Source organism: Pinus tabuliformis, chromosome 9, assembly GCF_031772625.1.
Source record: "Pinus tabuliformis cultivar Carrire ecotype Pingquan chromosome 9, CPIR1, whole genome shotgun sequence".
NCBI classification, from domain to species: domain Eukaryota; kingdom Viridiplantae; phylum Streptophyta; class Pinopsida; order Pinales; family Pinaceae; genus Pinus; species Pinus tabuliformis.
Window position 1 is genome coordinate 566804302 of NC_142307.1, and position 72089 is coordinate 566876390.

Sequence of the window (72089 nt, forward strand, 5' to 3'; positions counted from 1 at the left end):
CTTACACAGTTTCCTCGCAGAGCGTTGTTATGAAGGAACCTTAATTTTTCCCGTACAATTGTCGATTAGATCCCAGAGCCCTTCTATTGCCTTCTAATCTCTCAACAACTTCATACAAGTTTTCATAAAAGTAGCTAACAACGAAGGATCCACATTGTGCACTTCACTATTTCCAGCTGATTTCTCTTGACTCCTAGACGTAGAAGCTTCAATAAAATTCTTCTTCACCTCCATAAAAGTTTCTTTAGCCCGGTTGAGGTCAAAACTAACTTCCTTTTCAGCAGCCTTGCACACCCATCCTTCGGTCTCTGGCTTCTTTCCTTTATCTTCTCCTGTGGCCATACCATTGCGTGTTACAATATTAATATTGTGATATTATTCATGAGGCTTTGCCCTCAACATTTGGATGTTCTACATAGGCTATTGCGTCTTTTTCTCCTACATATTAGTAATCAACAATGGGAAATCTTCTATCACATGATCAAACTGTATGCAATATTGACAAGATGGATGCATTGGGATCTGATAGTCGTGCGCAAAATGTCCAGCTTCACCACAGTTATAACAAATAACTTGTCTGCACTCTCTACCAGCCCCTCCTCCTCTTCCTCCTCCACGACCTTGGAATCCTCCGCATGTTTCACTGCAACCTGATCCTGAGGCTGATTTTATGTCTACATTCGATAGGTATGTAGAAATTTTGAATAATTTAACACATATTCAACAGAGATTATCCTGATCATGTACTATTGCGGAATACATACACAATACATAAGATCCTCTACGTTGATCATCAATTTACAGAAGCAGAAACATTCACAGGCGCACATAGAAGCATCAACAAAACTCATTAACACAGTATGTATCTCGGGGAAAGCATCTCGCTAAAAACCCAAACTATTTGTATATTATATTGATTGAATCATGTAACATTACAAAGTACAATGCTTATCACAATCAATCCAGTACCAGATCCACCTGTTACACAGAATACAGCTAAGATCTGATCTTCAAATCTATTCCACTGCTTGCCTGCCTCCACAGCTCAATACCTGCGCAAGAATTGATGAGATTGGTTTACCAAACTTGTATTTGACCTGCAAATAATCACTCACACTGTGTTGGATGTGAGCACAGGCTACAATTCTTGGTATTGGCCAATTCATTGGCATACTCAATCCCTCTGATTGTGCAAATCATCATGCACAACTATAGTCACAACTGATAGCAATATGATCCTCTAACACCTGTCCCTGCTGAACTGAACATGCACTGACATGCAACTGAGTTAACTGATGTATTCTATAGTTGCATTATGAGTTAGTAACTTGTGAATTAATTAATAACTAATTCACCCAACTCATCTCTAGTCTATTGATCAGTTAGACTAAATAAAACTAGTTTAACAAAGTTAAACTGAACACAACTCCATCAACTGCACCTCCAGTCCACTAAACTCAACTCTCTTGAGTTCTAACTGAAGTCCTGCATGCAAATATTAGTCATCCCATAGGTAACCACGTATTTCCTTCTGGGATCTGCATGTACCACATCCGTAGCTCATTCTGAAGTGCTCCAAGAGAATAAGATCAAGTTTATAGACCAAATATTATTATGAGACAATAATATTTGACTTTTCTATTTTTGACATCTAGTCTAAAAATAGACTTTGATCACTCATACTGTGATCACTCATACTATGGTCACCCATACTGTGATCACCCATACTGTGATCAATCATACTATGATCATCCCTGCTGGGGTCACTCCTGCTGTGATCATCCTTGCTGGGATCCAAAAATAGAACTTGCGCCATAATTTTCCTGCAGGCCCACTTAGTGAAGGCGAGTCTTTTCACAAGCTCCATCATCTTGTTGAATTCTCAACAAGCATTTCTTGTTGCACACTTTTCAACACTCCCTCTCAACAAGAAAGGCTTCCTCTCAAACCCGATCCTGAAACTCTGGAATGTTCTGCATGCAACACATCTAGCCGGTCCACTTGCTCTGTCATCAGAGTCTCTGACTGCTATTGCCTTTGTCGACTGAAAACTCTGCATCTCTGTGCTCTTCAATATCCGACTGCTCTAGCCTCTGTTACTTTGATCTATGACTGCATCTGTGCTGCTGCTAGTTCTATCTCCCAGCATTGCATCCGCATTGCACCTCCCAACTGACCTCCCTGTTGGGCTAGAAACATCTTCTGATGCTGAAGCTCTACCTGTTGCTGACAAGTGCTCCCTCTCTGACATCTGCACTACTGCAACATCTCCATGCATCTTGCACCATTGCACACCTCTCTGTGCCACCGAGCACTGTGCAAAACACTTGTGCCTCTCGCATTGCTGCAGCCTGCTAGCTATGCGCTGTCCTGGGATTCCCTGCATTGTCGCTCTCTCTGCCGCTCCATCCGCATCTGTCTCTACCCAATCAGTCAGTTCCTGCTACTACACATCTGGGGCTCTCGTAGCAAGGTCTCATCCAAGAGGTTGGGTACCTCAAGGAACCTGCCCCTCCTCCTTGGGACAATCAATCCACATCACCCCACCTCCTACCTGGAGGTATGGCTGCATGCGATCCCTCAGCCCACCTGGCTCAAAGTTTCCCCCTATTGGAGGTCTCTGCATGAGTAGATGTCTCTACTCGATCTCCTCTCAGCTTCCCTTGTTATGGCTGCTCCACAACCTCCTGAAGCTGCTGCACCAATCGTGGCTCCTCCACAATCGTCTGAGACTTCTTCTGGCTCTGCATGTTGAGAGGTAATATACGCTCCCTCTCAACCACCAAGTCTCCATCAGTTGCCTCGCTGCTCAAGGCTTTGCATGCATCTTGAACCTCAAGAGCATACAGGTTCTTGACCCGTGAACCAATCTGCTTCACCTGTCTAGTGATGACGTGTCTAAGGAAAACCTTTCCCTTACTGAAGACCACATCATAGCCTCTGTCTTCCAACATCGTGATCGACACCAAGTTTCTATTCAGTCCTGGTACATACTTGACATCGGTCAAGGTAAGGCGAGCTCCATGCTCCCTTTGAAAAATAACCATGCCTACACCTGAGACACTATACTTCTCATCATTACCCATCCCTATGAGTATCTGGAGATCTTTCTCCTCCAAAGTACCGAACAAACTTTTGTCACCGGTCATGTGGAAAGAAGCTCCACTGTCAAGAAACCAACCACTTCCCATCATGGATGAAACCATGCATGCGAAGAGTGTGAAATCCAACTCAAACTGTGAAGCAAGTGCCTCACCTTCAGATCCTTCCCCGGATCCCTTCTTGGACTTCTTCTTTGGGCAATTAGTAGCATAATGACCCAACTCATGACAACGAAAGCATCTCACCTTCGCCTTGTCAACCTTCTTCCCATCATTGGAAGAACTGGATTCAGAAAGAGAAACCTTCCCCTTCCCCTTCTTCACCTTACTCGCTAAGGCACAATTCTCCTCATCATGCATAGATGAAGAACTGTCTCTGGTGCTCCGTCTAATCTCCTCCTGCATCAAATCCGACCATAGTCGTTCCCAATTTGGCAGTTTCTCCCTTCCATTCACTGAGTTCTGGTAGCTATGCCAACTCTTAGGAAGGTCAAGGAGTGCTAGACTCACCATCCTCATCTGACAGTCACCCCCACACTTCCTAACTCATCCCGGCATTGGGTGAACTTCGTGAGATACTGGGGCATACTGTCTCCATTCTCACACTTAATGTTTCTGAGTTTTATCTCTTACTTTGGAATTAAATTCGAATTCCACCAGCACAAAACTCAACCGCTTCCGATCTAGAATTCGTGAGAACAAAGTATTTCTTGTACAGAGATTGACTGTATGGGCATTCACCGGATATCTCACCTTCCAAAAGAAGGATGAATCCAGAGGCTACCTGGCCCGATTACAGACTCTGCTTGAAGAAATAAAATGTAAACACTTTCTGAATAACAGATCTGATGATCAATACAACATTGATATCATGTAGAACTTCTTCTACAAATCAACTCGCTCTGATCCCATGTAGAAATTTTGAATAATCTAACACATATTCAATAGAGATTATCTTGATCATGTACTATTGCAGAATACATACACAATACATAAGCTCCTCTACGTTGATCATCAATTTACAGAAGCAGAAACATTCACAGGCGCACATAGAAGCATCAATCAAACTCATTAACACAGTATGTATCCTGGGGAAAGCATCTCGCTAAAAACCCCAACTATCTGTATATTATATTGATTGAATCATGTAACATTACAAAGTACAATGCTTATCACAAGCAATCCAGTACCAGCTCCACCTGTTACACACAATACAGCTAAGATCTGATCTCCAAATCTATTCCACTGCTTGCCTGCCTCCACAGCTCAATACCTGCTCAAGAATTGATGAGAATGGTTTACCAAACTCGTATTTGACCTGCAAATAATCACTCACACTGTGTTGGACGTGAGCACAGGCTACAATTCTTGGTATTGGCCAATTCATTGGCATACTCAATCCCTCTGATTGTGCAAATCATCATGCACAACTATAGTCACAACTGATAGCAATCTGATCCTCTAACACCTGTCCCTGCTGAACTGAACATGCACTGACATGCAACTGAGTTAACTGATGTATTCTATAGTTGCATTATGAGTTAATAACTTGTGAATTAATTAATAACTAATTCACCCAACTCATCTCTAGTCTATTGATCAGTTAGACTAAATACAACTAGTTTAACAAAGTTAAACTGAACACAACTCCAACTGCACCTCCAGTCCACTAAACTCAATTCACTTGAGTTCTAACTGAAGTCCTGCATGCAAATATTAGTCATCCCATAGGTAACCACGTATTTCCTTCTGGGATCTGCATGTATCACATCCGTAGCTCATTCTGAAGTGCTCCAAGAGAATAAGATCAAGTTTATAGTCCAAATATTATTATGAGACAATAATATTTGACTTTTCTATTTTTGACAGCCAGTCTAAAAATAGACTTTGATCACTCATACTGTGGTCACCCATACTGTGATCACCCATACTGTGATCACCCATACTGTGATCATCCCTGCTGGGGTCACTCCTGCTGTGATCATCCCTGCTAGGATCCAAAAATAGAACTTGTGCCATAATTTTCCTGCGGGCCCACTTAGTGAAGGCGACTCTTTTCACTAAGCTCCATCATCTTGTTGCATTCTCAACAAGAATTTCTTGTTGCAAACTTTTCGACAAGGTATGGGTCCTTTCCATCATCAATTCGTAACTTTGACAGTTTCACTCATAGTGTCCAACTGATTTACAGAAGGTACAAAACAATTGTTGATGTGTCTGAAAAAACTTTTGCAAGAGATGACAATTATTAGTTGCATGCTTCCAAGCTATCTGGCATATAACGCACCATAATGGTACTCCTGTGCTTGGTCCCATGATATTTTCAGGCTTCAGAGGCACATGACCTCCTCCAATCAGGTAATTCTGAAAAATGGAAATGATCCTTATCGTGTCCCTTGTCCTTGCATTTTATACACCAAACTTCAACGCACACCTCTGGTTGAGCTTCCTTCCCTATTTTCAAGCTCTGCAACTCCATGTGCAGACTTTCCAGCTACGACTGAATCTGTTGTACTCCAACATTCGTATCTTGTACTGGCGAGGCTTCTAACCTCATCGTGATCTCCACAACCTCTTCTTGCGTTCCTATCTTCTACTGCGATAATGGTAATCTTAGGTGAGGCAATAATGAAGCAATGTACCAGTCTCTGTGTTGATCATCTGTGATGTTCATATTAACCTACCAGATCAGGCATTTTAGCCTTTGATCAAAATCCCATGAGGGTTCATTTACCCTTTGTTGTATCTCCTTAAACTTTGTGACAGACTGCACTTGAGATTTAGGCTTCCTAAACTCACTATCTAACGCTTGCTGAGTCTCTGCAAACATCGTGCCAAGTCTGCCTTGACAAAACTTGATATACCAAGTCAGTGCCCTATCCTGCAGCATTGTGACTGTTGAGCTAATTTATTGACTAAATTAACACAAGTATTTAATTATCAATCCGGGTTTGTAAAACTTGGAGGCAAATCCACTGTATATGGACATCAGATATAATCAAGTTTAGAAGATAAAATTTGAAGATTTAAAGAAGTACATATTACAAATATAAACCTATTTTAACAATTTCTAATTCACTTATGTAATATATGAGGGAAGAGGCTCCTAACTTAGGAGAACCAGGTTGTCCTTCCCTACAATACTACTTTCATGAAGATAAATCTAAGAGCACTAATTAACAATGGTTTATGATGCAGAAGATGTAAAAGAAGAGGCTCCTAACTAAGAAGGTCCAAATTTTCCTTCTTCACAATCCTACTATATCACAATCACCATTGCTTCAAACCAGAAATGCATAAATAACTTCAAATGAGAAATGGAGAATGAAATTCAGTTTTAGTTCAAGATCAAATAGAAGGAGAATTTAACTTAAATTCTTGTGTGTCCCTTCATATGTAGATTAGAATTAAACCAATATTCATTCAGCAATCATCACACATCTAAATACATTTGAAACAAAAACTAGTCTATGAAAACTACAAAAATTGAACCAAGAAGTGTACTTAGCTTGGTGTGGGGGCCCTCCACCCTTGCCTTGCACACTTGAAGAAATCTCAGCTACAAAAACTTCAGTAAATCAACCAAGCATGAACAACAAATTGGAATGAAACAAGTTCTTCAAATTAGCTCCCAACTCAAGTTATACAACAGTTACATACAAATTCCATTACAAAAGCCATCAATGTCTTGGCTTTAAATAGAGGTTTAATGAAACAAACGGATCTATATTATCTCTAACACTCATATCTACTCATATCCACCTATTTAAGTCGAACTCATCCAATTCATCCCAAGAAATATGGTCAATCCCATAAAATCTCAAAACTGCCCTATTTCCTAGGGATTTTCTGGTGACTAGTCATGTTTGACCAGACTTGACCGGGCCTAACAAGGCTTGTTCTGGCCGAACTAAGTGGAGTTAGCTTAGTCCTAGTTCCCAAGCTGTCCATCCATGCATCAAACTCGAGCCCAAGTGTCCTGCAAACATCTCATCCACATAGCTATTACAGGAATTTCTGATTTAGTCCAAAATTGCACTTGAAACTCAATTTTCATAAAAACTTCTAGAAATTGCAAAATTAAAATTAAACACCTAAATATGCATAAAATACGTAAAAATGAGATGGATGTGATGGAAAATGGATGGAAAATATAAGGATTAAGTAGGTTCCCTAAGCAAAAATAGACCAAAACTGAGGGCCAGCATCTCCCCCTTGCTGATCTTCAAGCATGTCCTCATGCTTGTCTTTGTCTCATTGATCTTCTGCCTCTGTATTCTGACCTCCCTGGCTGTTCTATCGATGGATCTGTCCCTTGAAGATGAAGCTTTCTCTTGAGCTACCTGTAAAAGGATATCTATGCTTTCATGTACTTCTTCTCTTTTCTTGTGGATGACTTTCTTTACCAATATATCATTCTGGATGAGCAGCTTCAGACGACAAATAAAACTTGAATTTTGCAATACATTCCGACACAGGATTCATGTCCCTCTCAAATCAACAATTTTACTCAAAGGATACAATATCCAGTTGCCCTTACATCTCATTAAAAGAAGCAATTTTTTTTTATGTCTGGGCACTCACTTTCAGTTTAGCCATTGTTTTACCCATGCAATTTGCAAAATAGGGGTCGAAAGAACCATAAAAATATCCCAAATAGAAATGAATTTGAAAAATTGCCCCTATGGAGCCTCATTAGACTCGTTCTGAAGAAAACCCATGTTTTCGTTTTTCAAATTTCATTCTAGTTTGCTTCAGAAAACAACGAAAAATAATGGCTTCTTAGCAATTTCGAATTTTTTTCACTGTGCACATAGATGAAACGGATTTGCCCATACAAACCATACATGGATGAAACACATTTTTCCCACTGTGTGTAAAAAGAAAGAAGAAAAATTCTATTCTCTGTATAAATCTTCATGCAAACCCAATCTTTAGCACTGTATCTTCAGCCTTTAGTTTTCAACATTGTTTTAGTTATATAAACACCTTAAAGAAACTCTTCTGCTCACTGTTCAATAGTTTGGTCAATGTAAAAGCCTGCTCTGTTTTATTTAATCAACATATGACAGTCAATACAATCAATGTAAATTTGGCTTTGCGCAGGCAAATATAATCCTATAACCCAAACTCTGTTTTTATTGACCAATTTTTTCAAGCACTGAAACGTGGTTTTTTATCACACTGAAACTTGGTTTTTTATCACACTGCCTGATTAAAAAACACATGTACAAGTGTAGTTTTAAGCTTGGCTAGCTATGCGTTCAAAACTACACTTAAACTTCTTGTTTCATTACTCAACACGCAATCAAACTTCAATAAGACACCCTGTTTGTGGAAAATCTGATTTGTGAAGACACCCTGGCCAAGATTTGTTTTGATTTTTCTATCCTACGTTAACAAATCACATGTTAACCTGAAGCTACTTCCTCGTGTATGCAAGCAATCTCACTATGTAATTAATCTACAGCCATGTCGTCATGTAGACAACCAACTTCAGTATGCAAACACTATGTTTTAGATGAAAACTTGGCGATTTTATAAAATACTTGACTGCTGTTGAAGAAGTAGCATGATTCCTCTGTATCTGGCAGTGACTTGAAGATGTTTCTGAGCTATTAAATTGTGTTCCTCTTCATTCTACGGATTTGCTGGAATTTGTTGGCTTACCATGTCAAGCAAAACAATTTCAATTAAAAATCTTCTCTCAACATTTGAAAATCTACAGGTGGCAGCGTATATCTATGGTGAGAATTTTATTTAAAATCTCTGAAACTATCCCGTAATCCTCTAGCTGTTGATGAATTTACGGGATTAACTCTTACAGGTGGCAGAAGATTTTAATGACAAAAAATAGCAAACGATTCTGGAACTAATGTCTCATATGACACATTTCAACTAAATCTGAAGTTCGATTTTCAAAATCATTTTAGTTTAATTTCTGAGGGACCGATTCTTACCCACTGGGATGTCTCTGCGTGATTCAAGGGATTCTCTGCGTTTTGAACGGCTCAGCTTGTTGACTGAAATTTCCCACGAGATTCCGGGCAACCCACTGGCACTATTTACCTACTTATTTCTCCACGGACTCAGCATGCTATTTCTACCCTTGACTCCACTGTCAAAACGTTTTTCTTCTTTCAAAGATGGTGGAGCTCTCTCTGTTAAATGCACAGGGTTTTTTCTCTGCTGTCTCAAAACGTTTTTACCATTTTACTTTGACTGTAGCTGTAGCTCTACGTAATTCTCTGCGACTCTCAGCAGCTCTACGTTTTTCCCATTCCACTGTTTGGTTGCATAAATCGTACAGCTGCTTGCATCATTTAATCACAGGTTTGTTTGCCTTGCCAATGCGTCATCCGTTGAAGTGGTTGAATGCACCAGCCATGCAAATGTATAATGGTTTGCGTGCATCATAATTCTGTTTGCGTACTTGCTACTACCCACGATTTTTACCTCAGCATAATATGAACCATGTATTCTGAAATTACATTGTTTCAATGGTTGCAAGCTCGTTGTAATTATATGAAATCATTTCCTTGTTTGCCATTTTCCTTGGAGACCTGGGCAGCACCACCATTATGCGCAAGAATATTGTGTTTAATACATTTCAAAATGGACGTGTCTTTGTTTTATTTTCATTCAAAATGCGCATATGATGTTGTATTACCTTTCTCACTTCCTTTCAAAAATGTGCATATATTTCCTTATGAAATATTGCTTTCCTTATTTCCTTTGCGCATGTATTTACTATTTATTGAAATGATCTTACCCTTTACCATATGCTTGATATCGTTGCATATTTTCATAAAGTTTGCCATCATCATATTCCATAACTTTACACTATGCATATATAAATAATAGCATTGCTTATGATAAAGTTAATCATTTCGATTTGCTCTTATTCCATATGTATTGCAATGTATTTCCTTAATTATAAAATGAACATTTTTAGGTCATGTTTAAAATTGTTTCCATGATGCTAATTGCTTGGTTTGTTTGTGCAGGTTCAACTTTTTTAAAAATCCTCACTTTGATCCATTTTGCTTTATGGAAAAAAATACTTAGGGTCAGGGTTATGAATATGGAATATATGAAGGGAATGTAGAATATAAGGATAATGGCATATTAGGGTTATGGATTGAAAAATATGTACATATGTACATTGGATTAGGTCTAGGGTAAATGTAGGATGGACATAGGCTAAAAATGTGATGAATATAAAATATGCATTCAGGTATTAACTCAATTTTAACAAAGTCTAGAAATTTCTACAAAAATGTAAATTTGCAAGAGCAAAATTTTTCACTTACGATTCTTGTACTTCCCTGTAGTATTGATGAATGTTGTTGTTCTTTAACAATATTGGATGAAGTTGTCTTGATCAAATATCGTAGATAGATAGAGCTTATTTATTCTTTCTGTTCTAGCATCCTTCATTGATTCTGGTCCATTGATTGTTGATGTCGTTCAGGTCCTTCTGCAATTGATTCATGATAAATCAGGTCCCCTCTGTCATGCAATATATACATGAGTTTATGAACATTTCAGGTCCCTCTGCAATTGATTTCAAAAATATTTCAGGTCCCAACTGCCAACAATACAAATTCCGGTGTCAATTCAGCTGCACAACTAAGTTTATTTTTGCGAACCTTCCCCCTTGCTAATGAGAAGACTTGTCCTCAAGTCTTTTTTATTTTGGAGGATGATTCCTGCAAACTTAAACTGAAGAAATGGTAAAACAAAATAGAGAATTCATATTGGCCAAACAAGTTGGTTTTCGATATGAATTCGAGTTTGTATTGTGCCACTTTCGTGGATTTTCACAACCAAACTCCTTTATTATTTTTGATCTTTTTATATATATTTTTTTCTTTTCTGAATGGAGGTGGGGTGTAATGGAGTAGGGAAGTATGAAAGCTTATGAAAATAGGTTATATTGAAGTCATGATATAGTAGTAAATCTGGACTTCAACATGCATGGTCGTGGACCTTAACATACCGTATGGATGATGAACAATATGAATTCAAATCATGAACAAATGATGATGATCAAATCATGAACAATATGAATTCAATATGAAAGGCTTCTTTGGAGATTGATGTGGCTTGACATGGTACTAAACTTGACTGCTTCTTTCTAATGATTGTCTTCATGTCTTTTTTCCTGGATCTCGATCATGTTGTAGGGTTTGTTGGTGTTGTTGGTCAACATCTAAGAGCAAGCTTCAAGAATTTGAGTTTCATTGAATGAAATCAACATCAGGTGTATCTTCACTTTTCTTTGACTTGAACATTTGTATTCATATTCTGAAATATGAATTTGATTTGGAAAAGTACTTCATCCATGGAGTTCACTCCTTCATTCTTCCTATGACCTGCAAAAACATAGCACTTGCTTGAAATACAACATTAGATGATGGAGGAAGAGAGGTGTACAATCTCTCTTCTTCCAATAAACATGTAAATCATTACAAGCATTGCTTAGAAAACAAGTCCAAATATGATAGACAAACATAATGCATTTATTTACCCCTTTGAGGAATGGTGGCCAGCCTAGACCTCCTAGTGGTATTTTGTTTACAAAATATTTGTTTTATATCCAATTAGAGTGATTCCAAAGCCAAGTTAAAGTGAATTCATATGGCTACCTCTAGTATAAACAGGTTTTCAAAATTGTTTAAAATGATATGGTAAAAATTATAAGGAGTGCCATGTTTGATAGAGCTGCTTGTTAATTTTTAACTAGACCAACAGTCACTATTTGAAGCATAACTTCTTTGATAAAGATCATATCAATGTGATTCCACTTGGATATTAAAGTAGATTAATTTTTTTATTTCCAGTAGAAACAGGTTTTAAAAATTCTTAGGCTTGATATCACAAAATTGGTGATGAACATAAATAGGAGGCAGAGTTTTGCTATGCTCGTTTGAAGACATGCAGTCATTAAATGTGGCATAATTTTTTCATTTCACTGCCAAATGGGATGATTCAAATTGTGTCTTAAACTAGACTTGAAGATATATCTCCCATATAAACAGGTTTTGAAAAGAAGATGGTTTGGTATGTCAAATATGCCAATGAACAGTCAAGACCTAGAATTGTCACCTTGCAGATTTTTCGACAAGCAGTTAGTATTTCAAGAATAACTTTTTCATATGATACCTGATTGAAGTGATTCAAATTGATTTGGAAACTATATTCCAAGGGCTATCTTCCCTATGAATTTCAGATAAAAATGTTTCCATTAGACACTTCGAAGATAGGCTGTACTAACTCTGTTCTCAACATTTCACTTGAGACCTAGTTTTGATTTTGATCACATTTTTATTTGTGATATAAATTGAAAACTTTAAAATGGATTCCAAAACTAGATTTCAAGAGATATGTAAAATAAACCATGATTTCAAAATGATCCTATATGACTACCCAAAATAGGCTTTCTCTTACTGCATTTTTCCATGTAGTCCTTTCAAATGAATATTGAACAATGATTTGAAGAAATAGTTTGAAACAAATTTATTATGGAAGTCTTATTGTGAATTTATTCTACTTGTTTATTGATTCTATTCTATCCTATTCTATTTTAGAAAAATAATTCATTCCCTCAAGTATAAGAGAATTTTCAATGCATCCATTTTCGTAACAAGATCATAAGTAAGCTCATATCCAAATTTGAAAAGTATACTTTAATGTATGTTTGAACATGAAAATTTATCGGATCATAAAGATTTGATGAGAAATAATGTTGAAGAATGGAGTAGTGTTGTAGCCTATTATTTAACATCATCTTTTAGATCTTGTCATTGAATATGGATTTTGTAGTTTTGTTTTTTTTTTTTGATTTTATGTTTTTGTTAGGGGGTTTTGTTTTGGAAACCTAATTTTAAGATCTCTATTTCTAGGCATAAAGAAACGTAACTAAGAGAAATGTATCTTAACTAAATTTTTAGTGTTTTTGTTTATATTCTATTTGACTATGCTGATAATTACCTCCCTAGAAACGGCGCCAAAATGTTGAGCTAATTTATTGACTAAATTAACACAAGTATTTAATTATCAATCCGGGTTTGTAAAACTTGGAGGCAAATCCACTGTATATGGACATCAGATATAATCAAGTTTAGAAGATGAAATTTGAAGATTTAAAGAAGTACATATTACAAATATAAACCTATTTTAACAATTTCTAATTCACTTATGTAATATATGAGGGAAGAGGCTCCTAACTTAGGAGAACCAGGTTGTCCTTCCCTACAATACTACTTTTATGAAGATAAATCTAAGAGCACTAATTAACAATGGTTTATGATGCAGAAGATGTAAAAGAAGAGGCTCCTAACTAAGAAGGTCCAAATTTGCCTTCTTCACAATCCTACTATATCACAATCACCATTGCTTCAAACCAGAAATGCATAAATAACTTCAAATGAGAAATGGAGAATGAAATTCAGTTTTAGTTCAAGATCAAATAGAAGGAGAATTTAACTTAAATTCTTGTGTGTCCCTTCATATGTAGATTAGAATTAAACCAATATTCATTCAGCAATCATCACACATCTAAATATATTTGAAACAAAAACTAGTCTATGAAAACTACAAAAATTGAACCAAGAAGTGTACTTAGCTTGGTGTGGGGGCCCTCCACCCTTGCCTTGCACACTTGAAGAAATCTCAGCTACAAAAACTTCAGTAAATCAACCAAGCATGAACAACAAATTGGAATGAAACAAGTTCTTCAAATTAGCTCCCAACTCAAATTATACAACAGTTACATACAAATTCCATTACAAAAGCCATCAAAGTCTTGGCTTTAAATAGAGGTTTAATGAAACAAACTGATCTATATTATCTCTAACACTCATATCTACTCATATCCACCTATCTAAGTCGAACTCATCCAATTCATCCCAAGAAATATAGTCAATCCCATAAAATCTCAAAACTGCCCTATTTCCTAGGGATTTTCTGGTGACTAGTCATGTTTGACCAGCCTTGACCGGGCCTAATAAAGCTTGTTCTGGCCGAACCAAGTGGAGTTAGCTTAGTCCTAGTTCCCAAGCTGTCCATCCATGCATCAAACTTGAGCCCAAGTGTCCTGCAAACATCTCATCCACATAGCTATTATGGGAATTTCTGATTCAGTACAAAATTGCACTTGAAACTCAATTTTCATAAAAATTTCTAGAAATTGCAAAATTAAAATTAAACACCTGAATATGCATAAAATACATAAAAATGAGATGGATGTGATGGAAAATGGATGGAAAATATAAGGATTAAGTAGGTTTCCCTAAGCAAAAGTAGACCAAAACTGAGGGCCAACAGTGACCAGTTGTGCTTTCTTTAGATTACCATCAGTGATCTATTACGCTATCTACACAAAATTTGCAACAAACTAGAATTGCTCGGGGTCTTTGCTCCCTACCCCTTTAAAGATCAGCATCTTCATTGTGTTTTCCATGTTGGATGGTGAAGGTGGAGGTGGAGGCGGAGTTGAAGGTGGAGTGGATGTATGAGGTATCCTTGGGACACCCTACCTTACCAAATGCAGCGCACTTCGTGGTGTATTCAGAATGGTTCCTTTGTCTTCACTTGAAGAGGATCCCAATAGTGGACTATATTCAGAGCCCGCTTCTCAGTTCCCTCTGAAGGGTTTTCCGCTTTGCGTAGTCCCAAACATCAAGGTAATGGCATAACCCGTTTTTCACACAACAACATCTTAATCCAAGTTTTCAGATATTTTATATACTTACCTCGCGGTCCCTTAAAGAGCCTGCACTTTGCTTCACTATAATTGATGGTCGTATCAATCACGAGCTCAGTGACGAATCCTCCTATGATACGATCAATCTAGTGATCAACAACCTGCGCGATGTTGTTTTTTGAAGCTTCCAGGCACCTCACCAACTCTGGAGTCCACACAATAGGGTCGTCAAGTCTCCACGTACCTTGATTGTCCGCTAATCTAGACAACCACTCATGCAGTTCGCAGGGGAAGAAACAAAAAAAGGCTTTGTTTTCGTCTATGTACAGGTATCTATTCAACCACTATACCTTAGAAAATCACGGGTTCCCGTTCTCCTAAGCTGCAAACACTTGTATCTTCTAATCAAGACACTTCTCACTTTATTTCTTAGTAGGGAACCACTTATTCGACATCATGCATTCCTTAGATAGATCTCGGTTCTGGCAATGGAACCATTTGTTGGCTTGATGGGGCCTAACCTAGGTTCAACTTTAACTGCGCCAACCAACAAAACCCTAAACTGCTAGCCCTCTCAGAAATAACCCACATAGCATAGGTTACAGTCATACCTAAAGTAGTATTAGGGGATGCTAGAGCTAGGTTTATGCATCCAAAGGCCTGTGTGATGGTTTCCTAATACGCTTGCAGCTTAGATCTACCTTCACGCATATCTACTCCTTTCGCCATATAACTACTGCAAGCCTATCTAAATGACTTCCATATCTCCACGAAGGTACTTAGTTATACTTATCATGCATAAATATTACAGATCTACCAGTTCTGCGTAGTAAATAAGCATTAATTCATATTAAAAAATTACTGAGCAAAGATACACAAACCTTGTAGAAGTAAATAAAAGGACACAGATGCTTCAATTTTGACTCAAAATAGTCTTTATTAGATAGAAACATTCTGATACAAACTTCTTATCCTTGTGTACTTAGCTGCAGGGGCCCATGCACTCAGCCTGCGGACTTACAAAGGTCTCCATGCACTCAGCTGCAGGAGCCTTCCCCTTTCGCCATAGTACAAGAAATAGACATTTCTTGCCTTAGCACCTTTCCCTAACAATGATTCTTCACTAATTATTTATTCTCAGACTCACTATGTCTCAAATTTATATAGAATTTTCTTTACAATACCATGGTCCGCGGACCATGGGCGGGTCTCAAAACAACTCTATCACCTACCCAACTAAGGGACTAAAGCCCCTTTGACTTCTACTAGCTTTGCACTCTGATTTTCCACATTTCGGAGACTTTACATTCGCTACAAAAAATAATACAAAATTGACTCAAAGCTTAACAAAATTGACCCCAGGGACCCTATCCCAACATGAAGGCATCGTTAACAATGTTTTCAACAATCTTGAAAGGACCATACCTTATTGGTGTCAAATTTTTACCTTCTCCTTTAATCCTCTCTTTGCTAATGTAAATTCATACTTCATCTCCAACATGAAAACTGTGGTTAACATGATGCTTATCATGCCTTGTCATGTACTTCACTTGGATCTTTTCCAACTATTCTTGAACCATTTGATGCAGCAATTGAACTTGCTCAATGAACCTCTTGGCCTTGTCAATGTCACTATGACCATTAATAGAAACATCCTTCCCAAAGATAAAATCTAAAGGATATTTTTGTAAGTAACCAAAGCATGCCTCAAATGGAGATGTTTGAGTCAATGAATTCTTTTCCTGGTTATAAGAATGTTGAATGTAGTGTAAATGTTCATCCCAAAGCTTGGGATGTTTGCTACAATAACCACAAAGAAGATGTGCTATCGTTCTGTTCACCACTTTTGTCAAACCATCAGTTTGGGGATGGAACGTTGTGTTATTTTTCAACTTGGTGTCCATGAGTGGCCATAAGATTGACCAAAAATTCCTGACAAATCGAGAATATCGATAAAAAATAATGGATTTAGGCAATCCAAAATGTACCCATACATGTTGAAAGAGCATTTGTGCAGTCTACTGATCTGAATGTGTAAACTTGAAGATTTTTAACAATTTGCAAGTTAAATTTTATATGTGTTTTGGGTAGAGGATCAACTTAATAAACACATAAATAACTAAATTTTAACCATATTTTATGGCCAAATAGAGACAAATAAGCATATCTGAAACACATAACACAAGCATGATAAAGGAGTTGACCCCTCTCTTGGGCTACATCTCCTAGTCTAGCTTCCAATGGAGGGCCTCTTTCATTAAAAAAGCTCAAAAATGTGTTTACATGCTTTTAAAAACTCAAATAGTAGAACTGATGTCTCTAATGGATCCAACACTATAAAAACCCCCATTATGGTTCTTTTTGCACCTTATTTGGCCAAAATTTGAGAAAGTTATGACTATTTCTTTATTTTCCCAAATTCTGCTGCTAACCATCCTCCAATTTGGCCTAAACCTGGCTTGAGCACCCCAAACACAGAACCTGTATGCAAAATTGACCTACATTCTTGCTTAATGGGTGAATTTGTAGGATAGTTAGTGTACCCATTAAGCCCCTAGTTCCGAAAATCATGGTCACGTGGTGCCATGCGACCGCATACAGGTCGACATTCCAGGGTTGTTGTCTAGCACTTAGGTAGGTGCACACTCTTAGTTTTATGGTAGCCATATGACCTTGGGGCTGACCCCTCTTCATTTCCACGCTCGTTGTTCCGTGAGGGGTCATATGACCTGGGGCTGGCCCTGTCCATTTTTCCGTCACAGTTTTCTCTGTGTTGGGCTCCGACTGTGTTTGCCTCGGGGTTGTGGTCGTGGGTCGAGATAAGGCCTAGCCCCTTGGCCCTCCCACTTGTAGTCCCATGGATGTTATGGTCGCTAAGGGCTAGGGCTTAGCCTGCCCCCGCTCCCCCCAACCCCCACTCCAAAATGCGTTGTATAGTGTTCAAATACAATTTTTGAACCATTGTTAACAAGGAACAAGTGTGTGGCGCAATGGTGGAAGGTTGTAGTTGTTTAGTGGAGGTCACAATTTCGAACCTCATAGAGGCCTGGTTTGGCCATACAAAATTTTTCATGGCCAAGAGGAGGCCACGTGGCAGCCACTAATTGACCCACATGGCTCTCCCTCATTAGGCCACTTCACAAACCCTTGAACCAATAAAAAAACATCATACACGGATTGATAAAAATGTGACAAGTGTCAAAAAATGAATGGCCCACAAAATTCAAATTTTTGGACTAATCAGAAGAGGCCATGTGGAAGCCAGCCATTGGCCCAAAATGTCTAGTCACTTGTCCTATTTGCCAAAATTTTTCTGTTTTCCAGTTCGATCAGAATGCGATATTGGGAGCATAAGATATCGATTTTGAGTGAAACAAATTGTGTTGGGTTCATATCGTCGAGATCTATCCAATCATTCGGGTTTCGAGCTCTATCGTGAACTTTGAATTTTGAGCACTATTTTGATCCACTGGATCATCTGTTTAGTTATAACCTGCTTCTTACAAAGCATCAAATACACATCTTGCTGAAACGATCCACCACAACATAAAGATAATCATGATTTCTTTTTGACATAGACAATTCTCCTACAAAGTCCATAGAAACACTTTCCCAAGGACGGGAAGGAATTGGAAGTGGAGTATACAATCCTAACTTTCTATTGCTAGGCTTACTTGTAGCACATAAAGAACATCCTCTTACATATCGTGATACACTTTCATTCATTCTAGGCCAATAACAATACCTTTGTAATTGTGCCACCATCTTGCCTACATTGAAATGGCCAACAATAAGAGAAGTATGTGCCTCCCTTATGATGTTGACTCTTTCACCCTGTGGAATGTATAGCTTGCAAAGATAATACAAAAGTTTATCATGAACATGGTAATCCAATTCCTCTACTTAGTTTCCTTGATAGAAAGTTGCATATACATCTTTAAAGTCTTCATCTAAAGCATATTGTTCAACATAGCTCTCATGCATGATAGAATTATGCTTAAGAATAACTGAAGCACTAACAATTGGTCTAGAAAGCATGTCAACAACCTTGTTATAAATACCTTTATTATACCTTATCACCAAGTGGAATTGCTGCAAGAAACCCATCCATATGAAGTGCCTTGATTTCTGTAGCTTAGTTTGTGATTGCAAGTATTGCAATGGTTGATGATCAGTGTGAATGATAGTTTCCTTTCCCATCAAATAGTGTTTCCACTTTTTCACACTTTGCACTAATGCATACAGTTCCTTATCATAAGTAGGATAGTTAACTATTGCACCATTAAAAGTTTCAGAATGGAAACATATGGGTTTACCATGTTGCATCAAGACCACTCCCATGGCATAGTCACTTGAATATGTTTGTATCTCAAATGGCTGTCTTAAATTAGGAAGTGCAAGAACTGGAGTTGTGTTGATTCTCTCATTCAATGCATCAAAACCTTTTTTCTACTTGCCTCCTATTGAAAAACCTGTTTAATGCTTGTCAATGCATGTAATGGAGCTACAATTAGAGAAAAGTTAGAAATAAAATTTCTCCAATATTGGGTTGCTCCCAAAAATCTTCTCACCTCAGTTACATTAGTGGGCTTATGCCAATCAACAATGACTTTGACTTTTGAGGGATCTATCTTCAATTCACCCCCTCCAAAAATATTTCCCAAATAAACTAATGAGGTCTTTCCAAACTCACATTTAGACATGTTTAAAAAAAAATTCTCTTTCTTCAAGACATGTAAGACTTGTTTCACATGCATGACATGCTCTTCATGAGACTTGTTGAATATCAATATGTCATCTAAGTATACAATTACAAAATCATCAAGAAAAGGCCTTAAGACATCATTCATAACTCACATGAACGTTGCAGGAGCATTAAAAAGCCCAAATGACGTAACCAACCATTAAAACAAACCTTGTTTTGTTTTGAAAGATGTCTTCCATGTGTCTCCTTCAGCAATCCTAATCTAATGATAACCACTCCTCAAGTCCAACTTAGTGAAATAAACATCATCTTTCATTTGATCAAGCAAATCATCAATTCGAGGAAGAGGGTAACAATTATTCACTGTTATCTTGTTCAAGGATTTTAGATCTACACACATGCACCATGACCTATCTTTCTTTGGTACAAACACAATTGGTGACCCACCGTTGTGCTTGGTTTGATGACCCCTTTGTCAAGAAAATATTGTTATTTCATTCTCCGTAACTGACATCCTATACATGCCAATATTTAGAAGAGGACAATCTTGTTGCAATTGGATCTTATGTTGGATACCTCTTTTAGGAGGCAATCCTTTAGGCTCCTGAAACATCTCATCATCTGTGTTAACAACCTCATACAAATCAGATTTTAACTTTGCATCACATCCTTGGAAAGCTTAATTTTCAACATCCTCTTTGGGTTTGATCATTAAGAGTACAAATTTCTTACTAGCATTGACTAACCTCTTTATTTGTCTAGCATTTACAAGTGAAAAATTCAACTTCTTGTTATGTGCTCTAACAGTGTCCTCAACTCCATTTTAAACAAGTGATATTTGTTCTCGTGGCGATTAAAGATGGCTCTCCTATCATATAGATATGGGATTCCCAAAACAATACCATCAATATCAAGTGGAATGACATCAAGTTCTACCTCATCTATAAAGTTTGCAGTGACGGCAAATATTAATTTACATATTTTTGTCACATGCAATTTTTCATTGTCACATATCCAACATAAAGGATGTGGTTTAGGATGAGGAGTTGTTTCCAAATTCATTTTCTTGACAATGTCTTCATAAATGAGGTTTGCTTGTGAACCACTATCAAACAATGTGTTTATCTTGGTATGTTTTGAAATGACTCTAATGTGGAAAAGCTTTATTCTTTCCTTTTCATGTTGAGTTTCATTAAGGTTACTACTTGAGGAACTAGTACTTTCAATAGAGTCCTTACCTTTTGTTGTACTACGAAACAACCCCCCCATTTTTATCTAACAATAGCTAGCATTTGAGTTATAAATGGGGACCCTTTTTAAATTTTTAAGCCTAGGAAAATAATGCCTAACTCTAAAGAAAACTTAGAAAAGCCTTGCAAAATGAGCTAAGGAGGAAACTTATATCGCAAATCGCATATCGCGCTTTTTCACATCACTATTTTATAAATCCTTTACAAAATTGTGATATGCGGAAAGGTCTCCCGCTACGATAACCTCATCTTGTCACTGCACAATCACATTTCTCAATTCGCAAAAAACTTGAACATGCCTTAGGAAAAATGTTAATGATTTCGAGGTCGAGAAAACAGTGAAATTACTGCAAAAGTATTTCTATTGGCTGAACCTTTGATAGGATATCGGGAAGTACATCAGATCCTACACTGCCTGTGCCATTGCCAAACCGACCATCATGAAGCAAGGCCTCTATACTCCACTTCCTACTCCCAGTTGACCTTGGGAATCCATCTCCATGGATTACATGTCGGGCCTTCCTTCTACTAAGCGTGGAAACGATTGTGTTTTTGTGGTTGTCGATAGGTTCTCAAAGATGGCCATTATGGCGCCCTACGAGAAGAATATCACAGTAGAAGCCACTGCTAAACTCTTCTTTGAACGAGTGTGGGTACACTTTGGGATCCCACAGTTTATCATCTCAGATCGGGACAACATGTTCCTCAGTACATTTTGGTCCAGTCTCTGGTCGATGCTGGACACCAAACTCACTAAGTCCACAGCCTTCCATCCCCAAACTGATGGCCAGACAGAGGTTGTCAACAAGATGATCGTACACATTCTGCGCATGTACAACTCAAAGCATCCACGCACATGGGATGAGAGCCTCCCCTATGTTCAACACAGCTATAACCGGGCTCTCCACAACTTGACTGGCCACAACCCTTTTCAGGTGGGCTTGGGATTCCAACCACTATGTCCCATTGATGTGGCCATGCCATTTGCAGCTACTCAGGCAGATTTGGCTCATGTCCAATCCAAAACAGATAAGGCAAACAACTTCATTGAGCACATCCAACATATCTTCCAACAGGTCCATGAAATTATGGATAAATCAAATGCCAAGTACAAGCATCGACATGATCAACATCGGGTGCCACACACGTTTCAGGTGGGTGACAGAGTCTAGTTGCATTTGCAGAAGGAACGCCTTACCGAAGCCTATCAGAAACTCATACCACTCCGATATGGTCCTTACACCATTACCAAGGCTATGGGAGACAATTCATTTGAGCTCAACATTCCCCCATTCCTTGGCCTGCACCCAGTGTTCAATGTGGACCTCCTTCGGCCATACTTTCCAGCATTACTAGACACATCCGACATTGCAGAACAAATCACACCAATAGAGTTAAATCTAGATTGCATGGAACAAGCTGCAACTGATCGGATCATGGACACATAGATCAAGCACACTTTCCAACAGAAGATCCAACTGTATTGAGTTGTCAAAGCATGCCAACTCCTTCACCAGGGCAAGTGGCTCACCAAGGACCAAGTTTAGCAGAAGTTTCCTCATCTCATGGAGGAACTCAATGCAATGGGGACCATTAATTCCTAGGGGGGGGAATGATCCAAGTGGATATTGGTGGCCACCCGCCAATTCCACTTAGACCCCCACCATTGTTTCTTTCAGTTTTTCAGTTTCCTTAATTGTAGTACAATTTACTATTTTTAATAGTTTTTTGGATCCTGAACTTCCGGAATCGTTTTGAGGCCCTAAACGATGCTTTTTTGGAAAAACGAGAGAAACATGGGTCAATGGACACATGTTTCTCTTCTCAAAGTTGTATTCCTTGGATAGATCTTTCTAACAAGGTATTGTGCACATCAAACGAAGATTGTATGCCAAAGTTACGACCCCGGGAAGTTGTTGTACCAATTTACCCAAAACGGGGCCCATAGTTTGGTGCTTCATCTCCTAGGGTTAGGTTTTTGGATGTTTAGGGTTTTCCATTGTTTCTCAACAAGAAATAGGCCTTCAAGCCTCATTGTAAGACAGTTCAGAGGCAAGTAGCCGCCACATCTCTTCTCAGAGATAAGCTACCATCGCCCTAGCTAGTTTGTTTCCATTTTTGTTTGTAAGCATATTTCAGTATTTTACAGTAATGAAATGAAGTGTTTTTTCTGCTGCATCTCTATATGTATGATTATATCAATAATTTGTTGCATTCTTGTTTAAATCTGGATCACCAAACCTTGTCAAGACATATTCAAATAGGAACTTCATGGTTGTAGTAGCACTACAGTCCTTCACCAGTTGTGCTTTTGTCCTACTCGTCATGTATTCAGTCGCAGTAACAATATACCACACACCAGTATTTTTTCCTAGGGGCCGTATCAAACCCACAAAGTCAACAGCCCATTTGTTAAACACTTGTAATTAAATATGAGGATTCAAGTGAAATTCATCCCTTCGTGATGGCTTTCCCGTCCTCTGACATGCATCACATGCCTTGCAATATGCCTCAAAATCCTTATGTAGCGTTGGCCACCATAATTGTGCCTGCAAAATCTTCTGCGTGGTTGCTCTACCTCCATAGTGTCTTCCTGCCACTCCTCCATGTGCTTCGATGAGGATACTAGATCATTCAAACTATGGAACGTATCAACGCAATATTTCATCATTACCCATTTTATATAAGTGTCATACAATCACATAAAATTTAGCAACGCGGACCACCAATTCCTTCTTCTGTTGAGTAGAATATCCTTTCGGGGCTATTCTAGTAGTTAGAAACCGAGTTATATCAGCAAAGTGATCATCTGCGACCCGTTTAACAAAGAGTTGCACATCCGACAACCCTTCTTCCAAACTAGTTGGTTATTCATTTGTCTCAATCCGGGATTAATGGTCTGGTCCCACATTCAACCACCCACGCTTCACAATCACTTCAAAATCATATTCTTGAAACAACAATAACCATCTACAGATCTTCCCCCCCAACACAGGCTTATTAACCAAGTACTTGAGAGCGGAGTGATCTATATACATTTTGAAATGGGTGCATAATAGGTAATGTTGAAATTTCTATAGCGTGTAGACCATCGCCAATCCTTCATGCTCTGCAGTTGAATAATTCTTCTCAGCCTTTGACAATTTCTGGCTCACAAAGGCTATAGGGTGATCTATCTCTCCTTCATCTGGCTGGGTCAATACAGCACCCAGCGTAATACAAGAGGCATCCACATGCACATGGAATTATTTCTTCAAGTCGGGAAACATCAAAATAGGCACAACTACCATCTTTTCCTTTAATATATATAGATTGCACTGACACTCTTCATCCCAGTAGAAGGTCGCATCCTGCTTCAGTAATTTGTCCATCGGCGCAGTTATTTGTGCATAAGATTTAATGAACTTTCTATAGTAACTAGTGTGCCCCAATGTCTTTACATTCTTCAAAGATTCTAAATTGACAATCACTCCTATCTTCGTAGGATATACCATTAATCCCTGCTTGCAAACCACATGACCTAACAGTATCCCATAAGGCATACAAAAGATACACTTCTTCAAATTTAGAGCAATTTGGTATCTGTGACAAGTATCCAACATGAGGCGCAGACTTGCAACATGGCATTTTACCAACCCAAACATAATCCAGTAATCAAAATACACTTCCAAGAATTTATGGATGAACTATTTGAATGATTCAATTACAACTCTTGAAAATATCGCAGGCGCATTCTTCAGTCCGAATGGCATCACTGTGTATTTGAAGCATCCCCACTCTGTCGCAAAGGTCATATTGTTGCGATCCTTCGGTGCAATCTTAATCTCATGGTACCCTGAGAATCCATCAGTGAACGAATAAACTTCATGCTCTCCAACATTCTCCAAAAATTCATCTGTAAATGGTGTTGGAAATGGGTCATGAACACATGCATCATTGAGATTCCTTAGGTCTACGCATATTCTGATTTCACCCTGCTGCTTCTTCTCTTGAACAACCATAGGGCTCACCCAATCAGATTCTTCTACTGGTTCAATAATTCCAGCTTCCGTAATTTTGTTTAGCTCTTTGTGCACCTTCTCCTTATACTTTGGATTCAGCCAGTAGGGTCTCTGTTTTATAGGCATCACATTGGGATTTAAAGTGATCTTCATCACTCCGAGATCTCTTACTATTCCTTTTAGGTCTAAGAACTTGGTGGGAAACAAGTCTGGGTACTCGCACAACAGCTCTACAAATTTATCAATTGTATCTTTATCCCAGTAATCTCCTATCTTTGCAAACTTAGGTTGTGCATAAGATCCAATCTTTACTTGCCTAGTCTTTAAAGGTTCTGATATATCAGGGTTCTCTGCTTTAGGTCCTTCAACCTCACATTATCCTTCAGTCTCTGGAATATTTATTTTTTGTGGATCATCTTCTTCTTCTTCTGCAGTCACATTGTAGCACTCAAGCGCATGACGTAGCTGTGTACTCCAGTTCGGTTGAACCCATTCTACTGGCTCTTCAGGAGTTCTAAAGATAACGGCCTTAATTTCCTATAGTGCTTCATCTATGCACTTGAATCCATACTCAAAGCTGAAAGTTAATAAGAATCTTTGCCTCAAGATGTCCCATTTGGCCATCCTATGGCATAGCTCTGTTTCCAAATACCAATTCATGGGAATAGTATCTAAGGTGTGATAGAAAATGTGTACCCATTCCTATTGTGGCTCTTCACCCCATGCTTTAGGCCACCGCATCAAATGTTTGCACAAATCATCCTTTCCACTCTACTTTTCAGTCATTTGGGTATTAACATATCCAAACCTGAGCTTCATCATTTGCTTGTATTCCTTCCTGTCAGCGAAGCTATCCTTATGTGTAACCCACCAATGGGTAGGCGTAGTGCACAGTGCTAATTCAAGTGCCTAGAAACGATGCTCTTCAGGCACCTCTCTTTCAAATTGATCTAAAAATAAATTAACATCATTTAAGCCATGATAATGCGGGATTTTTCTTACCTCCGTAGATACACACTGCAACGATTTTGTCATCATATTACAATGTAGCGTAGAGACCTCATGCAACCTATTCTGCCAGTGTTCGAGCTCTTCATATGAGTCTAAGGTACAAGAGTTGTCTCTATCCCATGTGATCTGCCCATCTGTAGTGGGATTGATCTAATCTTCATCACGTGTAGTTATCTTGTATATTTTATCCAAGTCATCATCCTCCACATAGTCACAGACTCGTTTAATGAACTGCGCTCCTTCAACAGGATCTAGTGGCACAATAAACCTAAGCACCTTCTTTTAAAATTTCATTATTCGCTTCTTCAGATTAATCACTGCATCCATGTCGAAGGCCCAATTAATTCCTAGTAGCACAGGGTAAGGATTGTTTTCATCCACTATTTCAATTACCTCAAAGTCAGCCAACGCACTTGCTCCTTCAATGTCCATTGTTACCCCATACAGGTGCCCCATAGGAATGATCTTCTGCTGATTGGCCATGCGTAGTTGTATAGGAGACCATTGTAGTGCAAGTCTCCCCATCCTTTCCCATGTCTTCTTAGGTAGTATGTTCACATCTGACCCAAGATCCAAGATAACTTGATCCATTTCATATTCTCCAATCTGCGCGGTCAGCCTCATCTCGTGCCCTGTTCACTTCTTATGCTTACCCAGTTTCCTCACAGCACATTGTTATGAAGGAAACTTATTTTTTCCCATACAATTTTCGATCAGATCCTAGAGCCCTTCTACTTCTTTCTGATCTCTCAACAACTTCATAGAGGTTTTCAGAAAAGTAACTAACAAAGAAGAATCCATATCGTGCACTTCATTGTTTCCAATTGATTTCTCTTGACTCCCGGACGTAGAAGCTTCAACAAAACTCTTCTTGGCCTCCATAAAAGTTTCTTTAGCCCGGTTGAGGTCAAACCAACTTCCTTTTCAGCAACCTTGCGAACCAATCCTTCAGTCTCTGGCTGTTTTCCTTTATCTTCTCCTGTGGCCATACCATTGCGTGTTACGATATTAATACTGTGATCTTCTTCGCAAGGCTCCAGCCTCTTCATCTGGATGTTTTTCATAAGCTACTGCATCTTTTTCTCCTACATCTTGGCAATCAACACTTGGCAATCTTATATCACATTATCAAATTGTCTGCAATATTGACAAGATGGATGCGTTGGGTTGTAACAATCACGCGTAAAATGTTTAACTTCACCACAGTTATAACAAATCACTTGTCTGCGGCCTCTACCAGCCCCTCGTCCTCTTCCTCTTCCACAACCTTGGAATCCTTTACGCGCTGCACCCACGCCCTAATCTTGAGGTCGATTTTATGTCTGCATTTGATAGGTAGGGGTCCTTTCCATCATCATTTCGTAAATTCGTTAGTTTCGCTCATCGTGTCCAATCAATTTACAGAAGGTACAAAACAATTGTTGCGGTGTCTGAACAAACTTTTGCAAGAGATGAAAATTATCAGTTGCGTGCTTCCCAGCTATCTGGCAGATAACACACCATAATAGTACTCCTGCTCTTGGTCCCGTGATATTTTCAGGCTTTAGAGGCACAAGACCTCCTCCAATCAGGTAATTCTGATAAACAGGGCAACGATCCTTATCGTGTCCCTTGTCCTTGCATTTTATACACCAGACTTCAGCGTGCACCTCTGGTTGAGCTTCCTTCCCTATTTTCAAGATCTACAACTCCATGTGTAGACTTACCAATTGCAAATAAATTTGTTGTACTTCAACATTCGTATCTTGTACTAGTGAGGCTTCCAACCTAATCATGATCTCCATAGCCTCTGCTTGCATCCCTATCTTTTGCTACAATAATGGTAATCTTAGGTGAGCCAAAAATGAAGCAATGTACGAGTCTCTGTGTTGATCATCTATGATGTTCATATTATCTTGCCAGATCAGGCACTTTAGCCTTTGATCAAAATCCCATGAGGATTCATTTACCCTTTGCTATATCTCCTTAAACTCTGTGATAGACTGCACCTGAGAATTAGGCTTCTTAAACTCATTGTTCAACGCTTGCTGAGTCTCTGTCAATGTCACGTCAGGTCTGTCTTGATAAAACTTGATATACCAAGTTAGCGCCTTATCCTGCAGCACTGTGACTAGCTGGGGTTTCTTTATCTTATCATCAGTGATCTATTATGTTGTCCGCACAACATTTTCAACAAACCACAATTTCTCGGGGTCTTCGCTCCGTATCCCTTTAAATATCGACATCTTTATTGCATTTTCCATGTTGGATGGTGGAGGTGGAGGTGGAGGTGGAGGTGGAGTTGAAGGTGTGGTTGTATGCGGTGGAGGTGGAGGCAGAGGTGGAGTGGATGGATGAGGTATCCTCAGGACACCTTGACTTACCAACTATAGCACATTTCACAGTGTATTCAGAATATTTCCTTCATCGTCGCTTGAAGAGGATCCCAATAGCAAACTATATTAAGAGCCAGATTCTTTGATCCTTCTGAACGGATTTCTACTTCATGTAGTCCCAAACATCAAGGTAATGGCATAACCCATTTTTCACACGACAACATATTAATCCAAGTTTTCAGATATTTTAAATACTTACCTCACGGTCCCTTTAAGAGCCTACGCTCTGCTTCGCTATAACTGATGGTCGTATCAATCACAAGCTCAATGACAAATCCTCCTATGATACGATCAATCCAGTGATCAACAACCTACACGATGTTTTTTTCTGAAGCTTCCAGGCGCCTCACCAGCTTTGGAGTCAACAAAATAGGGCTATCAACTCTCCACATACCCTGACTGTCCATTAATATAGATAGCCATTCATGCAGTTCGTAGGGGAAGAAATAGAAAAAGGCTTCGGTTTCGTTTGTGTACAGGTATCTATTCAACCACTGTTCCTTGGATAGTCGTGGGTTCCTTTTCTCTTGAGCTGCAAACGTGTGTATCTTCCGATCAAGCCACTTCTCAATTCCTTTCTCAGTAGGGAACCAATTATTCAACATCACACATTCCTCATATAGATCTCGGTCTCAGCAACATAACCATTTTTTGACTTGATGGGGCCTGACCCAGGTTCAGATTTAACTGCGCCAACCATAAAAACCCTAAACTATTGGCCCTCTTAGCAACAATCCACATAGCGTAGGTTGGAATCTTACCCGAAGTAGTATTGGGGGATGTTAGAACCTGGTTTCTTCATCTAGAGGCCTGTGTGATGGTTTCCTGATACCCTTGCGGCTTAGATCTACCTTAGTGCATATCTACTCCTTTTGACAAATAACTACTGCAAGTCTATCTAAACAACTTCCAGATCTCCGCAAGGGTACTTAGTTATACTTATCATGCATACATATTACAGATCTACCAGTTTTGCGCAGTAAATAAGAATTAATTCATATTAAACAAATTATAGAGTGAAGATACATAAACCTTACAAAAGTAAATAAAAGGACACAGATGCTTCAATTTAGGTTCAAAGCAGTATTTATTAGATAGAAATGTTCAGATGCAGGCTTCTTATCCCTATGCACTCAGCTACAGGGGCCTGCGTACTCAGCTGCAGGGGCCCACGCACTCAGCCTGTGGAGTTACCAAGGTCTCCATGCACTCAGCTGCAGGAGCCTTCCCCTTTCACCATAGTACAGGAAACAGACTTTTCCCGCCTTAGCACCTTTCCCTTACAATGATTGTTCACTAATTATTGATTCTCAAAATCGCTATGACTCAAATTTATATAGAATTTTCTTTACAATACCATGGTCTGCGGACCATGGGCAGGTCTCAAAACAACTCTATCACCTACCCAACCAAGGGACTAAAGCCCCTTTGATTTCTACTAGATTTGCGCTCCGCTTTTCCACATTTCGCGGAGACTTTACATTTGCTACAAAAAATAATACAAAATTGACTCAAAGCTTAACAAAATTGACCCCAAGGACCCTATCCCAACATGAAGGAATTGTTAACAATGTTTTCAACAATCTTGAAAGGACCATACCATATTGGTTTCAAATTTTTACCTTCTCCTTTAATCCTCTCTTTGCTAATGTAAAGTCATACTTTATCTCCAACATGAAAATTGTGGTCAACATGATGCTTATCATGCCTTGTCATGTACTTTGCTTGGCTCTTTTCCAACTATTCTTGAACCATTTGATGCAACAATTGAACTTGCTCAATGAACCACTTGGCCTTGTCAATTTCACTATGACCATCAATAGAAACATCCTTCCCAAAGATAAAATCTAAAGGATATTTTGGTAAGTAAACAAATCATGCCTGAAAAGGAGATGTTTGAGTTGATGAATTCTTTTCCTAGTTATAAGCATGATGAATGTAGTGTAAGTGTTCATCCCAAAGCTTGGGATGTTTTCTGCAATAACCACGAAGAAGATGTACTACCATTCCATTCACCACTTTTATCTAACCATCGGTTTGGGGATGGAATGTTGTGTTATTTTTCAACTTGGTGTCCATGAGTGGTTATAAGCTTGACCAAAAGTTCCCTACAAATAGAGAATATCGATTAGAAATAATGGATTTGGGCAATCCAAAATGTACCCATACATGTTGAAAGAGCATTTGTGCAGTCTGTTGATCTGAATGTATAAACTTGAAGAGTTTTAACAATTTGCAAGTTAAATTTTATATGTGTTTTCGGTAGAGGATCAACTTACTAAAAACATAAATAAGTAAAATTTAACCATATTTTACAGTCAAATAGAGACAAATAAGCATATCTGAAACACATAACACAAAGCATGATAAAGGAGTTGACCCCTCTCTTGGGCTACATCTCCTGGTATAGCTTCCAATGCAGGGCCTCTTTCATTAAAAATTCTCAAAAGTGTGTTTACATGCTTTACACAACTCAAATAATAGAACTGATGTCTCCAATGGATCCAACACTATCAAGAACCCTCATTATGGTTCTTTTTTCACCTCATTTGGCAAATAGTTGAGAAAGTTATGAGTATTTCCTCATGTTCCCAAATTCTGCTGCCAACCATCCTCTAATTTGGCCTAAACCTAGCTTGAGTGCCCCAAACACGAAACCTGCACACAAAATTGGCCTACATTCCTTAGATCAGGATCATAAGAAATAAAAAGAGTTATCATTGAATGATCTAATGTTGATTGGTCTAGATCTAATTGCCTGAGCATGTTTTATTCTTGTTGCGGCTTCAGAATTCCGTTGTCGAAACATGGGGGATAACCACTCGGTCTAGACCTTAAGACAACTCCTTTTCTGTTTAAAGTGGTGGCTCCGACTAGGGATAATGGGATTAGTTTCCCAATGTGGGTTTTAAGATGAGAGTGTTTCATGAGTGTTTTTGCAATAGAATAATGATAATCTAAGTGGCTTATTCTATGACGCAATTTCTCTAACTTAACTTATTCTAATATAAACCCGGGTGTTCTTGCATGGTATGCCAGCTACAAAGATATCCTTTTAACATGTGATAATAAAGATTGAAAAAAATTAAATGGAGATGATAACGTAGAAGATAATTCCTTTGACTAAATATTTAGTCAAAGGAATTTATAAAATATATTGCATGTCTAGTGAGTTAAATATGAAAATCAAAACCTCAGTTATGGCATCAATACAGAAGTGTAATTAATGCTTCAAAGAAACAATAAATATCACATATAATTCATGAAAAGAAAGTTTTTCCACTAATTAAATGTAAAAAAAATTATGCATACACAATAATAGTACCAGATGTATGAAGTCCTGCTCATTTGACAAATGACATAGACCAAATTCTTCCTTCAAATCAAATTGTCTCCCAATAATACAAAAGTGCATCAACAAAGAAAAGTAGTCTGATATCTAAAATAAAATATCATGTTCCATTATTTCACCAAAGCATTCACAAACTTACAATAGTGCATTCTTTGCAAATGCTTTTGATAAAATTCTGGACCCTTCTCTAAATGCATGAGAAGGGTATAAATACTATTCTAACTAAGTATGCAAAAATAGATTATACAAAATTTGAGAAGGGTATAAATACTATTCTAACTAAGTATGCAAAAATAGATTCTACAAAATTTGAGGAGGTTTCAAACAAACTCCCTCATACATAGGTAACTAACTCCAAAAATAAAAAGAGATCAACTAAACAGAACTAAGAGGATGACTTGCTGTGTGCCAGCTCATCCTTTAAATCGCAAATATCGATCATCGGTTGAATTTGAGGAGGTGGCCCGAAATGAGATTTGAGTTGTCCTGTAAAGATTACATTGGCAAGAGGTGGCAACATCCTTTGAGTCACATGGAGGGAACAATTGAGGGTCATGATCTGGCTATGTGGCTTGACCAGATACTGCCAATATGACTCCCAGTTGGTCGTAGTTAGTTTTGTAATTGCATCTCTTTGTTTCCCCACTTTTTCTTGCCAGCCTTTACTCAGAGCAGTTAAGTCAGGCATTTCTTTCGAATTACCCTCCTTCATGAGATTGGTAGCGAATAGGGTATGATTTACTGCCTTAATGATGTTCTTTGATACTCCAGTTGCCCTCGTGACTGCCAGCTCGGCCTGTTTTATCCTAGCATCCCAATCAGTGAAGAGGATGTCTTTGTGAGTTTCCTCAATCTCGGGTAGATTGGCCTTCTTTCCCTCTTTTGATTCCTTCCATTCAATGAATTTAGAGATTTTGGTGTTTAAATCATTAAACTCTGTTCTCTGGTCAATGGCTCTATCTGTGAGCTGGTCGCTGGTAATCAGGTAGGGAGTGATGTGTGACAGCTCTTGGAAAAAATACTCTTGCTGCTTGACTAGAAGAGAATTTAGTTCTAGAGCCTCTTTGATGAATTCCTTAGTAGTAGGAACATCCTTGTACCTATCCAAGGATTGTTGTAATTCCTGGAGCTGCATGTTTTTGGCCGATAAGTCGGCTTCATGGCTTATTTTCAAGACTTCCATGTCCTGTTGCAATTGTGTGAGCTACTCGACTCCCTGCTTGTTTGTGCTTGCTTTTTCTGTCTCAAGCTCTTGTTCGAGCTGCACAATTCTTTCCTCCCTTTCCTTTAGTAGAGTAGACACCTCAGTAAACTTATGCATAGTGGCCGATGCGTATGCTTTTGTGAACTGTGACAGTCTAGTCAAGTTTTCGGTCAGATTGAAAGGCATGTCCTTCTAGACAATGTCCATTAGCTCATCTCCAGGTGAGAATTCGGTTGCATCTACCCTTATCCTTTTCCTTTGCCTTCGGACTACAGCCTTGTGGAGAGGGCTATAGAATACATCAAGTGGAGGTATCTTCGTCACTTTCAGAATAATTTCTGATGTGGGCAGAGCATGGATGATTTCAACATGTTAGGATATTGTTGCTTCTTGATCCATAGGTGTAGACTGTTTGTCGACAGACTTGGGTCGTGTATCTTGATGAATTTTTCCTCTCTTGAATTCCTCCTTTATTGAGTATTTGGAGCTTTGTGGGTGTCTTGCAATTTCTGATTGAATTGATCTCATTCCTGCTCCAAACCAATGCCTTGGGTTTCTAAAATTGTCTCTCTGGCCAGAGTGTCCATTACCTATTTTTCGGCTGGCTTCCTGCTAGACTCAGCCATATTGTCTACATCCTTGACTTTCCCTGTGTCTGTTGTATTCTCAGTGTTTACCTGAGAGATCTTTTTAGAGCTAGGGGCTGTGCTATCGATAGTGTCACTTGAGGTAGGCTTATCCTCGGGCTTTAATAGATGCATTGGAACGACCCGAAGCCTCTCATTCATGAATTCTTGAAATCTTTGAAAGTCTTCAGGTTTCAGGTTAGCCTTTGCACATTCAAGTGCTTGCTTGAAAGAAATTGCTGACTGTAACAAATCCTCAAAGTAATTATCTCCATGATTGTATGCCTTGAGCTTTAGTCCTATACTGACATTGTATGCCACTTTGTTTGGATCGAATTCCTTGTAGGCAACGTATGAAGCCTGAGGGATTCCATTTGTGTTGATTCCTTAGTAGCATGAACAAAATTAGCTATAGTAAAAGAGCCGCATTTGATAGGGAAAGTAGGCCATAATGACTTCTTGCCATCTTTAAGAATTTTAGTCAAGCCCTTTCTCACAGTCTGGTAGGAAATATCCCTTGCTAATAGCTTATCAGAAACATATAAGGGAAGGACGTGTGGATCAGTAGTGCTACCAGAAACCCTAATGTAGGTGAACCATTCCTCAATGAAATACTTGCCTACAACAAGCAGGTGTGTTGCAGCTTCTTGGGAAAACCTAGGGGCTTTCTTATTGAAAATAATTTTGTGTAGGGGTAACACGATAGAATGAAATATCTTGTAGAAGTGAGCTATGTAATGTGATTCCCATATTTGTTTATGACTAAGATGGATTGGGTAAGGATCTTGTATGGTCCATTTCCAACCCATGGTTGGAAATGTCATGCAAAAATAGATAGCATCCATAATATAAGCACATAAATAGAAGGGAGGGAGGTTATCTTAAGAGGAGGCTTTATTTTGTCGATATTCAGTAATGGAGGCAGCTAAGTTGTCTGATAGGATAGAAGGCCAATTCATGATATATTAATTAACACAAGCATCAATCAAGGGAATCCATTCTATTGAAAACTTAGTGTTATTTGGCAGTCCATATAGTCTACATAACATTGCTGCTGCATAATTGTAGGGGTTTGCTGAAGAGGCTATTGCATACACACCTGATGTGTCATACTTGAATTTGTTGTCTAACATTCTCTGAGTCTGAATTAACTTGAAGGGGTCTGGATTATTCTTTGCGAAGTTAGCCACAAATGTGTTGTCATAGATTTCTTGCGGGTCAGGTATCTGATCCATGGCCTTCAAGTCTTCTGTCCTGAATGATCCTACGAGCTCCATCCTTGAATTCTTGAACTGCCTATCTTCAATGATAAGGTTTTCGACCACCCATATGATCATGTCTGTGTAGGGAAGGATTTTTTCTCTTGCTCCTATCCTATGAAGGAAAGAACAAGAGGCATCCCCGCATTGAGGTCCTGAAGGCTTTGTCGACCCAACTGTTGCTCTCGTAACAATAATTTTATGACACTCGTCATCCAGTCTATTGTAAATTACTTGCCAAGCTATTGTGCCTCCAGCTGCATCACAGACTGTATCAGCAAAGATAGGAGCCATCTCTGTATCCTCTATATCAACAATGGTCTTCTTAGTTTGCTTCTGCATCACCTTTCTTAAGGACATATCTTTTGTCACTTGCTTGAGACATACAAGATATATCAACATATATGATATCAAGTAATTAAGACTGAAATCCTCTGTGAAATGACATTGGATCATGAGAAAGGTTTTTATGAGATATTCGATTATAACTACCCATAACATGGAGAATGATTATACTCCCTCGGGCCGCTAAACATTTAATAACTTGTCAACTCATTTGTTCTTATTATTTAAAACATAATTATTCCACATGCTTTACCTCCTTAATTGCAGATCGTGGTATTTAAAGGGGTACTGTGTAACGCTTATAAAATATATTGGTCGAAATGGGATTGCGAAATTCGTAATATCGCACTTCTCAAATTTTTATTATTTGTCCTAAGGCATGTTCAATTTTTTTGCGAATTACGAAATGCGATTACGCAGTGACAAGATGAGGTTATCGTAGTGGGAGACCTTTTCGCATATCGCAATTTCGTAAAGGATTTATAAAATAGTAATGTGAAAAAGCGCGATATGCGATATAAGTTTCCTCCTTAGCTCATTTTGCAAGGTTTTGCTAAATTTTTCTTTAGAGTTAGGCATTATTGTCCTAGGCTTAAAAATTTAAAAAGGGTCCCCATTTATAACTCAAATGCTAGATATTGTTAGATAAAAATGGGGGGGTTGTTTCATAATACAACAATTGGTGATTCACTTGGGAGAACCGGTTATCTTTGAGTAGTTTTTTGAAATTTCTAAAAATTTTCAAAGTAATTGGAGTTATAAGGATAATGATTTCATGATTTATAAGGTAAACAACATTTCTCTTGAATCACCATTACTTTCTTAGGCCCATCTACTTAATTACTTCACCCTTGTAATGATATAAATATAAATGTTAGCATCATTCAATAATAAGGTTTAAATTAATATAATAGGTGCCTCCTGTAGATTAGTTTTTTGTTTTTTTACTCTTTTATCACAGATAGAGCCTTTGCTGCGAGTAGGTGTTCATAGCCTCGACAGGGTTACCTTTTAACCAACAATGATCCATTATCCCATCTATATGAATTTTAATATTTCAAAATGATATTCGTTTGAATTGAATCTCTCTTGGACTTGTCTCTTCTTTTTTACCTTTTGAATGTAATCTTTTCCCTTAAAAGACATTATTTAGGCGTGGTAACCTACTAATGACAATGCCATTCACTAGTTGTAAATAAACTAAACAATATGGATCTTGATGGGACCCCTTGTCTTTTGATCAAGAAGATCATTAGCTATTACCCTGTTTTGATATGCCGTATTGGTAATATCAGTTTTAATTACTTCCCTACGAACATGGTAAACGAGCTCGTAATGAGACAATTTTAGAATTACACTCTGAAAAAGGAGAATTTTAACAGATGGGGTGGGCCATTGGCCTTTTTAAGGGTTTTTGGTGATAATGATAGAGTTTTTAAGATACTGTTATGTAGGAAGTCCTTGCTAGGTTAAAGATTCTTTTCTTAACTGATAACAAAACCTTCATATCCTATAAAGATAAGAGTTTTTTGTAAAATAAATGTTTTTAAGCAAGATTAAGTTTTTCCAAAGGGATGAAGTTTATTTTAGTACTCAAATGTCCTAATTGTTCATTTTAACTCATATTTTCTTATAAAAGCGAAAAATCAGAAATGTTATCAAAGACTTATTTTGAAAATCCAGGAATAAATACTAGTTAACTATTATTTTCCTAAAAAGAAATATATTACAAAACTAGAAGAGGTTATCTCCTAAGAAAAGTACCTTTTCAACATTTTCCCATTAACGGGCAAAGAATCTTTCCTACCGGACAAGTCTTGTAAAAGAAACGTTGATGGTCCAATTTTTTCAATAATTTGAAAAGGGCCAAGCCATAGTCTTTGGAATTTGGTATGTCTACCTTTTTCCTCATGTGCCTTGTCCCATTTCAGAACTAAGTCACCTACTTCAAAGGATTTTTTACTGGCAGAAGTTGTATCAAAAGAAGCTTTGACTAATTGTTGATGATGGAAGTGGGTTGCTTTAGCCTTTTCTCTTTCTTCTTCGAGTTTGAAAATTTGAAATTGTCTAGCCCGAAGAAAAGATGAAGGGTTTTCATTGATAAATTGTACTAGGGCAAGAGATGGGATTGCTACGTTTGTGGGAAGAACATATTATTTTCCATAAACTAAAGCAAAAGGAGAAGAACCAATAGAGGCTTTCTGAGTAATCTTGTTTGCCCATAGAGAAAATGTTAATGCTTTATGCCAATTCCTATGATTTTGATCAATAGTTCTTTTGATAATTTTGATGAGGTTTTTGTTTGTTGATTCTGCTAATCCATTACCTTGAGGATAATAATTAGCTAAATATTTTAACTTGAAACCTCTCTTAAGAGCGAATTCTACCATTGCATTCCTAGAAAAGTAAGATGCATTGTCAAACATTAAAGCTGAGGGTAAGCCAAACCGGGTAATTATGTACTGATCAATGAAATCTGTGATGTTTTCCGTATTAGCTATATTTAATGGGACAAATTCTACCCACTTAGTAAAGTAATTAGTAGCTGTAAGGATGTACCTATGCTGCTTGGAAGAGTTAGGAATAATCTCACCAATTATATCTAATCCCCATTGTTCGAATGGTTGTTGGATGTTAACTGGTTGTAAAGGGAATGCTGGCTTTCTTTTTCTTCTAGCCGTAGTTTGACAAGTTTTGCACGTCCTTGCATATTCATGTGCATCTTTAAATATCGTTGGCCAGTAATATCCTTCATGCAGGATTTTGTGAGCAGTGGTATTTCCTCCAAAATGTCATCCAGTTTGTCCTCCATGTAATTCCTGCATGACTTTCTCAGCTTCAGGTTTCTCTAACCATCTTAGCAATATTGAATCATAATTCTTCCTAAACAATACGTCATTGACTAGATAATACTGATTTGAATTTAATCTTAAATCTCCTTTGTTTTATAATTGAGGTGCATAGGAGCATATCCATTTTTAAGATAAAATTTCAAATCAACATATTGTGATTGCGTATCACTGAGGCATACTTATGATATTTGCACTTCATTACCTTGATCTTCTTCTGATGGCAACTGCGAAGCTCCTATTAACATCATGCAAAAACCTTGGCCCTTGATAATTTTCGCTGGTCGGATTTCTACATCATATTCTTGGAGTGCGGTTACCAAATTAGCTCTATTCTCCCCTACTTCTCTTTGAATAAGTAGTTGTCTTACTGCAGGGTAGGGTACAACTATCTTTGTATGGGTTTTAAGAAGAAAAGGTCTGAAATGCTTCAGAGTTTTAAAGACCACAAATTCTTGCTTTTCTACAGCTGAATAATTTAATTCAACGCCTTATAAGTTAGAACTGAAAAAGGAAATGAGTGCCTCAACATTTTCATTGTTTAGCTGTGTCAAAACTGCAGCATACGAAGTATTAGATGAAAAAGTATATAATACAAAGGGTTTGAGATAGTTAGGAGTTGTTAATGAAGGGGAATTAATAATGGCTTTATTTATCAACTCAAATGAATTTCTTTCATCCTTATTCCATATGAAAACCGCATTTTTTCTTATCATCACTTGAAGGGGTAAGAGTATTTGTGAGAAATATGGGACGAATCATTTAACAAAATTTATTTGGCCTAGGAATGATTGCATGGTTTTCTTATTGTGTGGGATGGGAATTTTTTCTATTTCTTGGACTCTATCAGGAATGATGTAAATTCCTTTATTGGATACTATAAACCCAAGGATTTTGCCTTCTGGTAAAGAAAAATAAGATTTCTTGGGGTTTAAAGAAATGTCGTATTTCATGCATCTTTCAAAGATGTGCTTGAGGTCACTTAAATGATTGTTCCTATCCTTGGAATAGACTGTGATATCATCAAAGTAAATAAAAACCAATTTATTAATTAGACATCTAAAGGTAGTGCCCATAGCACATTGAAATGTGGCACCAACATTTATGAGTCCAAAAGGCATTTTTTGATAGGTATATGTTCCCCACTTGGTCCTGAATGTCATCTTTAATCTGTCATCTGGATGCACAAGGATTTGATTATATCTTGAGAATCCATCTAGAAATGACATTAATTTGGAACCTGCAACTGATTGCAGTACCTATTCCATAGTAGGCAGAGGAAAATTATCCTTTTGGCAAGCTTTGTTTAGGTTTCTAAAATCAATGCAGATACTAAAATCACCATTCTTTTTCCTCACAGGTACCATATTCGATACCCATTTATAATGGCTGATAGGGAAGATTATCTTGGCCTTCAGAAGCTTGTTCAATTCTGATTTAGTTTGACTTTCAAGGTTTGGGTGAATTTTTTGAAGCTTCTGCTGAACTGGTTTTTCATTTGAAGTCATGGGTATGGTATGTTGAATTATAGAGGTATCATAGGTTTTGAGATCTACATAATCACAAGTGAAGACACCTTTATATGTTCTCAATAACCTAATGAATGATTCTCTTTCTTGAGATGTTAGGTCAAGACCTAGGTTGATATTTTGAGGTTTCTCATTTGATCCTAGGTTTACTACTTCAAATCTCAGAGTAGAACTTTGAGTTTTGGAGTTAGTAATTTTCTTGAATTTATCTTTGAAATCATAAAGATCTTCCATCTTAACCACATCCCTAGGAATTGGGTTTAGATCAAGATTGTTTTGATTTCTATATCATGCTCATGCTCGTCTATGATATGCTCTTCATATGATCCTTCTGATGTAAGGAAATTTACTATATCTGCATCATTATTGAATACTCTCCAATTTGTTATATTGTCGGGAATAGATGGCCTAAATATTAATTCTATTGAAAATCTGTCTGGACTAAAGTCTTCTGATGGTATAAGTCTAGATGCCACATTGGCAAGTAAGTCAGCACTTGCGTTCTAGAGTCTAGGGATTGAAGAAATGTTGAAATAAGAAAAATGAGAAGTCAATTTCTGAGCTAAAGATTGATAGTGTTTAAGATGCCGAGAAACACAGTGAATTGTATTTCTCACATGTTTCACAATTATTTCAGAGTCACCATAGAATCGAAGGTATTTGACATTAAGATCGATGGATTTATACAGTCCTTGGATCAGTGCTTCATATTCGGCGATATTATTTGTACACTGAAATTCAAGTCTGCAGGCCAGCATAATTTTCTCTCCTTGCGGATTGATCAAAATGCATCCTGCACCTGCACCATCTTTTGATTTAGAACCATCAAAATAGAGAGTCCAAAACATAGAGTCATTATAAACTTTATCAACTGAATTTAAACACTTGGAAGCATCTATTTGTGAGAAATTCTCAATTTAAGAAACTACAACATTATCTAAAAAGGGAGACTTTTGAGCATTAAAAGATCCTAAAGAGGACTCTACTGAATAGTTTCCAATGATGTTATTAGTGAAGGAAATAGGTTCATTGCTTCCCTCAAGGTATGTGACTATATACTTCATAAATTTTTCTCGGTCTACCCTAATTTGGTTTGGTTTACCATTGTGTGGAAACCACTTGTGAGACCAGTTAGTTGCAAAATAACCATGCAACATTTTAGACAAATCCCTACAGAGAATTAAACCATAAAATTCAAGGATATCAGCCACCAATATATCAATTATTTGTGAAACTTTTGGATTATAGGAAAGCCTAATTGAAATTGATGCTATTTCTCCAAGTACCTCTACTTTCGTCTTGTCTAACTGAACTATGTGTACTGCAGATTTTTGAGGTGTAATGTTCAATTTAGTACACACAACGCTTGGCATTATGTTTGAGGAGGCTCCTGAGTCAACAAGGAAGTTATGAACATTCATGCTGAAAATTTCATAAGTAAGCAGAAAGGTAGGCACATGAGAAATAGATTGATTGCCAATAAGAACTAGATCTGAAGGATCTACTTTATATGAGGATGAAGGAGGTTTTCCCATATTATAGGCGGCTTGAGTAACTACAGCAGATGGCAGGGGAGATACTAGAACTTTTTTCAATTCTCTTAACAGGATTTTCTGTCGCTGTTTGAGTTTAGTGAGCTCATGCAACGTGATGTTAGCTCTGGTATTTTCATGTCTTCCACTATATTGTATTTGACTGTTTTCGAGATTACCAACGTTTTTGAAGGATTAAGGGAGTCTAGAGGAATAGGGTCGGTTTGGCTGGTTTTAGATTTCTTAGTTACTGTTTTCTCTTTTACAAGAGTAGTCGTTTTTTTCTTTTGATTAGTGATAGACATGTCAGGAGAATTTTTGCTTTTGGTAGTTACTGGCATTGCTTGTGCCTCTTCTTCAGTTGGGAGAATAAAATCTCACATCCCATTTAGTTCAATTTCTTCTTCTGTTTCGACTTCTTCATCGTTTGGTGAATCTTCTGCTGATTCTTGGTCAGATTCAACATTTGAAATGGTGTTTGGAGGTTGTGATGCAGAAGAGGAGTTATTTTTGAATGATCTGAAAGGTCTTTTAGGAGCAGAAGATTCCACGACCCGTTTTTTAATTTCTACCATTTCATTTGACATTGTTTTTAACACTTTTTGAAGGCCTTCCAGATTGAAAGGGTCCTTTGAAGTTTTCTTTTTAGAGTCATCTTTAAACATTACTTTCTTGGTCTTCCTCTCATATGTTTGTGATCTTTTTTCTAAAGCTAAGATTCTTATTTCTATAGAGAGGGATTCTTTCATGTTTTCTACAAGGGTAGCCTTATTGGCCCTATCTACAAAGATTGAAATATTAGAAGGAAGAGATGATATATACAATTCTATTTGTACATCTACAACATGTTTAGAGGAAACTGGGATTTTGTTTAGCAATTTGTTAAATATGGAGTTGAAATCTTTGATTTTTTCATCTGTATTAGCTTTTAAATTAGAAATATCATTGATCAAGGATGCTGCAGTTCTATCATCACCAAATTTTGCAAGAAATACTTCTTGAAAAGTATCCCAGTCTCTAATTGAGCTTGCTGGAAGGGAAAAATACCAAGATCCAGTAGATCCTTGGAAGGTATAAGGAAACACTCTGATTACAACATCTTCATGTGCAAACCCATTGACATTCATGGTTAACATAAAATTGTTTATATGTTCTTCGATCGGGAGAGCATCATCAGGATTATACTTAGGCAACCCTTTTTTTGGATTTGTTGGGAGCACATTTGGATTTGCAACGAGGACAGCACGAGGATTCGTCCAAGGTTGAGCAGGTTGATTGGCCATAACTTGAGTTGAGGACTGAGAAAATGGGAAGGTCGGTCCAGAAGTAGGTATAGATGGTGAAGAACTTACTACTGGGTTAGTACCGATAATTGTAGTACTAACAGGGGAAGTGGATATTTGAGAAGTAGTGGATTGAGTAGAAGTGGATGAAGGAATAGATAGGTGGAAAGGTGAAGTGATCTCACTAGTATCTGATTCAGATATTGATGAAGTGACTTTCCTACGTCATGGAGGGATACGAACTCAAAAGGAGTGACCCAAAGTTTCTCACTTTGTAGTCTAGTCAATACACCAGTTTGTTGTAATAAGGAAGTAACACTTTCTTCAGATAATTCGGGTCTCTCTGGTTTCTCAGCAAAAATGGATATCTATTGTAGTTTTTGTATCAAAGAATGAACTTTGGGAGAGTCAAGAATATAATCTAGAGATGGTGGTTGCCTTACTACTTCAGGAGACGAGGGAGATGTTTCTACAACTTCAGATTCTTGATCAGGGGATTCTGAACGAGATCTAGAAGATATAGAGGTGGTGGAGGGGTTTTGACTCTTGTGAATGCTTTCTAAATGATCTTTAGGTTTATATGCCATTCACAGCTGAATCCCCTCCTTCGAGCGCTAAAATTTTGCAGCTTCAGAATTCCGCTGCCGAAACACGGGGGATAACCACCCGATCCAGACTTTAAGACAACTCCTTTCCATTTGAAGTGGTGGCTCCAACTAGGGATAATGGGACCAGTTTCCCAATGTGGGTTTTAATATGAGAGTGGATCGTTCATGAGTGTTTTTGCAATAGAATAATGATAATCTAAGTGACTTATTCTATGATGCAATTTCTCTAACTTAACTTATTCTAATATAAACCCGGGTGTTCTTGCATGGTATGCGATCTACAAAGATATCCTTTTAACATGTGATAATAAATATTGAACACAATTAAATGGAGATGATAATGTAAAAGATAATTCCTTTGACTAAATAGTTAGTCAAAGGAATTTATAAAATATATCACATGTCTAATGAGTTATATATGAAAATCAAAACCTCAGTTATGGCATCAATACAGAAGTGCAATTAATGCTTCATAGAAACAATAAATCTCACATATAATTCATGAAAAGAAAGTTTTGCCACTAATTAAATGTAAACAGAATTATGCATACACGATAATAGTACCAGATGTATGAAGTCTTGCTCATTTGACAAATGACATAGACCAAATTCTTCCTTCAAATCAAATTGTCTCCCAAGAATACAAAAGTGCATCAACAAAGGAAAGTAGTCTGATATCTAAAATAAAAGATCACATTCCATCATTTCACCAAAGAATTCACAAACTTAAAATAGTGCATTCTTTGCAAATGTTTTTGATAAAATTCTGGACCCTTCTCTAAATGCATGAGAAGGGTATAAATACTATTCTAACTAAGTATGCAAAAATAGATTATACAAAATTTGAGGAGGCTTCAAACAAACTTCCTCCTACATAGGTAACTAACTCCAAAAATAAACAAAGATAAACTAAACAGAACTAAGAGGATGACTTGATATCTGCCAGCTTTTCCTTTAAATTGAAAATATCGATCATCGGTTGAATTTGAGGTGGTGGCCCAAAATGAGATTTGAGCTATCCTGTAAAGATTGCGTCGGCAGGAGGTGGAGACATCCTTTGAATCGCATGGAGGGAACAGTTTAGGGTCATGATTAGCTATGTGGCTTGACCAGATACTACCAATATGACTCCCAGTCGGTCGTAGTCAGTTTCATAATTACATCTCTTTGTTTCCCTGCTTTTTCTTGTTAGCCTTTACTCAGAGAAGTTTAGTTAGGAATTTCTTTCGAATTACCCTCCTTCATGAGATTGGTAGCGAACATGGTATCATTTAATGCCTTAATGATGTTCTTTGATACTCCAAATTCCCTTGTGACTGCCAGCTTGACTTGCTTTATCCTAGCATCCCAATCAGTGAAGAGGATGTCTTTGTGAGTTTCCTCAATCTCGAGTAGATTGGCCTTCTTTCCCTCTTCTGATTCCCGCCATTCAATGAATTAAGAGATTTTAGTGTTTAAATCATTAAACTTTGTTTTTCGGTCAATGGCCCTATCTGTGAGCTGGTCATTGGTAATCAGGTAGGGAGTGATGTGTGATAGCTTCAGGCAGAAATACTCTTGCTACTTGACTAGAAGAGAATTTAGTTCTAGAGCCTCTTTGATGAATTCCTCAGTAGTAGGAACATCCTTGTACCTGTCCAAGGATTGCTGTAATTCTTGGAGCTGCATGTTTTTGGCCAATAAGTCAGCCTCATGGCTTATTTTCAAGACTTCCATGTCCTGCTGCAATTGTGCGAGCTGCTCGGCTGCCTGCTTGTTTGCGCTTGATTTTTTTGTCTCGAGCTCTTGTTCGAGCTGCGCAATTATTTCATCCCTTTCCTTTAGCAGAGTAGACACGTCAGTAGCCTTATCCATAGTAGTTGACACCTATGATCCTGTGAACTGTGACAGTCTAGTCAAATTTTCGATCGGATTGAAAGGCATGTCCTTCCAGACAACATCCATTAGCTCATATCTAGGTAAGAATTCAGGTGCATCTACACTTCCCCTTTTCCTTTTCCTTCGGACTAAAGCCTTGTGGAGAGGGCTATAGAATACATCAAGTGGAGGTATCTCCATCACTTTCAGAACAATTTCTGATGTGGGCAGAGCAGGGATGATTTCAGCATGTTGGGATGTTGTTGCTTCTTGATCCATAGGTGTAGATAATTTGCCGACATACTTGGGTTCTGTATCTTGATGAATTTTCAGAGGAGTCTTGAATTCCTTTGTTTCTTGAGTATTTGGAGCTTTGGGGGTGTCTTGCAATTTTTGATTGAATTGATCCATTCCTGCTCCAAACTAGTTCCTTGGGCTTCTGAACTTGTCTCTCTGGTCGAAGTGTCCATTACCTATTTTTCGGCTTGCTTCTTGCTCGACTCAGCTGTATTGTCTACATCTTGGACTTTCCCTGTGTCTGTTGTATTCTTAGTGTTTACCTAAGAGTCCTTTTGAGACCTAGGGGTTGCGCTATCGACAATGTTACTTGGGGTAGGATTATCCTCGTGCTTTAATAGATGCATTGGAATGTCCCGAAGCCTCTCATTCCTGAATCCCTGTTAGCCTTTTCCCATTCAAGTGCTTGCTCGAAATAAACTGCTGACTGTAACAAATTCTCAAAGTAATTATCTCCCTGATTGTATGTCTTGAGCTTTAGTCTTGTAGTGACATTGTATGCCACTTTGTTTGGATCGAATTGCCTTGTAGGCAATGTATGAAGCTCGAGGGCTTCCATTTGTGTTGATTCCTTAGTAGCATGAACAAAATTAGCTAAAGTAAAAGAGTCGCATTTGATAGGGAAAGTAGGCCATAATGACTTCCTACCATCTTTAAGAACTTTAGTTAGGCCATTTCCCACAGTTTGGTAGGCAATCTCCCTTGCTACTAGCTTATTAGAAACATATAAGGGAAGGATGTGTGGATCAGCAGTGCTACCAGAAACCCTAGTGTAGGTGAACCATTCCTCAATGAAATACTTGCCTACAACAAGTAGGTGTGTTGCAGCTTCTTGGGAAAACCTAGGGGCTTTCTTATTGAAAATCATTTGGTGCAGGGGCAACACAATAGGATGAAATATCTTGTATAAGTGAGGTATGTAATGCGATTCCCATATTTTTTATGATAGAGATGGATTGGGTATGGATCTTGTATGGTCCATTTCCAATCCATGGTTTGAAATGTTGTGCAAAACTAGATAACATCCATAATATAAGCAGAGAAATAGAAGGGAGGGAGGTTATCTGAAGAGGAGCCTTTCTTTTGATGATATTCAGTAATGGAGGTAGCTAAGTTTTCAGATAAGATAGAAGGCCAATTCAGGATATAGGAATTAACACAAGCATCGATCAAGTGAATCCGTTCTATTGAAAACTTAGTGTTATTTGGCAGTCCATACAGTTTACATAACATTGCTGCTGCATAATTGTAGGGGTTTTCCAAGAAGGCTATTGCATACATACCTGATTTTTCATACTTGAATTTGTTGTCTAACATTCTCCAAGTCCAAATTAACTTGAAGTGGTTTGGACTATTCTTTGCGAAGTTAGCCACAAATGTGTTGTCGTAGATTTCCTGCAGGTCAAGTTTGTGATACATGGCCTTCAAGTCTTCTGCCCTGAATGATCCTACAAGCTCCATCCTTGAATTCTTGAACTACCTATCTTCAATGATAAGGTTTTTGACCACCCATCTGATCATGTCTGTGTAGGGAAGGATTTTGGCTCTTGCTCCTATCCTATGAAGGAAAGAATAGGAGGCATCCTTGCATTGAGGTCCTGAAGGCTTTGTCGACCCAGCTGTTGCTCTCATAATAGTAATTTTAGGACACTTGTCCTCTAGTCTGTTGTAAATTACTTCCCAAGCTGTTGCACCTCCAGCTACATCATAGACTGTATCAACAAAGATAGGAGCCATCTCTGTATCCTCTGTCTCAATAATGGTCTTCTTAGTTTTCTTCTGCGTCACCTTTATTAAGGACATGTCTTTTGTCACTTGCATGAAACAGACAAGATATATTAGTGTAGATGATATCAAGTAATTAAGACTGAAATCCTATGTGAAATAAACTTGGATCATGAGAAAGGTTTTATGAGATATTCGATTATAACTACCCATAACTTGGAGAATGATTATCCTCCCTCGGGTCGCTAAACATTTAATAACCTGTCAACTCGTTTGTTCTTATTATTTAAAACATAATTATTCCACATGCTTTACCTCCTTAATCGCAGATCATGGTCTTTAAAGGGGTACCATGTAACACTTATCAGATATATCGGGTGAAATGCGATTGCGAAATTCGCAATATCACATTTCGCAAATCGTTAACATTTGTCCTAAGGCATGTTCAAGTTTTTTGTGAATTGCGAAATGCGATTGCATAGTGACAAGATGAGGTTATCGCAGTGGGAGACCTTTTCACATATCACAATTTCGTAAAGGATTTATAAAATAGTGATGTGAAAAAGCGCGATATGTGATTTGCGATATAAGTTTCCTCCTTAGCTCATTTTGCAAGGTTTTGCTAAGTTTTTCTTTAGAGTTAGGCATTATTGTCCTAGGCTTAAAAATTTAAAAAGGGTCCCCATTTATAACTCAAATGCTAGCTATTGTTAGATAAAAATGGGGGGGTTGTTTCGTAGTACAACAATTCTGTAAATGTTATGACCTGGGTATGATTGAAGTCTGGAATGGCTGTGAAGTTTTAAGTTAGTATTTGCAGATCTGTATGCTGGTTCTCTTTGTTAAAAGCGCGTATACACGCTCGTTCGGCACATCTAAGTAGCGTATACATTATGAAATATTTGAAGTTGTAGCTGGTTTTGGTTGTTGATACAAAGTTCTGGGTTTCGCTCTGTGTTCTGGTGACTGTTTTTTGGTGACAATGTTCTGAATCTTTAGATTGATTGATTATCATTTGCTTCACTGATGATGGGTTTTCAGTGATTGGTTGTATTGCAGTGGTGATTGATTTCGAGCTTCAATGTTGTTGATGGGTCCAGTCTGAAAATTTATGAAAAGTGGTCCCTAGAGGAAGAGAGAAGGTCGTAGCATTCTGTAGGCCAATGCCTACGTACATAAACATATCGGCCAGTTCAAGAGCCAGGGGGTTGGAGCTCCCTTCCAGTGGCAGCTAGAAAATGAGTAAAGGTGTGAGCCTTCTGTAGGTCGATGCCTACGTACTAGTAAATGGATTGGCTAGTACAAGAGCTAGGGAGTTGTAGCTCCCTTCCAGTAGAAGTTGGAGGATGAGAGAAGGTTGTAGCCTTCTGCAGGTGGGTGCCTGCATACTAGTATGAGTCTGCACTAGTACACGTTTGTAAATAGGTAATTCTTATATTAAAAGAAGACAACATTAGGTGCTTTTTGTCCCACATTGGGTTTCTAACTTAAATTTTGGTGTTCATGTGTGTTTCTTATGTGTGATGGTTTATTCTATTATTACTGCACATGGTTACTGTTTATATGGTTAATGAAGTGCTGACGTACTAATTAAAGATCAAGATATGATGAATTAACTGAATCATAAGTTTGTTGGATATACGTTGGTTTCTTTAAAGATAGTTGCATGTACACGTGAGTTACCTTCATTGAGGTAGCATATATAAATCCGAGTATGAAATGAAAAAGTAATTGATTTGATAATATTGATTCACCCACCCTCTCAGTATTATTTCCAACAATTGGAATCAAAGCGGTTCCTTCAGAAGAAGCTTGATCTCTTGAAGGGAGATCTTTCAAAATGACCAATCATGAGGGCATGGGATCTATCAGACCACCAATCTTCAATGGGAACAAATTGGTGTATTGGAAAACACAAACTAGAGTGTATCCTCAGTCACTTGGAGCTGATGTTTGGGAAATTGTGGAAAAGGATATCAATATCCAGCGGCAGTCCCCACAGATCTAGCAAAAAGGAAAACATATGAAATCAATGCCAAAGTTGTCAACGCCTTATTGGGAAATCTATAATAATTAGAATTCGTCAAAGTCATGTAGCTCAACACAGCCAAGGAAATATGGGACAAAACCATTCAGAGCTACGAAGGAGACTCCCAGGTAAAATGTGCTAAACTACAAACTCTCAGAATCCAGTATGAAACTCTCAAGATGCATAATGATGAAACTATTCCTAATTATTTCTTGCGAGTAAATGGTATTGTAAATCATATGAGAATTCTGGGTGAATAGATAAAGGAAACTACTTTGGGTTAGAAAATTTTGAGATATTTGTCCTATAAATTTGAGTCAAAACTATCTGCCACAGAAGAAAACAAGATCTTCAAACTATTACTGTGACTCAACTCCATGGAATCCTAACTGCCTTTGAAATGAGAAAAGGAGGTCCATCAGATATGAGAGAAGCCGATTTTAAAGAATCAACAAAAGGAAAAGAAAAGGAAGAGCACAATGAATCAGGACATATTTCAAAAGAAGAAGAAGAGGTAAATTTTGTCAAGAAGCTTCAATGGGGTTTCAGAAGATTCAGATGTAAGCTACCATTCAAATGATTTGCTTGTGGTAGAGTTGGTCATTACATTGTGATGAAGCATCGAAGATTGAGTCTACAACAAGGGGGATACCCACCCGGTCCAGACCTTGGTTAGCAGCTCCTTTTCTGTTTGGTATAGTGGGTCCGACTAGGGAAATGGGACCAATTTCCCAATTTATGTGTGTGTGTGTGAAGAATTGATATTTCCTTTCTAAAAGTTCCTAAGTGAGATGCTCTAATTCTAACTCTAATATAATAATATGTGAATTGTATTCTAATAAACAGAAATATCTAAGTCTACACTAACCCTGGGTGTAATCCTTTGTTATGCGATCTAAAATGATTTCAAATAACAATCGGTAATAAAGATCAAACAACTGTTATGAGAAAAGAATTCAATAAAGATGAACCACTTCATATAAAAAGTTAGATGAAACAGTTGTGAAAGGCATATCGTATAATAAGCTACTCATACATTAAGCATAAATAAATAACTATCACTGTACAAAAGTGCCAAATGATAACTCAAGCATTCACGCATCAATATATAAACAACTGAACATGAATATCACTTTTAACACAAAGGCAGAAATAGTTAAGAGATAGAAGTACCATTTATAACTAGTTCTACTCATGAGCTTCAAGAGATAATGATTTATCTCTTCTTAATCCAACATCAACTAAGAGTACAGAAATGTAACATCAGTAGCAGATATTAAATACAGATATCAATAAATCCTGTTCCATTCATTCATCAAAACCTCCTCAGAGGGTACAAAAGTGCATGTTCTGGGGATACGTTTTTGACAAATTTTAGGACCCTTCTCTAAATGCATGAGAAGGGTTTAAATACTACTAACTAAATCTAAAAATAACTTATTACAAAAATGTAGGATGTGGTTTAAATGACCGTCCTCATTTTAGGCAAAAGCAAAATTAAAACTAAAACTAAATCTAAAATTAAAACTACTAACTAATTATTTTTGTATCTGCTCTTTGAAATTGCACGCGTTCAACATTGTTTGAGAATAGTTGGCTCGTCGACTTCCAATTTTAGTTGTGTTGTGAAAACAGAATCGGCAAGAGTTGGCGCCATCTTCTCAACAGAATTGATGATACACTTGAGGGTCATGCACTGGCTGTGTGGTTTTACCAAGTATGCCTAGTAAGAATCCCAATTCAACTTGGTTAACCTTTGGATTGATTCTGCCTTTTCTTGAGCCTTCTGTCTCCAGCCTGTTTGTAGTTGCTATACTTTCAGTAGATACCCTAGAGTGGTTTCTGAGATCAGATTTTCTCTATGAAAATTTTCATTTATACAGTCAATAACGTTGTTTGCTGCCGTGGCTACTTCTTCTGCTGCTTGCTCTGCTTTACTGAGTTGTGCATCCCATTTATTCAAGAGCATTTCTTTGTGATTGTTGTTTATTATTGGTGCGCCTGCTCTTTTTCCCTCCTCTGTTTCTTGCCAGGGAAAATATTCAGTAACTCGTTTATCAACTAAATCATAATCATGTCGTAAATCCACGACTTGATTAGTGATTTTATCACTTATTTCACAATACAAGTTCCACTGTGATATTCTTTGGATCAATGCTTCTTGTTGCTGTAGTAGTTGTTCGTTTAAGGAAATGGATTCTGTGATGAATTCTGTAAGTTTAGGATCATCCTTGTGCATCTCCTGCATATCCTGTAACTGTTTTTCTCTCTCAGCCAAACTAGGATGGTAGCCTATATGCATTCGTTGGAAGTCCTGCTGTAGCCTTTCAAGCTGTTTCTGTGCTTTGTTGTTGGTGTTGGCTTATTGCAACTGTTGTTGCAAAACTTGTATCTAGTCTTCCTTCTCTTTTAGTAGTTGCTGTACCTCAGATGCTTTATCAATGGCCACAGAGGCATATGCTCCTGCGATCTGAGATAATTTGGTGAGATTCTCAGTGGGATCGGTAGTAGGATCTTGCCATAGGACGTCTAATTGCTCTGCATCATGAGAGAGCACGTTTTCCAATTTCCTTTTCTTCCTTTGCCTTCTCACTACTACCTTGTGTTGTGGACTATAAAATACATCAAGAGGAGGAATCTCCTCTATTTTGAGCATAAGTTCAGAGGATGGGGTAATAGGAATATGTTCCATATCTGAGACATTGCTAATTATTCTCGTGACTATATCCTTTGTTGTCTATTCATTTCTCATAGGTGTCTTTGTGCTTTGTTCTTCAATATTGATCAAATCATTGAAGGTCTCCCATTCTTTATCTAGCTCGGTTCTGACTGATGGTGGATGAATGATAAGAGGGGGAGGATCTAGCTGTGGGGAGGTAAAAGCCTATTGCTGTGGGAGCTCTTTTGATTGGGCAATATCCTTTACTGACCCCTCGCTTTTACCATGGTCGCTTTCTGATCTCTTGGAATGTTCAGATGTTTCTTTCCCAAACTTAGATTTAGATCTATCTGTGCCTGAACTTTCACTAAGACTAATACTGGGAGTTGGTTCCCTTACAGGTTCTAAGCGTAGTTTTTCCAAAGGAATACTAGCTAACCTCCTCTCCCTGTATATCTTGAACTGCTGAAATTCTGCTGGAGGGAATCGTATTTGAGCCGAATGCAAAACTTACTCAAGCGTACTTTTCTATTGGAACATGTCATCAAAAAGATCTTCTTCTTTAGAAAACACCTTTATTTTGACTGCGACAGTGAAATTCTTAGCAATATCATGAGGGTCGAATGGTCTTCCTGGAAACTTGAATAATTGTAGACACGTTATGTTGTTTACTTCCTTGAATGCATGACCTACATCAAATAGTGAAAAGGCCCCATAGGCTACAGGAAATTGTGGCCAAATAGGCTTCTTTTTGTCTTTCAAATCTTTAGTCAAACCTCCTTCTCCGTAGGTTTGATAAGCAATTTCTCGTGCCATGAGTTTATCAGGGACATACAAAGGTAAGATGTGAGGGGAAGCGGCACTCCCAAATACCCTGACATATGTAAACAGTTCTTCTCTGAACCATCTTGCAACAGGGAGTATGTCTACGTCTGCTTCAGGAGAACATCTTGGAGCATCTTTATCATACAACATTTTGTATAGGGGCAACATGATTCCATGACAAATCTTGTAGAAGAATGGAGTGAACTTAGAATCCCACAATTCTTTGTGATAAACATGAATGGGTAAGGGGTCTTGAGTCGTCCACTTCCAACCCATCAAAGGAAACTTGGAAACATAACAGATTGCATCCATTACATACGCAGATAAGTAGAAAGGGGATAAATTCTCTGAGAAACAGTTATTTTAGACCGGTAACTTACAATGGCTGTGGTTAAGTTGTCAGACAATATTTTAGCACAATCCACAATAGTAGCATTAGTGGCGGCATCCAATAATGGTAGCGATTCAGATGAAAATTTGTTAATGTCTGGCTTTCCAAAAAGTCAACAGAGCATGGCAGCAGCAAAGCAATACGGGGAGGTGAGAGAACCAGTACTATACATACCATGTTTATCTTTTTTTAGTGGTTCGTCCCTTGTCGACTAGTCTTTGGTGCATTCTGCCAGGTCTTGATTTTCTTTTGCAAATTTATCTATGAACTATCCATTATAAGTCGCTTGTGGCTCTGGTAAATGATACATAAGCCTCAAATCTTGTGAAGTGAATGAGCCAATGAGTCCTTGACCCTAAGTCTTAAACTGTCTGTTTCTGATATCAGCGCTGTCCAGTATCCATTTAACCATGTCTGTGTATGGGAGATTTTGGGCCTCGCCGCTATTCGGTGTAAGACTGAGCAAGCTAGCTCTGTAATAGATACCTCAGAAGGACCATGTGAACCTGCAGTATTCATAACTTCCATCACTATGGGATTCTCTTCTTCAAGTAGATTATACATGCCTTCCTAAGTAGCAATACTAGCGTCTCTGTTATCGGCAGTGTCTATATACAAGGGCATCATTTCTTTGTCTTTAGAACTTGGAGCTTTGCCTTTCTTTCCCATGATATCCTGCATACTGCTTTATATATTTCTTTGTTCTTCGTTCCCGCAGTTTGCAAATGAGATGAGAATAATGATAAGGAAAAGGTGACAGGAAAGTTTTAAATGCTGAAGACATAAAATATAGCACCTTACGTGAAATGACTATTTGATAAGCGCGAAACCATATTCCATTAATGACTGGCAACTAAATCATTAATTAGCATTAAAGCGCATAACCAGGTCTCGGTTTATGGGAAAATACTTTTTTGAACAACAAGCCCGAAAGATCTGTGATGAAGCGATTTTGCGATTTGCTTCGCAACATCACAGATTACAACATCGCAAAATCACAACATCGCAGAATCACAATATCGCAAGTTTGCGAGCTCGCTATATCGCATTATCGCATTACCGATCTATCGCAATATCGCAGGAGCGTGGCATATGACAATTTTCATTAATCTGTTTTCTACGAAATGCGATTTGCGATATGCACCATCGCATATCGGCAGTTTACAATTTTTCAATGTAAGTGGTCTTTGATACATGCGATGCGATATATGTCTGTAGTCTCGTATCACAATCTTGCAATTTTAGAATTTGGCTTGTAAGGAGGTATCCAGTTATCCTTTTGCGATGCGATATTTCCTAAGGAATAATTCTACTTTATCATAAAACTTAGGCTTTTTTGATTTTTCAAGGATATTCTCATAAGTTTATGATGGTAAGTTTTATTGAAAAATGAAATTCAAGCACTAATTGATTTTTAAATTTTTTGACTAAGGGTCCCCACTTATTTAGTATTAGGGATAACACTAAATAAGAAGGGTGGTTGTTGCTAGCCACAACAATTGGCAATTCACTTGGAAGAATCAGTGATCTCTGCTTTTCTTTTGAATTTTCTAAACTTCCAAAATAGAAAATTTTCCAAAAAATTAAAGTTTATTATAGAAAGACAAAGTACATTATGCTTTTACCTGTCAATGATATTTTGTTTCTTCTATTTTCAACTTTGATTATTTACTCCATCAAGCTAGTCCTTGTATCTACATCAGTCGTTACTTGGTTTATCAAGATAGAAACAAAGCTTTCTCTATAAATGAGTTTTGAATATGCTCATTTGTCGTAGGTATAGCCTGTACTACCAACAAACGTTTATAGCCTCAACAGGGTTACTTGTTACCCAACAATGATCTTGTATCCTACTTAGGGAAATATACGATTTTCAAAGAGAAATCCACATTCACACTTATTGCTTCCATTTTTCTTTTTTACCCTTAAAGAACAATGTCTTGGTTTGGTAGCCAATTTATGACACAGTCATTCACTAATTTATAGCTTTGATGAACAAGCTAGCTCGTGATGAGACCCCTTGTCTTTTGATTGCAACAATCTTGAGTCATTGCCCTGTTGTGGTATGTAGTATTGGAAAAGTCAACAAGCTATAATATTTATGATCATGATAAGTCGGCTCGTGATGAGACCTCTTACTCTTTAAGTTAAAGTGTATCTTTGGATCATTCTCTGAACATTGTAGTTTCCTAGGTGGGGAGGAAGTCATTGTTTCCTTAAGATGGCTCTGGATGACAATAGTAGAGTTTTTGGAAAGAGATTTTCTATAGAGAATCTTCGTTTTATTATTAATACCTTTCATTGGACTGATACAAAATAATTTCCCACTAAAGATTTCTTTTCATCAAAATTTACAAAGTCGAAACTAGTATCATTTCTAGGCATAGAGTCTTTAACTGTATCTTTCAATAATAATGATCAATTTTCTAAAAGAATTCTATTTATACAAGTGAAAAAAAACAAAATCTAAAAGAAAATTTGTGTCTTTTTCATAAATCTCAAATGTAACCATTTACAACTGATTTTATTATGAAACTAAAACAACTACTCTACAAAATAGAAGAATGATCTCCTATGGAAAATATTTTTTGAGGATCTGTCCATTAACAGGTAAAGAATCTCTTTTTCCTGTTAAATCCTGTAACATAAAAGTGGACGAACCTATGACTTCTATGATTTGTAAAAGGCCAAGCCACATTCATTGAAATTTTGTATGTTTCCCTTTTTCCTCATGAGCCTTGTCCCATTTTAGAACTAAGTCTCCCATCTGAAAATCTTTTCTGGATATCATGTTTGAATCAAAAGAATCCTTCACTAATGCTTGGTGATGAGCATGAGTTATTTTAGCCTGTTCTCGTTGTTCTTCTAACTTAATTATTTCCAGTTGCATTAGTTGTAAGGAAGAAGTTGGTGCTTCATCGTTATATTCAACTAAGGCTAAAGAGGGAATTGCCAAATGAGTTGGAAGAACCACTTCTTTCCCATAAACTAAATTGAAGGGGGAAGTGCCAATGGAGGCTTTTTGCGTTATTCGATCTGCCCATAAAGCATATATTAAGGGTTTGTGCCAATTTTTATGATTTTTGTCAATGGTTCGCTTAATGATTCTGATTAAGTTTTTATTTTTAGATTCAGCTAATCCATTCCCTTGTGGGTAATAATTGGCAGAGTATTTAAGCTTGAAACCCCTTTTGAGTGCAAATTCAGTCATGACATTTCCAGAAAAATATGATGCATTATCAAACATTAAAGCAGAAGGCAACCCAAACATGGTGATTATGAACTGATCTATGAACTCGATGATATGTTCAACATTAGCCGTCTTGAGTGGAACTGCTTCTACCCATTTAGTAAAGTAATCTGTTGCTGTAAGGATATATCTATGCTATTTAGAAGAGTGAGGAACGATCTCACCTATTACATCCAATCCCCATTGATCGAAGGGTTGCTCAATGTTAACTGGTTGTAGTGGCAAGGATGGTTTCTTTTTTCTCCCAGCAACGGTTTGACAGACTTGACATTTCCTCACGTAGTTATGTGAGTCTTTGAATAATGTGGGCCAGTAATAGCCTGTGTGTAATATTTTATGAGCAGTAGTGTCTTCAACATAGTGTCCACCTGCTGGCCCATCGTGGAGTTCCTGCAAGACTTTTTCAGCTTCAAATTCCTCAAGACATTTAAGGAGAACAGAATCATAATTTATTCTAAAAAGAATGTCATTCACTAGCTGATATTGTTTGGCTTTCAACCTTAGAGCTCTTTTCTTGGTATGATCAAGGTTTGAAGGAGCGTATCCGTTTTTTAAATAATAAATGATATCAGTGTATAATGACTCAACATCGTTTAGGCTTACCTCGTACATTTGTATCTCTGCAGATAGGATTTTGGACATAAGCGATGCTCCGGCCAACATTTTTCAAAAGCCTTGACCTTTCACAATACTTGCTGGTTTGATTTCTACGTCATATTCTTGTAAGGCAGTAACCCAATTGGCTCTTTTCTCACCCACATCCTTCTGTACTAGAAGATTTCTTACCACTGGAAACGGTACTATGATTTTTGTATGTGTTTTGAGTAAAAAAGGTCTGAAATATTTAATTGCTTTGAAAACAGCATAAGCTTGTTTCTCCACATCTGAATAATTCAATTCAGCTCCTTGTAAATTGGCACTGAAAAAAGCAATTGGGGCTTCTGCCTTTTCTTGATTTGCTTGAGTGAGTATCACAGCATATGATCTATCAGAGGCAAATGTATATAAAATAAAAGGATCGGAAAAATTTGGAGTTGCTAAAGATGGAGCATTAACAATTTCTTGTTTGATCAGATTGAATGCTTCATGTTCATCTTGGCCCCATTTAAAGTTTGAGTTCTTTTTGATCATTGCTTGTAAAGGAGACACGATTCTTGAAAAATTTGGGACGAATCCCTTTACAAAATTAATCTGGCCAATGAAATATTGCATGGCTTTCTTGTTGTGAGGTAGGGGGATTGCGGAAATCTCCTTGATTCTGTCAGGATCAATGTGAATTCCAGATTTTGACACTATGAATCCGAGAAGTTTTCCTTCACTTAATGTGAAAAAGGATTTTTTCGGGTTAAGTGAAATTCCATACATTTGGCAACGTTGGAAGATTTTTTTTAAATCTCTAAGATGATTGTTTTGTTTCTTGGAATATACAGTTATATCATCCAAATAGATTACCACTGATTTATTAACTAAACCCTTGAATGCGATGTCCATGGCTCTCTAAAATGTGGCACCCGCGTTAATCAGACCAAATGGAATCTTTTGATATGCGTATGTGCCCCATTTAGTTCTGAATGTGGTTTTTAATTGATCATCGGGATGTACCAACACTTGATTGTATCTTGAGAATCCATCCAAGAAGGACATCAATTCTGAGCCCGCGATTGTCTGCAGTATTTGTTCCATGGGGGGCAAAGGAAAATTATCCTTCTGGCAGGATTTGTTAAGATTTCGAAAGTCAATGCAGATTCTAATGTCTTCGTTTTTCTTTCTAATAGGGACCATATTGGAAACCCATTTAGAATGTTGAACGGGAAAAATTATTTTGGCTTTCAATAACTTATTGAGTTCAGATTTGATCTGGTTTTCTAGATTGGGATGGATCTTTCTTAACTTTTGTTGGACAGGTTTTTCATCGTCTATCATTGGAATAGTATGTTGGATGATGGAGGTGTCGTACGTTTTGAGTTCATCGTAATTCCAAGCAAAGACACTTTTGTATTGTCTCAAGAGATGAATATACGCTAATTTTTCTTCAGGAGCTATACCAAGGCCTAGATTGATATTCTGTGGTTTGGTATCTGTTCCTAGATTTACTAATTCATAGTTCAAAGTTGAACTTTGGATTTTTGAATTGGTAGATCTTTTAAACCGATCTTTCAAATCATAAAGGTCTTGTAACTTGACTACTGACTTAGGTATGGCATTGTTAGTACTATGTTGTTGCAATTTTCAATCATGCTGGTCTTCGTCAATTATTTGATTGGTGTAGGATACTTCAGATGCGCGGAAACTCATGATATCAGGATCGTCGTTGAAAATCCTCCAATTGGTAATGTTATCAGGAATAGATGGTCTAAAAATTAGTTCAATTGAAAATCGATTAGGGCTAAAATCTTTTGAAGGAATGAGCTTGGAAGCTATGTTAGCTAAGAGGTCTGCACTAGCATTTTGGAGTCTGGGAACTGATGAAATATTAAATGCTATAAAGTGTTCAGTCAGATCTTGAACTAAAGATTGGTACTGTTTTAAATGACCTGATAAACAATGTATAGTATTACGTACCTGTTTAATTATAGTTTCAGAATCTCCGAAAACTTGAAGGTATTTGACGTCTAATCCGATTGCTTTGTATAACCCTTGGACTAAAGCCTCGTATTTTGCGGTATTGTTGGTGCAATCAAATTCGAGTCTACAAGTTAGCATAGTTTTATCTCCCTTTGGACTTAATAACACGCATCTTGTTCCTGTTCCTTCGTTAGACTTAGAACCATCAAAAAATAATTTCCAAAATAAAGATTTATTTACAGGACTATCTATAAAATTAATACATTTAGAACTATCTGTCTGAGACAAATTTTCTACTTGAGATAAAACAGAATGTTCTAAGTAAGGTGAAGTATGAGCTTTAAAATTTCCTAAGAAAGAATCTGCTGAGTAGTTGCCAATGATGTTATTGTTGTATGCTACTGGTTCATTTTCTCCCTCCAGTTCTGTTACTATGTATTTCTGATGTCTTTCTCGCTCAAGCTTTATCTGATTTGGTTTACCATTGTAAGGGAGCCACATGTGCAACAGTCAGTTGCAAAGTATCCATGAAGTTTTTCTGATCAATCTCTGCTAAGAATTAAGCCATAAAATTCTGGAATATCAGCAACTAAAATGTCGATAACTTGACATACCTTTGGGTTGGATGACAGCCTTATGGTAACCTGATTTAATTTGCCAATCACTTCGACTTGTGATCGATCTAATTGAACTATGCGCACAACGGATTTTTTTGGTTGAACGTTCAATTTTGCACATATTGACTTTGGTAAAATATTCGATGAAGCTCCAGAATCCACTAAGCAATTATGCAAATTTTTATTGAAAATTTCATAAGTAAAAAGAAATGGAGGAGTATGAGATCTCGATCTTCCTGCAATTAAGGCAATATCGTTTGGATCAAATTTATTAATCGAATTAGTTGGAGGTCTTCCCATGTCATGGGAATATTGAGAGATTACAGCGGCGGGCAAAGGTGCAACTGGTACAACATGTAATTCTTTCAAAAGTATCTTTTGTTGGTGTTTCACCTTGCTCAATTTGTAAAAAGTGATATTGGCCCTAGTCTCTTTCATGTCTTCTATGATATTATACTCCATTTCATCCGAAACGCTAAGTGTTTTAGATGGAATCGATGGGTCTGTTTGGCCTGGGCTAGTTTGAGTTGCTTTAGGTGTCGTTTTCTTGGCTGTGACTTTATCCTTAGTCATTGAGCTTGCGCTCTTTGGCTTAGGTGTAGGTTGAGGAGGATCAAGTTGATTTCTACTGCGACTACTAACTGGGGATGCCTCTTGATCCTCTTTATCTGGGAGGATGAAATCCCACATACCTTGTAACTCTACAACTTCTTCTTCATCGGTATGTTCTTCAGTAGCGATTTCCTCTTCTTCTTCTTCGGATTCAACACTTGTAATAGCGTTATGGGGTTTGGAATCAGTGGAAAGGTTCCTTTTAAAAGGTCTGTATGGCTTTTTAGAGGAAGTTTCTGCCACTTGTTTCTTAATGTCGACCATTTTGTTAGACATGGTCTTCAAAACTTTTTGTAATCCTTCTAAATCAAATGAATCTTTCGATTGTTTTTTCTTGGGATCTTCCTTAAAAGAAACTTTCTTGGACTTTCGTTCTTCTATCACATTTTTCTTTTCTAAGGCTGTAATACGTTTCTCCACTACTATTGCTTCTTTCATATTTTCAATTAAAGTTGTTTTTTTAGCCCTATCAACAAATATTGCTATGTTTGATGGTAAAGCAGTGATGTACCATTCACTTCGCACTTCTTCGGTAGGCTTGGAAGCAGTAGGAATTTTTTTTAACAGTTTATTGAAACGTGAATTGAAGTCTTTGATGGGTTCTTTTGACTCGGCCCTTAGGTTAGACAAGTCATTAATCAATGTCGCCATAGACCTATCATCACCAAACTTAGTCAGGAATTGTTCTTGGAAAATCTCCCAACTAGTAATAGATCCAGACGGTAATGAGAAATACCATGATCCCGCTGTTCCTTGCAGAGTAGAAGGAAACAGTTGAACAACAGCGTTTTCGTTGGTAACTCCATTGAGATTTATGGATAGTATAAAGTTATTTATATGTTCTTCCGCTAGCATGCCTGCCTCAGGATTAAACTTAGGCATCTATTTTTCAGGATGGGTCGATAGCTGACTCAAGGGTGCAGGCATTAAGACTACCCCTGGGTTATTCCATGGAGATTGGGCCATCGCTGATCTATTAATAAAGGAAAGTGCAGAAGATTATCCCTGCGGTTGAGAAGATGAGGATATTATGACTCCAGATGGTTGAGATGGAGATGAGGGAGTACTGGTGGACTGATGGACAATGATCTGAAGTGGAGGAGTGGATGGTTGAATTCGCGGTGAAGAGGATGAGATGGATGATGATGATGAAAGAGTCTCGCTATCGGACCCTTTAGGAGATTTCCTTGCTCTCTTCCTTGTAGGTAGAGGCAACTCGGTTGGCTGTACACCAAATTTTTCTCTCTTTAATCTGGTAAGAGGATGAGCAAGGTTATATTTCAAAGTCACGCTGCCTTGAGATTTATCAGATCTTTGAGGTGATATAGAAAATTGCTGAATTTTATGAATCAAAGATTCAACTTCAGGAGGTTCAATAGTAGATTGTTCTGAAATGTCAGGGTTTGTAGCAGTGGCTGTTGCTCCTGCGACTTATGGCTCTGGATTTAAAGGTTCTAAATGCAATGGAGAAGTTGGGGGAGATGGCGAGGGTGATTTTCTATCAGAATGGTATTTAGATTTAGACTTGCTTTCCATTCACAGTTCGAGGCCCTTCTTCTAGCGCCAAATATGTTGAAGCCCTGAAGATCGAGTCTACAACAAGGGGGATACCCACCCGGTCCGGACTTTGGTTAGCAGCTCCTTTTTTGTTTGGTATAGTGGGTCCGACTAGGGATATGGGACTAGTTTCCCAATTTATGTGTGTGTGTGTGAAGAATTGATATTTCCTTTCTAAAAGTTACTAAGTGAGATGCTCTAATTTTAACTCTAATCTAATAACATGCGAATTATATTCTAATAAAAATAAATATCTAAGTCTAAACTAACCCCGGGTGTAATCCTTCTGTTATGTGATCTAAAATTATTTCAAATAACAATCGGTAATAAAGATCAAACAATTTTTATGAGAAAAGAATTCAATAAAGATGAACCACTTCGTATAAAAAGTTAGACGAAACAGTTGTGAAAGGCATATTGCATAATAATCTACTCATACATTAAGCATAAATAAATAGCTATCACCATACAAAAGTGCCAAATGATAACTCAAGAATTCACACATCAATATATAAACAACTAAACATGAATACCACTTTTAACACAAAGGCAGAAATAGTTAAGAGATAGAAGTACCATTTATAACTAGTTCTACTCATGAGCTTCAAGAGATAATGATTTATCTCTTCTCAATCCAACATCCACTAAAAGTACAGAAGTGCAACATCAGTAGCAGTTACTAAATACAGATATCAATAAATCCTTTTCCATTCATTCATCAAAATCTCCTCAGAGGGTACAAAAGTGCATGTTCTGGGGATACGTTTTTGACAAATTTTAGGACCCTTCTCTAAATGCATGAGAAGGGTTTAAATACTACTAACTAAATCTAAAAATAATTTATTACAAAAATGTAGGATGTGGTTTAAATGAACATCCTCATTTTAGGAAAAAACAAAATTAAAACTAAAACTGTATCTAAAATTAAAACTACTAACTAATTATTTTTGTATCTACTCTTTGAAATTGCACGCGTTCAACATTTGTTTAAGAAGAGTCAGCTTGCCGACTTTTGATTTTAGCTATGTTGTGAAAACAGAATTGGCAAGAGCTGGCGCCATCTTCTTGGAAGAACTGATGATAAACTTGAGGGTCATGCACTGGCTGTGTGGTTTTACCAAGTATGCCCAGTAAGAATCCCAATTCAACTTGGTTAACCTTTGGATTGATTCTGCCTTTTCTTGAGCCTTCTGTCTCCAGCCTATTTGTAGTTGATGTACTTTTGGTAGATACCCTGGAGTGGTTTCTGAGATCAGATTTTCTCTATGCAAATTTTCATTTATATAGTCAATAACGCTGTTTGCTGCCATGGCTGCTTCTTCTGCTACTTGCTCTGCTTTCCTGAGTTGTGCATCCCATTTATTAAAGAGCATTTCTTTGTGATTGTCGTTTATTATTGGTGTGCCTGCTCTTTTTCCCTCCTCTGTTTCTTGCCAGGCCAAATATTCAGTAACTCGTTTATCAATTAAATCATAATCATGTCGTAAATCCATGACTTGATTAGTGATTTTATCACTTATTTCACAATACGAGTTCCACTATGATATTCTTTGGCTCAATGCTTCCTGTTGCTGTAGTAGTTGTTTGTTCAAGGAAATGGATTCTGTGATGGATTCTGTAAGTTTAGGATCATCCTTGTGCATCTCCCTCATATCCTGTAACTGTTTTTCTCTCTCAGCCAAACTGTTCTGGTAGCCTATCTACACTCGTTAGAAGTCCTACTGTAGCCTTTCAAGCTGTTTCTATGCTTCTTTGTTGGTGTTGGCTTGTTGCAACAGTTGTTGCAAAAATTGTATCTGGTGTTCCTTCTCTTTTAGTAGTTGCTGTACCTCAGATGCTTTATAAATGGTCGCAGAGGCATACGCTCCTGCGATCTAAGATAATTTGGTGAGATTCTCAGTGGGATCAGTAGTAGGATCTTGCCATAGGACGTCTAATTGCTCTGCATCATGAGAGAGCACGTTTTCCAATTTCCTTTTCTTCCTTTGCCTTCTCACTACTGCCTTGTGTTGTGGACTATAAAATACATCAAGAGGAGGAATCTCCTCTATTTTGAGCATAAGTTCAGAGGATGGGGTAATAGGAATATGTTCCATATCGGAGACATTGCTAATTGTTCCTGTGACTATATCCTTTGTTGTCTATTCATTTCTCACAGGTGTCTTTGTGTTTTGTTCTTCAAGATTGATCAAATCATTGAAGGCCTCCCATTCTTTATCTAGCTTGGTTCTGACTGATGGTGGCTGAACGTTGAGAGGGGGAGGATCTAACTGTGGGGAGGTAAAAGCTTGTTGCTGTGGGAGCTCTTTTGATTGGGTAGTACCCTTTACTGACCCCTCGCTTTTACCATGGTCTCTTTCTGATCTCTTGGAATGTTCATATGTTTCTTTCCCGGACTTAGATTTAGATCTATCTGTGCCTGAACTTCCACTGAGACTAATACTGGGAGTTGGTTCCCTTACGGGTTCTAAGCGTAGTTTTTCGAAAGGAATACTAGCTAACCTCCTCTCCATGTATATCTTGAACTGCTGAAATTCTTCTGGAGGGAATCACATTTGAGCCAAATGCAAAACTTCTTCAAGCGTACTTTTCTGTTGGAACATGTCATCAAAAATATCTTCTTCTTTAGAAAACACCTTTATTTTGACTGCGATAGTGAAATTCTTAGCAATATCATGAGGGTCGAACGGTCGTCCTGGAAACTTGAATAATTGTAAACACATTATGTTGTTTACTTCCTTGAATGCATGGCCTACATCAAATAGTGAAAAGGCCCCACAGGCCACAGGAAATTGTGGCCAAATAACCTTCTTTTTGTTTTTCAAATCTTTAGTCAAACCTCCTTCTCTGCAGGTTTGATAAGCAATTTCTCGTGCCATGAGTTTATCAGGGACATACAAAGGTAAGATGTGAGGGGAAGTGGCAATTCCGAATACCCTAACATATGTAAACAATTCTTCTCCGAACCATCTCGCGATAAGGAGTATGTCTACGTCTGCTTCAGGAGAACATCTTGGAGCATCTTTATCATACAACATTTTGTATAGGGGCAACATGATTCCATGAAAAATCTTGTAGAAGAATGGAGTGAACTTAGAATCCCACAATTCTTTGTGATAAACATGAATGGGTAAGGGGTCTTGAGTCATCCACTTCCAACCCATCAAAGGAAACTTGGAAACATAACAGATTGCGTCCATTACATACGTAGATAAGTAGAAAGGGGGATAAATTCTCTGAGAAACAGTTCTTTTAGACCAGTAACTTACAATGGTTGTGGTTAACTTCTCAAACAATATTTTAGCCCAATCCACAATAGTATCATTAGTGGCGACATCCAATAATGGTAGCCATTCAGATGAAAATTTGTTAATGTCTGGCTTTCCAAAAAGTATATAGAGCATGGCAGTAGCAAAGCAATACGGGGAGGTGAGAGAACCAGTACTATACATACTATGTTTATCTTTTTTTAGCGGTTCGTCCCTCCTCGAATAGTCTTTGGTGCATTCTGCCAGGTCTTGATTTTCTTGTGCAAATTTATCTATGAACTGTCTGTTATAAGTCACCTGTGGCTCTGGTAAATAATACATGAGCCTCAAATCTTGTGAAGTGAATGAGCCAATGAGTCCTTGACCCTGAGTCTTAAACTGTCTATTTCTGATATCAGCGCTGTCCAGTATCCATTTAACCATGTCTGTGTATGGGAGAATTTTAGGCCTCATCGCTATTCGGTGTAAGAATGAGCAAGCTAGCTCTGTAGTAGATGCCTCAGAAGAACCATGTGAACCTGTGGTAGCTGTAACTTCCATCACTTTGGGATTCTCTTCTTTAAGTAGATTATACATGCCTTCCCAAGTAGCAGTACCAGTGTCTCTATTACAGGTAGTGTTTGTATACAAGGGCGTCATTTTTTGTCTTCAGAACTTGGAGCTTTGCCTTTCTTTCCCATGATATCCTGCGTACTGCTTTGTATATTTCTCTGTTCTTCGTTCCTGCAGTTTGCAAATGAGATGAGAATAATGATAAGGAAAAGGTGACAAGAAAGTTTTAAATGCTGAAGACATATAAAATATACCACCTTACGTGAAATGACTCTTTGATAAGCTTGAAACCATATTCCATTAATGACTGGCAACCAACTCATTAATTAGCATTAAAGCGCATAACCGGGTCTCGGTTTATGGGAAAATAGTTTTTTGAACAACGAGCCCGAAATATCTATGATGAAAGGATTTTGCAATTTGCTTGGAAATATCGCAGATCGCAACATCGTAGAATCACAATATCGCAAGGTTGCTAGCTCGCTATATCGCATTATCGCATTGTCGCTCTATCGCAATATCGCAATATCGCAGGAGCGTGGCATATGAAAATTTTCGTTAATCTGTTTTCCACGAAATGCGATTTGCGATATGAACCATCGCATATCGGCAGTTTACAGTTTTTCAATGTAAGCGGTCTTTGATACATGCGATGCGATATATGTTTGTAGTCCCGTATCGCAATCTCGCAATTTTAGAATTCGGCTTGCAAGGAGGTATCCAGTTATCCTTTTGCGATGTGATATTTCCTAAGGAATAATTCTACTTTATCATAAAACTTAGGCTTTTTTGATTTTTCAAGGATATTCTCATAAGTTTATGATGGTAAGTTTTATTGAAAAAGGAAATTCAAGCACTAATTGATTTTTAAATTTTTTGACTAAGGGTCCCCACTTATTTAGTATTAGGGATAACACTAAATAAGAAGGGTGGTTGTTGCTGGCCACAACACGCTACTAAATGCCCTCATGTCAAAGGAAAGATGTCTGCAAAAGGTAATAGAAGTTATTATACTCATGATGATAGTGATTTCTTGTCAAATAGTGATGAAGATGATCAAGAAATTAAGCTACTCATGGCATATGAAAATGATGCTTAGAAAAGGAAGATTTCCTTAAAGAAATAAGTAAACTCAAAATCAGTTTGGCAAAAAAGGATACAGTCATAAACACCGTGACACATCAACTCACTGAAAAGGACAAACACAATGAAGTGTTAGAATGTGAAGTAGTAAGTCTAAGAAAATAACTTAAAAAGACAAAGACTCTGAATCTTAGATTTGCTAAAGGATCGGAAACATTAGATGAAATCATCAAAGTTCAACGTTCACCTATTATAAAGACCGGTCTTGGTTTTCATGAAGGTGAATATAGCTCACAAGATGAAGTAAGGAACTCTAATGCAAAATAAGTAATGCTCAACAAGGCAATAAAAGGTCAATCCCATCAACAACCAAGGAAAGAAAGACTTCAAAGAAAAACATTTCCACCTAACTGTGGAAAGGATAATTGTTTCTTTTCTCTGACAAATAACGTTGAATGTTTTAAATGTCATAATTTTGGACATGCTATACCCAGATGCAGAAGTAGAATGGTTCAAGACTGTCACACAGAAAGATTATCAGTTTCCAGGTACTTTAAGGGATATTGTTTTTCTTGCAATATGTTTGGTCACAAAGTTATTGATTGCGATAGAAGGAATATGAGACATGTAAGATGTTATGTGTGTAACAAGTTTGGACATAAAGCAAAGGAATGCATGAGAAAATTTCGGCCACCATACCAAAAGGAGCAAACATCATCACAATCCAAGGTATTGAAGAAGAAGGAATTGTTTACAGAAAGATGTTGCATAGCTCAGTTTATAGACATAATAGACCCAGGGGGAGTTGAAAGTGTAAAACTTCAGTATTCCAATTCTCATACTCAGTTATTATGAAGAGAAGTCACGTATATACACGAGTTAGAAGCTGCACAGTTGCGTATATGGTGTTTTTAAGAAAAAGAAGTGGGACAAACTCAGGAAAAGGGGTATGATATGGTTCAGTCAATTATCGATTATCCATTATGTTCTGATTAATGATGGTTATAGTCTGCTGATGATATGTGGAAGTGTCTTTGGCCCTCATAAGTTGTTAATAAGTTGATGAATAATTGGTTGATGATGACTACATGATGATTCTTACTAACAAATGCAATGATCAGATCTGATAGTAAACAATTGGCATAGGCTCAGGGGGAGCATATGTTTAGAATCATCCCTTGTTGGCATTGAATTAGAAGACCTTGGTACATGAAAATGCTTATATTGCTTGATCCACATAGTTTTTTTGATTCAGGTGACTCTTTTGATGATGGAAATATACAGGTTGTTGATCTTGATGTTGTTGACAGATGCTGATGGTGTAGATCATATATGGTGTATGATAGTTGCTGATGAATATCATGGTCTTGTTTAGATTTTTGGTCCTTGTTATAAATGCCATGTATATAATTTGATGTAAAGGTCATGAAAAGACCTAATTTGTAACCCCACTATGCATGGGAGGGATGATGTAATAATCGCTATTTTAATCATGTATAAACATTTGGTATATCCCCACTTGGTTGGGTAGACGAGTCAAATTTGGTGTACTCCCCTTGGTTGGGTGATTGATGTATGAGTCATTGGTGATAGGAAGGTTATACTCACATAGTTGAGTTATAGAGTCATGTTATTCCTTTGGAAAATATTTTTGCAGACTTTGCATGTGCTCAGGGGGAACATGGATGGTTTAGTGCATCTCAACATGTAAAAAGGGGGAGCTTAATTAGAGAATTCAACATGTACTCAAGGGGAGCATGGGCAACATAATGTATATCAAAGGGAGAGAATATCTTGGTCCGCCCTTTGCCCTTGATGTCAAAGGGGGAGAGTATCTTGGTGTTGTGGTTGCCATCAAGTCCAAAGGGGGAGATTGTTGGCATTATGATACAGGTGTTGTCCTTGATGGAAACTCACATAGATGACAACTCACAGTGCAATAGGTTAACCACAAAGGATTACAAATCAGACTCCAGATATTGAAGAAAGAGAGGTATATGTTGGTTCATTTTGTCCAAGTAGCGTATACATGTGGGTTAATAGAACAAAAGGAGCGTATACGTATGCATGCGCTTTCATAGAAGAAAAAGCGTATATGGGATGGAAAATCAAGGTTTTGGTCCAAGGTATTGGTCCGAGGTATTGGTCCTAAGTGGTTTTGGTCGAAGGTATTGTGAAAGGCCTAAAACTATATAAGGAGGAGAATATCATTAGGCCACAATGTGTAAGTGAATGGGTTTCTGAGGAATACTTCTATATGAAGTATATGTTATGTTGTAGGGGCTATGATTATGAGATGATCTAAAATATTTTGTGCACCTTGGATACAATGTTAGATTAGGATCATAAGAATTGAAGTGAATTATCATTGAATGATCTGATGTTGATTGGGCTAGATCTCATTCCTTGAGCATGTTTTATTATGTAAATTTGAAGTCTGGAATGGCTGTGAAGTTTTAAGTTAGTATTTATAGATCTATACACTGGTTCTCTTTGGTAAAAGCGTGTATACACGCTGGTTTGACACATATAAATAGTGTATACATTATGAAATATGATGTTTGAAGTTGCAGTAGGTTCTGGTTGTTGATACAGAGCTCTCGGTTCTACTATGTGTTCTAGTGACAATGTTCTGAATCTTCAGATTCATTGATTGTGATTTTCTTTAGTGATGATGGGTTTTCAGTGATGGGTTTATTACATTGGTGATTGATTTTGAGCTTCAATGTTGCTGATGGGTCTAGTCTGAAAATTTATGAAATGTGGTCCCTGGAGGAAGAGAGAAGGTTGTAGCCTTCTGTAGGCTGACGCCTACATACTGGTAAACATATCAACCAGTACAAGAGCCACGGGGTTGCAGCTCCCTTCCAGTGGCAGCTAGAAAACGAGTGAAGGTTGGAGCCTTCTGTAGGCCGATGCCTGCATATTAGTAAATGGATCGTTTAGTACAAGAGCTAGGGGGTTGTAGCTCCTTTGCACTATAATCTAGAGAACAAGAGAAGGTTGCAACCTTCTGTAGGTGGGTGCCTGCGTACTGGTATGAGTCTACAGCAGTACAAGACTGTAAACAAGTTTTTCTTATATTAAAAGAAGACAACAGCAAGTGGTTTTTGTCCCGCATTAGGTTTCCAACTTAAATCTTGGTGTTCATGTGTGTTGCATATGTGTGATGGTTTATTCTATTATTATTGTACATGGTTACTGTTTATATGGTTAATGAAGTTCTGATGCAGTGATTAAATATCAACATATGATGAATTAACTAAATCATAAGTTTGTTGGATATACGCTGGTTTCTTTAAAGACAGTTGCATGTACACAAGGGTTACCTTCATTGAAGTAACGTATATAAATTTGAGTATGAAATGAAAAAGTAATTGATTTGATAAAACTGATTCACCCCCCCTCTTAGTATTATTTCCAACACTTTGTAGATTTGGTCAAGAACTTAAATCTAGAAATCGTTCCTCATCATAAATTTTATCCATTGGGATGGATAACCAAGGATGCCAATTTGCAGGTCACACGAAAATGCGTATTCAAGTTTGAAATCACTGCCAATTTCATTGATGAAGTTGAATTAGATATAGTGTCGCTGGATATTTTTGGGAATGTGTTGGGAAGCCTGTATTTGTATAATAGCAAAGTTGTTTTTCATAGATGTGAGAAAAAATACCATTTGTTCAAAGATGGCGTGGAGTATATCGTGAGAGCCCATCGCAAGAATCTTAATCTGTCATTAGAAAGCACAAGGAAACTGATGCGACTGGTCAATTCCAGTAAGAGTCTTGTGCTCCTTATGATGAAGCAGAAGAATGACACAGAGTAGGAATCCTTTGCAGGCTCTGATGTAAAGTTGAAAGCTGAAGTGGTTGATGTGGTCAATCAATATGGAGACATGTTCCAAGAACCAAAAGGGTTGCCACCAAAAAGGGGAATTCAGGATGAAATATAGCTACATCAAGCCTATCCACTCCCGAACATTGGTATGTATCAAATGTCAATTGTGGAAATTTTAGAAATTAAAAAACAAGTCTAGGAATTGTTAGATAAAGGAGTAATTCATCCCTCTACTTCGCCATGTGGTTCACCAATTTTTTTTGTACCCAAGAAAGATGGAACCTGGCACATGTGTGTAGATTATCGAGATTTGAATAAAATTACCATAAATAATTGATACCCAGTTCTCAGAATAGATGATTTGCTAGATCAGTTGAAGAATGCAAAATATTTCACTAAATTAGACTTGAGAAGTTGATATCATCAAGTTAGAATAGCTGAGGAGGATATTTGGAAGACTAATTTTAAAACCAAACATGGATTATTTGAGTGGTTGGTTATGCCTTTTGGTCTTTGCAATGCTCCAGCTATATTCGTGAGAGTTATGAATGATGTTTTAAGATCCTTTCTTGATGAGTTTGTAATTGTATATTTAGATGATATTTTGATATTCAACAAATCACGAGAAGAGCATGTCAAGCATGTGAGGAAAGTGTTGGATGTCTTGAGAAAAGAATAGTTATTTATGAAGATGTCTAAATGTGAATTCGAGAAAACTTCCTTAGTGTATTTAGGCCACATAGTTGGAGGAGGTGAGCTAAAGATTGACACCTCTAAATTTTTTGTTGTTGTGAATTGGACAATACCAAAATCAGCTGCAGAAGTAAGGAGTTTTCTGGGAGCAGTGCAGTACTGGAGGAATTCCATTGCCAATTTCTCTTCCATAGCAGCTCCACTACATGCTTTGACTAGCATGAAGGTTGTCTTCTAGTGGGGAGGAAAACAACAAAAAGCATTCAATTACTTAAAACAAAAGATCAGTTCAACCCCAGTTTTAGCATTGCCCGATTTGAAACAACCATTTGAAATACAAACAGATGCAAGTGACTATGCCATGGGTGCAGTTATTTTACAACATGGTAAGCCCATTTCATTTCATTTTGAGATTTTTAATGGTGTTGTTATTAATTATCCTACCTATGATAAAGAGCTTTACGCATTGGTGCAAAGTGTGAAGAAATGGAAGCATTACTTGATGGGAAAAGAAACCATTATTCACACCGATCATCAACCTTTGCAATATTTGCAATCTCAAACAAAATCGCAGCAATCAAGGCACTTCCGTTGGATGGGATTTTTACAGCAATTTCACTTGGTAATTAGGTACAAGAAAGGTATTTATAGCAGAGTTGCTGATATGATTTCTAGACTGATTGTTAATGCAACCATTTTACTCAAGAATCATTCTGTTTTGCTTGAACTTTATGTTGAGAAATATGCACATGATGTTGACTTTAAAGAGGTATATTTAAACTTGAGTCAAGGCCACAAAGTTGAGGAATTAGACTACCATGTACATGATAAATTTTTGTATCACTTGGGAAAAAATTGTGTTCCACAGGTGTTATAGACATTTTTGTGCCTTACAGCATTGAGCATGAAATGTCCATAATCCAAGGGATCCAAAGTCCCTAAAAGAGTTGTTCCTACCCCTAAAGGAACAAGGTCAACCAAAGACAGCTTCTCCCAGAAGTTCTCCACCAAAAATCACTCAGAAATGGTCAAATCAGGATCAATTCAGTAGCTCCACTAGCTGCCTGCGTTGAAATGCAGAGGTTACACTAGCCAGTTGCACTGCAACGTAGGTAGAAGCACTACCAGGGTGCGCTGAGCAGGAGATGACAAATGGCAAGTTCATTCAACGAGGTGGAAAGACCCTGGAAGCTTTCAGAATCTTCCTCAATGACACTTGCCTCAATGAATTCGACCAAGTGATGAGTAAGAGGTTCTCAACCTCCAAGTGGAAGCAAGAACTGACAGAGAGAAGCCACAAGTCAAAACATAAGCTGAATCATCCTCTCTGCTTACATCTATATATGGATCTCTCACCCAGAGGTTCAGGAGGCTGGAATTTTGTACTTTGCAGAGAATTGCTGTTGGTTTGAGATTGAGATTAGTACATTGGGTGATTTATACTTTGTTGGAGGAGAGGAAGGGATTCCTTTGCCGGGAGGTAGATGCTGGATCGGGACTCACTTGGTTGTATCTCCTCTTGAACCTT